The sequence below is a fragment of the Lycium ferocissimum genome, unplaced genomic scaffold, assembly GCF_029784015.1.
Source record: "Lycium ferocissimum isolate CSIRO_LF1 unplaced genomic scaffold, AGI_CSIRO_Lferr_CH_V1 ctg763, whole genome shotgun sequence".
In the NCBI taxonomy this organism is placed as follows: domain Eukaryota; kingdom Viridiplantae; phylum Streptophyta; class Magnoliopsida; order Solanales; family Solanaceae; genus Lycium; species Lycium ferocissimum.
In genome coordinates, this window is record NW_026726873.1 from 85,272 (window position 1) to 151,906 (window position 66,635).

The window sequence follows — 66,635 nt, forward strand, 5'->3', positions numbered from 1 at the left end:
GAGCCTTGGTAGGGCCAGGTATGTATGACACTGAGCCTTGGTAGGGCCAGGTATGTGAAACACCGAACCTTCGTGGTCGGGTATGCTATATAAATGCTATGTATATGACATCAATCTGAGTACGAACATGTTAAGTATATGTAAATGCTAAGTAAAGGCTATGTATATGATATAAACATGAGTATGAATGGAAATATGAATACGAATACGAAAATGGATACGAAAGGTAAATGAGTACGGATATGGATGTATGAACACGGATACGCAATAGAAATGGAATGTCCCTATGGAAAGCAAGTAAGTGCTATGATGATGATACTGTTATCTCCCATCCTATGTTATTTCATATATTGTCTGTTATGCGTTCATATTGATATTGATCATGCTTTACATACTCAGTACATTCTTCGTACTGACGTCCTTTTGTTTGTGGATGCTGCGTCATGCCCGCAGGTGGCTAGGGAGACAAACTTGATCCATAGCTTCATTATTCAGGGACTACATAAGCGGGGCTCCATTTCATTCGGAGCTGCCGCTTTCGGTATTGATTCTTTTGTGTACATATTTATGGCCACGGCGGGGTCCTGTCCCGCCTATATGATATGACGTATTCTTCTTAGAGGCTCGTAGACATGTGTATATGGTTAGATATGTTTGGCCTTGTCGGCCTATATTTTGGGATATTGTTTTGTTAAGCCTCGTCGGCTTATGTACATTGATATGGGCATAGTTGCTAATGATGATATAGATGTGTTGTTGCCCAACGGGGATTAATATGAATGATGAATGAAAGTATGATTTAGCTATGTGGCTCACCTAGATATGATGTGAAAGTATGTTAAGAGGTGCCCGGGTGGGTTAGCACCGGGTGCCCGTCGCGGCCTTCCGGTTGGGTCGTGACAAATATGGAACGTGGAACATACTTTGGTACAAGTCATAGATGAAGTATGGGTCAGCTCAATTATCATGGAACGCGATCGATCCAAGTTAACAGAACAATTTTTCAATGAAAGGTCACTTGAAATCTAGTCATGCCACAAAGAGAATAGAAAGCCCTACATACCTTGTTGTTGAAGTGAATCCCGTCACACGAGCTCTCGTATCCTTTAAAACAGATTATCTACATTACATGAAAAATTCGGGATCAATTCCGGGTTCATAGCTTATAGGAACTTTCATTGAGACATTTTGTAGAACAACATGCGGGGATAAGTTTATAGAGTCGTTTGTAGTTCAATTTCTCCATATAAAACCATTTTCTTCTCAATTACTCGTACTCCTCATTATCAATCCATCCATACCCCATATATCCAATAAATTCAATTAAACTATATGAAACGGCCTAAACAATCAAGTATATCCATAGGAGTTCATAAAAAAAATCATAAGGAGTTGTTCTAGGAATTCTCCTTCCAATTTCTATGTAAACCACTTGTAGCTTAGGAGGATTATTAAGATGAGGAAACATACCTTAATTTATGGGGAAAAAAACCCAGCACCAAGATTACTTCAACTTGAAGAATCCTTCTGAAAAGCGAAACGATGGAGTAATCACGTTGTAATTACTTGTTTAGCTCTTGGATCTGGTCTTGATTCATGGAGGAGAGTTTAAGAGAGTGTAGGAGATGTTTAGAGTTTGGTGGTTGGGGGAAATGAAGTTCCAATTCGTTTTGGGGCTTTAGTATATGAGATGATTTAAGTTGCCACCGACCATATCCTCTGTTCCGCGGCAGTTTGCACCTTTGGATGGAAATGCGAATATCTCTCTACTCCGACGTCGTATTGATGAACGGTTAAATGTGCTGGAAACTAGACTCATAGATCTTCAATTTGTTGGGTGGATCACCCTGTAACTCCTAGTCTATTGAGAGAAAAGTTGTGCGACATCTGACCCTAAATTCCAATGAAATTTACAACCACAACTTGCGACAACCTTTGTCGACTTCCGTATTATAATCTGTTTGACTTCAAAACTTAACATATGACTATCATATTATTTAAATACCTCATTAAATTAACTTCTTGGCATATTATCCATCTTAAGATATGATGACGCACGAAAACACGAGGTGTAACATCCTTCCCCCCTTAAGAACATTCATCCTCGAATGTTGCGGGATATTCCAAATCTCGAGTTTTCTAAAAAAAATAGGCAAAGTTTCTTCTGTAAACAGGGCTAATCAAAACATGTCAAACACTCTAAACAAATATCCAAGGCCATACAGGGCTACACAATGACATAACAATATCAATTTGGCCCCTCATGACCATCTATATATACAAAAATCACAATAGGTTAGCCATAACTTACCTCAACCGTCATTTGCTGAAGTCTTCAATATACTAGTCCTGATTGCTTCAACAGCAGCACTTAACAAGATGTATAGATCGTACTTAATAAATAAGATAGAGGAGGAAGTATTGTATCACACGAGTGCCAATGGAAATTTGAAGTCTGAAACAGATGGGATTATTTAGTCTTCTTCTTCTCCTCTGTCTCTTTATGTCGTTTCTTCGACCAAAGTATTTTTACCCTTTTAGCTTACAACTAACAAACGTAATGATCAAGGATAGTGATGGGGTTTTCTTATGCGATAGATCTTCCGTGACTCGAGCATTCTTAACGGGGTTAATATAAGAAGGATCGTCTAGGTACTTACAAAATGCCGGGTCAACTATCTTAAGTTCTTGTAGCAAGTCACGTTTTTAAATTACTTAGTCGGTCTTTTGTAAAATCTGTTATGGTTTGGCATTTTTGAATTAAGCTTGTTTTTCTTGCTGAATCTCTATACGTCCTTTATGGGCGATACTTGTAAAAACATCCAATCTCCCATTTGACCTTCAAGTCTTGATGTCAGTCATCTGAATAGAACTTCTGTCGATTCTGAGTTATAAATAGTCTTTCCCGAATTAGTTTCACTTCTTTTAGAAGGTCATCTATATGGAGACATTGAATTCGCCAAAACAGGACTTTCAAACTTTTCTTTGATGGGTTCAAATAACTTTATCTTGCCCACCTTGGACCACTGATATGAATACTCGAATGGTAACTAGTATTGTCGACGAATCCAATGAGCAGCATATGATACTTCCTTTGAAGTCTAAAACACAAGCTCATAACATACCCTCAAGCGTCCGAAGGGTGCACTTGACTTTCCCGTTTATCTGCGGATGGAAAACTGGGCTGAGCTTAATATGAGTACCCAGGTTCTCTTGGAATTATTTTCAGAACTGTGCACCTGAACCAGGCGAAATGGGGACTGGAATTCCATGAAGCTGAATCATTTCATTACTGTATAATCTAGCATAATATTTCGGCTGTATATGTAGTTTGAACAGGTAAGAGCTGGTCCTATCCACAATTACTCAAAGGAGTTGAACTTCCGACGGACGTTAAATAACCCTGAAATGGAAACCCCTACTATAGATTACACTTTGAGATCCACACCAAGTACAGTGGTCTCTTTTTCTTTTTTTAACAAGTTGTCGGGCTTACTTCTTGAATTCCTTGTACAACCCAGTGACATTTTTTTCATCTCTATTTCTCAGCATATAACGGGTTAACGGTTTAATCCTTGCCGTGGCCTTACCGATTTCTTAACATCTTATAGTTATTCTTCATATTGCATCGTTTAGGTCCTTTTTCTGTGATAAGCCATGGATTATTTTTTCTCCTCTTTTTCTCTAGTCCTCTTACTACTGAGTTGTTTTATTATCCTCAAATAACTTAAACTCTTCTTCCATTACTATCTCCCTTCATATCCTTCGTTCGTATGCTCCCTGGTTAAAATCAATTAGTCCCTAGTTTTGACCCCCATCCAGCGGATGTATTGTATCCCGAAGTCGAACTCCTTATATAGCTTTGTTTCCCTGCCGATAATTTTCATATCTTGCTGCCGTATCCATTCTTACTTCACGTTTCTTTTATTTACCAACCCCTTTAGTTTATTCCTTTCCGTCTCATTACGGCAACATTACGTATCTTCTCCTTCGGAATTCAATTGCGTCAATATCCTTAGCTTGTATGATGAATCCATCTTCCAATGGTTATGTCATGTTTATACCTCAATTGTTGTATACCTCCTTATGTGCGTCTTTATTGTTCTATTTCGTAAGTATAACTATATCCTTCCTCGGTTCGCTTCGTAAGTATAACTATATCCTTCCTCGGTTCGCTTCCATCTATCTTGTTTATTGGTCGATGTCTGAAAATTCAAATTGCTTTCTCGAATATGTATCTTCCTTGCTAATATGGTTACTTTCCCTTGTGTTAGTTCTTTTTCTCAATAATGGTTTCATTTTCCTTTACGTATACTTCTTCTAACATCGCATGTTTGTCGAGTAGATTAGGCTCCTGTTGACTTCTTCTTTCTGATAACTTCCCCCCTTTAGGGGTATCTTCACTGTAATATTCTCCGAAAATTCACTTTATTACAGTTTCGGTTCCTATCGTCCCATTCTCTCATGATTTTTCTCTTCCTAACAATTTAGTCTTCTTTCACCAGTATCTCTCTTATCGAAGTAATTTCCTCTCACGTAGGGCTAATATTTATATTCTTTGCTGCTTTTCTTCCCCATGTCTATATATACAGGTATACTTTCTCTCGCAGTCATCAGATGCCTTAATTATATTACGGAATTTCTCGAGTTTCTAATTCTCATCATGATACTTCATTAATATTGATTACCTTTCATTCTTTTATAATGTTCATCCCCTATATTTTGTCCAAGCATCATTGTCGTAGTTTATTATCGCACCAAGGGCATCCTTTCCTAAATTCATTTTATCAGATCGACCTTTCGCTAGTTTACCAACTGGAATCGTATAGCTTGCCATTTTTGTTATTTCTAATTCTTACCATTGTCCCACACTTATCGAGTCATCGACTCCCTCTATCTCACTCTCTTTTCACTTACTTCTTGTCATAATGTCCTCCTGCTATTGACAACCATTCTATGGCCTCGCTAGGAGTCTTGAAATCACATTTTCCTATCTTTTACATTTCAGTATCACTTATATTATAGGATCTAAGAGTGTCAAATATGCTCGGGGTTAAGAGAGGGTTGGTTCAGAAGTCTATTTGCTTAGAGATTGAATATAACTATATTTTCATTTGCCACCTCCCACTCTTATTTTCCAGTTGCGTCTACACTCATCTACATATCATCCTTTCTTATAATAATTAATAGCCAAGTCAATTGTAAACGCAACACAATTAGTCCCCCAATAAAATTTAATATAACTGTTTGTTTCGTAACTCTGGATAACGTAAGGATCTATTATTCCCCTTAACTCAATCTTGGGCATCTATATACTCTGTGGCCTTTGCTTCCACACCAATAACATTCCTCAACATCACCCGGACATTGCCATAGTGCACGTCCCACACTGGTGGCACAGCGACTGAAGTTCCTTAGGGCATGCTTTGGCTCTATGGCCCAAGGCTCCGCATCCAGAGCATAACTCGGTATCACGTAAACATGACCCGTCATACCTCATCCTGCATTGTTGACAGTGCCGTCTAATACTTCCAACATTACATTGTGTTTGGTTGAATTCTACCCGGGAGCTTCGATTTTTCACGTCTGTCCAGTTTCCTGTTAGCGGTACTCTTCTTTGATATCGGCATTACTTAAAAAGAGGACCAAGGTGAGAAAATAGAAATTCAAATACTTACGACTTCTCTCCAACGCACGATCTAGATTTCAAGGAAGGTAACATCCTAAATGCCCTGTAGCCTCCTGATTATAAATGTGGCGTGCTACACATCCATAATCAAGACTCTACTACACACGGCTTATAGACATCCCCAGGACAAACCTGCTCTGATACCAAGTTTGTCACACCCCAACCCTGGGTGAGGTGTGTGGCCGGCACCCGAAGGCCCGAGCGAACCAACTATGATATCTGAACTCTATGACATGAACCGCAGGCAGACAAGGCCACTGCATGACAATAGTAAAAATAAAACATGACAATCTGCAAGCAGAAAGGCCCAACAATACATATATGCATATCTAAGGCCGACAAGCTATAACCAAGAAAGACAACTATCCAGAAGGCCGACAAGGCCAAACATAACATATATGCACTGACTGATAGTTTGAAAGCCTCAAAGAGTACTAAGATGTGTGAACTGGTCGAGACAAGGCCCCGCCATACCCAGAACCACACACACACACACATATATATGTACACATACATGCATGCATCCTACCCAATGACTCTGACCAACAACTCCGGAAAAGTGGAGTGCGACAACCAACTACTGAGGAGGCGCACTGCGCCTGGCTATCTGCATCTGTGGGCATGATTACAACACACAAAAGGGTATCAGTACGAAAGATGTACCGAGTATGTAAGGCGGTAAGCATAAACACAAAGTATGTAAACAACATGAGAAGAGGTGTAAAGACAACCTGAAACTTGGAACAAGGCCACTGAGGGAAACCATAACCACGACATGAATATAAATGTATGCTTGTAAAATCATTCCTCACTGTGGAGGCATATATCATATCATATTATAATAATAAATCCTTCTATGGGGTGAGCTCATCATTATAACATCATCTCGGCCAACTTGATCAATAGCATGCACAGCTACGTGTCTACCCGCCCGTCTATGACACGGTGCGATAAAGAAAGAAATACATCTAGGGGGACACTTACTGGCCAACTATAGCGCGGCTTGGTAATTAAAACAAATACATATATATAAGTGCAATGCAAGACCGACCTCAGAAGAGATATCATGGAAAGAGTCGGAGTGACCTATCGTCGTTATCCTCCGACCATCGTTATTTTCGCTATGTTCATCATTCTTAATCAATAGGCCAAAGAAATACAAGTACAGGGAATTATCTTGTTATGAATTATACACGAAGCCGAAGTTAGCAAAACTCTTATGAAATATGATCGACACAACTTTTATCAGAAAGAGTGTACCAACGGGAGGTTTGTCACCTTTGAGCAATCGACAAGAAGATAAGGATTAACTCAATTAAAGGAAGTACAATCAACTCAACTTTGACGTGAAGAGTACCGTAACGAATATCATTCTTCATTCGATAAACAAGAGGGACCTGAAATGCGAAAAGTACTTCAATACAAGTTATTCATGAGAAAAGGGTAAGCTTAACCATTTTGGAACATAATCGACACAAGTTGAACGGAAAGTCTTTTAATCGATTACCAAAAGGAAATATGGAACGTGGAACATACTTTGGTAAAAGTCATAGATAAAGTATGGGTTAGCTCAATTATCATGGAACGCGATCGATCCAAGTTTACGGAACAACTTTTCAATGAAAGGTCATTTGAAATCTAGGCAAGCCACAAAGAGAATAGAAATCCCTACATACCTTGTTGTTGAAGCAAATCCCATCACACGAGCTCTCGTATCCTTTAAAACTGATCATCTACATTACATGCACAATTCGGGATCAATTCCGGGTTCATAACTTATAGGAACTTTCATTGAGACATTTTGTAGACTAACTTGCGGGCATAAGTTTATAGAGTCATTTGTAGTTCAATTCCTCCATATAAAATTCATAAGGACTTGTTCTAGGGAATTCTTCTTTCGATTTCTATGTAAAACACTTGTAGCTTAGGAGGATCATTAAGATCAGGAAACTTACCTTAATTTATGAAAAAAAAAACCAGCACCAAGATTACTTCAAGTTGAAGAAACCTTCCGAAAAGCGAAACGACGATTCTACGAGTACCACGTGATTACTTACGTTGTATTTACTTGTTTAGCTCTTGGATCTGGTCTTGATTCATGGAGGAGGGTCTAAGAGAGTGTAGGAGATGTTTAGGGTTTGGAGTTTGGGAGAAATTAAGTTCCAATTCGTTTTGGGGCTTTATTATATGAGATGATTTAAGTTGCCACCGACCATGCCCTCTGTTCCGCGGCAGTTTGCACCTTTGGACGGAAATGCAAATATCCTTCTACTCCGACGTCGTATCGATGAACGGTTAAATGCGCTGGAAACTAGACTCGTAGATCTTCAATTTGTTGGGTGGTTCACCCTGTAACTCCTAGTAGATTGAGCGAAAAGTTGTGCCACATCTGACCCTAAATTCCAGCAAATTTACAACCATAACTTGCGACGACCATTGTCGACTTCCGTATTATAAACCGTTTAACTTCAAAACTTAACATATGACTATCATATTATTTAAATACCTCATGAAATTACCTTCTTGGCATATTAGCCATCTTATGATACGATGACGAAACACGAGGTGTAACACTTAAAGAATAGCTTGGCGATTTTCTTGGTTGTGCAACTTGGTGAGGTAGGCATGAAGGTTGCATTCTTAGAAAATATGTCCATGACCACCATTTAATACTATCATAACCGTCGGAGACAAGTGACAAAGTCCATAGTCACGCTTTCTCATGGATGCTCCACAACTGGTAGTGGCTCTAAAAGTCCTTCAGGCTGCAGCCCTCTACCTTGTCCTATTGGCACACAAGACAAGTACAAAGGGTTGTAAGGCATCAATAATAGGCAGATATGGTGACGACATGGTAGAAAAAATTGTAAAATAATAGGAGGAATAGATTCAAGCCAATGCTAAGTCCGATAATCGGAATGATTGATAAGAAGGTTTTAGAGGATTTCGAACTAGTTTTGAAGGTGATGAGTTAAAAATGAAGAAGAGAGACGTTTATATGAGTTTTGGGTATCAAAATCATCATTACCTTGCTAATTGGCAACCCCTTAGCTCAATTGCAAGAGGAAAGGTGTTCAAAGCATTTGATTCGAGGAGGCGTGCATCTTATTAAATGGTGTAGAACCTTTTGAATGCTTTCCTGCCAAGAAATGGAAAACCTTTCCACTTCCTGATCACATCTGACCGACAAGTTGGGGGTCTATCTGCATGGGGTGAAGCTGGAATTGACGAGTGGACAAATCAGGTAGTAGTACATGAAAATAGCGATAGGTCAGACGTGAGTCAGCAGGAACAACGCTTGGTCCAGCTCATGCGCTCGTCCAGTTAGCATTCCAAGCTAACGGTTACCTGAGTCATAGCTTGGGGAACCGAGCATAGGATTTTGACCGGGCAAGGTAAGATATAGAGTTCAACCATTACGGAGGAATGCCAGAACTTTGCCAGCCGTTACTCAATCCTGATAATAGGCATATATTGGGTTTAATGAGAGCGTGATTCGTAGATCTTATTCCTTGAAGTGTAGGTATAAATTTGACCTTGCATTCCTGTTGAAGGGCATTCAAATTCTAACTAGTATACAAAGCGTCATACTCATACTTAGAAATTCTTGGAGTTCTTGGTCACTCTTAAGTTTCATTATATTATTGCATTGCTCAATTCAACAGCTTTCTTGGCGGCTTTGCCAGCTTACAATGCTGGAATTCAGGTTGCTCTTGTTTACTTATTCAATTATTCAATTGTTGCTATTTTGTCGTTTAATCATATTGCTACATTACGTTTCTTATCTATTAAATTTGGTCAACTCAATTCGCGTGTCCATAAATCATGTGTACAAATTTAACTATACCATTTTAGGGGTAAATATTTTCATAATTGAGGGACAAATTTAAGCAATTTCACTAACAATAAGGTCAAACTTAGTTGAGCCTAACAAAAATAAGCCATTTCACTAACAATAAGGTAATATTTAGAGCCTGTTTGGATTAACTCATTTTAGGTGCTTTTGAGTCAAAATGACTTTAAGCACTTTTGTAGTATTTGAGTAAGATAAAAACGTGTTTTTAAGCCAAAATAAAAAAATTAAGCCAAAAACCATTAGTTAGAATTGACTTATGCTTATAAGCCCATTCAAAAAGGTTCTTGTTACCAAATTCGAAGGGATGTCAAAAAGTTATCAATAATTAACCCAATTAATAGCCCATTATAGTAAAAAAACTTAAAATAACCCCACTTTTTTTAAAACAACCAAATTTAAACTTACTAGCCTACTTAATTTCTTTTTTTTGCCAACCCTAAGACCCTTTCTCCGCTCGATGTTTCTCTCTTTTGATGCCTCTTTCTTTAGCTCTTCAAAATCATTGTTCATCCACAAAGTTGAAAAAGAATATCTACCCCGGCACTTGGATCCACATTACCAAAATGTAAAATCTATCTCAGCCATCAGTTTTTTACCAAAAGGAATTGTTCTTTTTTTATATGAAACTACGAAGAGTCCATGACTAAGATTGTTACGGTGCTTAGTTATTCTGTGAAAGTGTTTAACTTTTCGAATAGTTTATCACTTCAATTACACATCTTCGACCATTAGGCATTATCCTATCTTCTTCTTCTTCTTCTTTTTAGATTTGCCTTTTTTTTTCTTCAAATTCGCAATCAATGTGGTTCTAGATTAATATTCGTGTATAATCATATGATAATGTATAATTAGTTTATACACTGATTATATATTAATTATACATTGATTATACAAATTACACATTAAATTTTAAGATATATAATCACTGGTTACTCTTGTATAATCATTTTATACTCTATGTATAGTGTTTATATGCCAATTATATGTCATTTATACATGTATTACACCTATTTTGATTTTCAAAATAATGAATTTAGTAAAAACAAAAAATACATTTTCCAGCAAGTTATTTTCTTTTTTCATTTGAGTGAATCACAATTATGTTTTAATTTCATTTTGATTGATCAAATCTGGGTTACCAAGAAATTGAAAGAAGCATGCTATTTATCCGGCTAAAAAAGTTTAAGTTTATTACAGTAATATAGAGTTTAGGGCTAGGCTCAGAAAGAAACATTAATTGGGGGTTATTTGTGTTTTTCCCCCAAAGTTATCGGATAGTTGAGGGGCATTTTTGCCCTTTTCCCTTATTCGTATTAAGTTTACCCGCTGTTTTGTTTTTGCCCAAACCCAAGTCTTAGCCCCCGTTTGGCCATCAATATTATTCACTTTATTCCGGAATTTTTTTTCATTTTTTTCCGAAATCAACGTTTGGCTATGAAAATTCCGAATACAACTTGAAGTTATCAAGTTGTATTTCGGAATATCAAAAACTCAAAAAACTTATTTTTTAAAAAATTTTCACATTTTTCATTTTTTTACAATTACATTTCACCAAAAACTATAATTTCAAAAATTATGGCCAAACACAATTCAAACTCGTAACTCCAAAATTAATTTTAGTATCTATGCACAAACGGGGATCTTATAAACTCAAGTGGGAAACTTTGGTTTCTTTATACAGTAGCGCACGCAGTCGGAAAAAGAGTAATTTTTCCCGCCATGGTATCAATGGAAGTGGATTCAGAGAAGAAGCCTCTCCAGCGAAAACAATGCCTTTACCAATCTTTCGTATGAATGATTCCTCCTCCTTCATCCTTCTTTGGTTTTCGGTTCGAGCAAATATCTCTTCTTGTTTTCAATTTTATGATTTGATTAATTTGACAAAAACAGGACGAGGGTTTTGGGATTGAGAAGGAGGTGTACAGAGGTCAACAGTACAGCCAAATATATTTTGCGAGGCTCCATTTGATGCGTACTCTCCTTTACTCTCTCATTCCCAACTGGAAACCCCATTTACCTGGTAATTACCCTTTACCCCCCTTCCTTCTTTTACCTCATTTACATTTTTTCTTTAATTTGGTCTGCTGGCTTTTTCATAATTTTAGTTTCCACTTGTGTTTCATTAATCTGGTGATTTTGGTGGGTGCTACAATTTAAAACACAACTGCAAGGCTGATTTTTGTAAGGCAACAAATTATACAGTTTTACGAATAAAATGCACAGGTGATCCTTACATGTTGCAAATACCAAAATGTGCATTCTCTGAGTTTCAAAATTTTCAGCTCCCCCATTTTGGTAACCAATTCATCCTATTTTCTGTTGCCTTATCTCCCTTGTTTATGTTTAATTATCTAACTGTAGCTTTTGGTGATCCTATGGTGATTTTATCTTCAAAAAGTGGCTAAATTTATTCCTCAGAACACAAGGTGGAAACTCAAGAAAGAGAAATCTGGGATTTCCACTTGTTACTGTAGCATCATTTAGAGCTGGCTTATTGTTGCTTAGAACATTTACAGTATCAAATATTAGATTTTTCCTTGTGTTTTGTTTCCTTCATTACTGTATCTGTTTGCAGTCTGTACTGTTCTGAGATTAGAGGAAGGCAAAGAATGCATTATAGTTGGGACTCTCTACAAGCACATGAAGCTTAAACCTTCTATTCTTGATGAGTACTCTAAGGAGGTATAAAACATTGATCACACAACCTGTTGATTTTCCTATCTAATGTTTTAGAACCTTTCTTGTGCAAACATCTCCCTTCTTTAAGCAATTAATAATCAAACTTGGTTGTACAGCGATCTGCTTCACCGCTTGTACAGCGTCATAACTTTACGCATCCAGATGATAGTTTAGTTCTGGAAGATGAAAGCGGAAGAGTCAAACTAAGCGGTTCTTTGCTTTTGCCGTCTACATATGTAACAGGTGAGTAGCTTTAGCTCAATCCTGTCATTTGGTTGGACTGTCGTGTAACTGATTTTGGTTGTACGATTTGCCTTTTAGCTTTTTTCTAATGACATTTTTGGCTGAAGATGTAGTCGTTGACTGACGTTGCTTTTTCTCCCTTTTGCATGGGTAAGTTAGTTGGCCCAAGAAATGAATTGCTTTTATATATGTGAATGTTTCGTAGGTAATATTATTGCATTGCATGGAAAAGAAACTAGTGCTGGTGACTTTTTGGTTGAAGATATTCTAGAGGCTGGCCTACCACAGCAAATAGAGCGACCAATTCAATTAGGTACCTAACTTCTCCGTTTTTAGTTGTCAATGACATTATCTCGTGATCTGTGCTTGTGTTCATCGAATACTGCATCTATACAGGCAGCATTTTTTCATTTTAGATCTCTGATTGGCACACCTGGGGCCATCATATAAGTTTCTGCACAAAAAGTTGAGCTAAAAATTACTTTATTTTAGCCTACTCTTTCTCCTAAGATTGTTTTGTTGAAACCTATGCTTTATTGTATGAGAACAATGTAAATTTCAATAGTGGAAATAGATCAGATCCTGTTCAACACATCATTTAAGCTTGGCATATTTGATTTTAAAATTCTGGCCATTTTTGTCTAGTTAAGTTTATTTCCTTTCACGTCTCTAATATCTTGCTGGACCTTCACTTTCTACAAGGTCCCCTTACTACTCAGTCACCTCTCTGTATTACGGTAGCTACTTCACGTGTTGCTGACTCAATTATAAAGAATATATCTGTTTCTTAGACAGCATCAGTAAACAAGGTGTCTTGATTTTCTTGTTGTTAATGTCTCATCTATGTATGGGATCATTTCTGAATTTTCATCACCCTGTCCATGTGAACTATGAAGCTCAGTGGAATTGCATAATCAATTAAATATGATTCTTTTTCATAACTAAAAGGTTGTTAGACAAGGAAAGAGTATTTTTTTTCCAGTTCCTTTTTTTTTCCTGGAACATAACCAAACATCTTCTGTTGGATTTAACAGGTGAAGATAAATATGTGGTTTTCATATCTGGTTTGACTGTTGGGAGAAGCTCTTCTAATCCTCTCCAGTTTCAACTTTTTGTTGACCACATTACTGGACATTTAGGAGATGAGAAGGTTCAATAGTATTCTATGCTTTACTTTCTACTAATAAGTATTCGATACATGACAATCTAGCTAATATTATGCTTTCCTGTAAATGTGCCACTTGAAAAGGAACAAAATATTGCAGCTCAAATAGTTCAAGTTGTTATTGCTGGAAACTCTGTTGAAGTTCCTCATGGACTTCTCAATGGACAGGTACTAATCTTTACTTTTGTCCTTTTAGCAAACTTCTGACTACCCATCCCTTATCCATCCATTATCTTTTCCCATGTATACCTCAGAGAATTGTTACCTCTCATTATAGAGGAGGATTTTTTGCAGTCACATTCCAGAATTGCTAACACTTCTCTCTGGCTTCAAACTTGTTGATAAAAACAGGAGGAGCATTTTGCTGTTCCAGATGTAGATTAAATACCAAAAAGCATATTTGAGCAATTTCTTGTTTTAATGCGTCAATTCAAATGCTCTGTGATTATAAGTGCTACATTAATTAGTCTGGTTTTGCTCATTAGAAAATGGAAAAAATGAACTCAACAAGAAACAACACTAGTAACTGGTTGGTGTCAAGACTTGTTGTTGCACTTGCATTAGATCCAGTTTTCTCCAGTCGTTCAGTTTAGTTAGAAACCTCTATGTCAGTGTAGGGTTGAATGAGATTTAGAGAAACTATATAGTTTTAGAGAGCCCTAATTTACCTAAAGACAAATAATTTAGTTTTAATGAATTGTTCCGAAATGGTTCCAAAGGATCCTTACTGATGAATAGGGGAACTCCCATTCCTTCACTGACATCAGTCCACGGTAAAATGGTCTAACTAGACATTATTTCCACTGTTCCTCCTATTCCCAAGTTCTTCATTCGTTATTCACATTTTCTATTTATACAATAGCCTGAGAAGATTGTTAACCTTTTCGACCTCTCAGTCTGGAAGGTTTCTCCTAACATATACCTAAACTGTATATTCAATAGAATTTTCCATCTGCCTTTGCCGACAAGATATTTTAACACTCAAAACCAGTACATAAAAGTATGTGTTGGCGCAATCTTTGATTCTACATCGGATATTGCTATAAAACTTCTCCTACACTTTCATATTGCTTTTCAAAAGAGCTACCTTATATGGTATACTAAACTTGCTGATATCCAATCTTCTTGTTGAGTGCCATCTTTTTCTGTGATAACACTTCTCCATAATACTGGCTCTTCCACTTCAAACCTCCAAATCCATTTACCTAGCCCTGTTGAACACCCTCAAGTCCTTGAAGTTACATAATTTTTCTTTCTTCTCTAGTGATTGAAATTAGATGTTAGACTTTGGTTCAGCTTTTCAGCTAAATCATTATTTACATTAAGGTATTATATGGTGAAGGAGAATGTTGGAAACACAGGAGGGGGGGGGGGGGGTTGGGGGTTATATGCAAATAAAATTTAGTCGACTTAGTCTGATTAAGCCGACTTTATACTGAGGTTCAAGAACTGCAGAAGATACTGGTTATTTATTCAAATTAAGTAAGTAAAAATATGTGGAAATATACCTGGACAACAAAAAATATGTAGAAATAGAAAGAGACAAGGAACTTTATGCTTTTTCAGATCACAACTGTGTGCCTAGTCTAGTTCCCTTGGGTCACAAGTGAGTTATATTTAGAGCACTTCGAGGATTTTTTTAATTTGACGACAACTTGGATGGTTTTCTAGTGCTCACCACCAACATGACTAAGTTGGTTTTCACTCAATCACCATTAACGTTCACCATCATTTAGTTTTCACTCGATCACCAACAACGAACACACCCTTCAGTTTTCACTCGATTACCAAAAAAAAAAAAAATAAAATAAAAAAAAAAATAGAAATCCACACAAACCGCTTTCTTTTTTTCTCACTTTGTACGTCACTACAGTGTTAAAATGTATTTAGAAGCACAAGAGAGTTTTCTGGAGTAAGCTGTGTACTTTATGTCGTTGCCGATTCTCTTTTATACCCCTTTTCTAAGATCTTCCTCTTGAATTTTCTGACTGTTAGTCCTCATTAATTTTACCGGTTTCTTGCTTTGGAAATCAGTATTTGACTTGCTTGATTACATTTGAGATTCCTTGTATGATCCTTGTCTTTGATTATGGTCCAGCGCCCTTTTTGACTTTGTACTCAATCCTGAATGTAGTCTTGGTTCAACCTTGATTTGGCCTTTGGGAAAAAGGGCCTCCTTTAAAGTGCTCATAGACATAGCTTCCACTGGAAAGAAGGAAGCCTTGTATTGAAGATCTGCCCTTTTTTCAACTCCTAGAATCAAGGCCTTCTATCCGGTGTTGCCATATTCAGAAGATGTTTCTTCCTTGAGTGAGGGCTTCTGAAATATTCCCTTTGTAGGAGTGATCTTTTCTTCATTGAATTTTGGCAGTTTCATCTTCCCCCTTCTTGGAAGTGGTTTGCCTTTCACAAGTCCATCTCCTTTGGACAAGTAAGGCTCATATTCTTGTACATCTTGAATTCCTTGCACCATATCTTCATTGTGTATTTTTGTTCTTGCATCAACGATCGACTTCATTAGTGACTGCACGTTGTTATTCAAATATATCTGTCATCATGGTAGTTAACAAATATGACAGTGAACTTCATTAAAAAAACAAATATTACAGTGAAGTATCCAGAACTAAAGTCCAATAATCACAAAAAAAGCCCCCAGGCACATTTCTCGAGACAATGTTCCAGAATCAGAAATGGAAGTCTGTTCCTAGTCCGGTGATCATTCTAATCATGGGAAAACATCTACCTTTCTTTTCTCTTCCTTTTCCCTCTTTTTTCTCTCTTCTTTCAGACTTGACGGGAAAATGGCATTTATTTTGCACTGGGTTTCAAGTCGTATGATATAACAAGATCCTCAGGGACAACAGAAACATGCTATGAGTGGACAGAGAGAAGCAACAACTTCATCATAAGAACAACCTTCAGCAGGACAATGGTTTGGATTGCCCATATCTTGAGAGAGGCATCCAAGGTGAATGTAATATGGTAAGAAGATGGAAGAGACAAAGGACAAGCTCTCTGAGATGTTTTGCTTAAGAAACTACAACAGGTTTGGCCGGTATATTAGTCTCATTAATATACAGGGAAAAGAGGTCAGTTTTAATAATTCCTGAGCTGACATTTAACTCAGGGTGGAATTCCATAGCTGACAAGCTGGGGAGGTTCATTAATATCCATGGACATGATGAGATGGTAGTTGAGCCTAGATTGATTGAGAACATTGAAAGTTTTGGTACCAAAGTTGCATACTTTATTCATCTGTAGGGGTACAAATTTATAGTAGAAACAAACAAACAAACTAGCTATCTGATCCCTTGATTCTAGCAGATTTGATAATCAAGGGATGATTTTATTTGATCTAATTTCCTAAAACATCCAATAGCATATCAGATCTGATTTTATCGATCAATTAAGATCTTACAAAATCGAATCATAATGATCATAATCGATATTCACAAATCAAGACTCCCCTCAAGTTGGCATGTAAATATCTGTCATGCCTAACTTGCTTACAAGAATTTCAAATTTTGGTTTAAAGAGTCCTTTTGTGAAAACATCCGCAATCTGCTTATTTGTTGGGACAAAAGGCATGCACACACTTCCTTCTTCAATCTTCTCTTTTATGAAGTGCCTATCCACTTCAACATGCTTTGTTCTATCATGTTGAACTGGATTGTGAGCAATACTTATGGCGGCTTTGTTGTCACAAGACAACTTCATTGGTAGAGCAAATGGTTTTTTTAGATCTTCCATCATCTTCTTGAGCCAAATCATCTCACGCATCCCATGAGCCATAGATCGGTATTCGCTTCGGCACTACTACGGGCTACGACATTCTGCTTTTTACTCCAAGTCACGAGATTTCCCCCAGATAAATGTACAATATCCGGACGTAGACCTCCCATCGCAGTAGAACCTGCCCAATCCGCATCCGTAAAGCTTTCAATGCTCCTTCGTTGGTTTTTTTTTGAAAAACAACCCTTTCCCAGTGAACTTTTCAGATATCTTAGAATCCTATAGACCGCTTCCTGGTGCTCTTCCTTTGGAGAGTGCATGAATTGACCGACTAAGCTTACAAAGAAAAGCTATATCCGCCGAGCGTGTGTGACAAGTAGATCAACTTTCCCACTAATCTCTCGATATTGACTTTGGTCAATTGAATTTCCTTCTTTGTATTCGAATTTTATATTCGGATCAATAGGTGTTTCAATTTGGACGACAACCACTCATCCCCGTCTCGTTCAAAAGATCTAGCACATGCTTCCTTTGTGACACCATAATGCCTTCTTTTGATCTCGCTACTTCCATGCCAAGAAAATATTTCAATTGGCCCAAATCTTTGATCTCAAACTCCGTGGCCAACTGATTTTTAATTTTTTTTATTTCTGACAAGTCATCTCCTGTAAGTATGATATCATCAACATACACTATTAGGATAGTTGTCTTTCCCTCAAGTGAATGTCGAATGAACATGGTATGATCTGCTTGCCCTTGAGTGTATCCTTGGTTTTTCACAACCGAGTAAACCTCTCAAACCAAGCTCTTGGAGATTGTTTGAGCCGCGAGAGATTTTTTTAGCTTGCACACTCTAGGTCCATACCTTTCTTCAAAACTGGAGGAGGATCCATGTAGACTTCTTCTTCGAGTTTTCCATTCAAGAATGCATTCTTCACATCTAGTTGTTGAGTGGCCAATCAAGGTTGGCATCAATGGTTAAACGGAACCCCGATTGAGTTCAACTTGGCAACCGGAGCAAACGTTTCGAGATAGTCAATCCCGTAGGTTTGAGTGAACCCTTTTGCTACCGTACGCGCCTTATACCTCTCTAGGGACCCATCTGATTTAAACTTGATAGTGAACACCCACTGCAGCCCCACCGTTTTCTTTCCGCGTGGTAGTTCCGCCATTTCCCGTGTTTCATTTCTATCAAGAGCGTTCATCTCCTCTAGAATTGCCTCCTTCCATTCGGGAACTTTCAAAGCATCCCGCACATTTCTCGGTATCTCCATTCCGGATAATTGAGAAAGAAAAGCTACATAGGAAGGGACAAGTTTCTATATGACACAAAATTTGACATGGGATGGTTGGTGGCTTTTCTTACCCCTTTACGTTTGGCAATCGGAAGATCAAGGTCTAAAGTAACAAGGGGTAAATCGGAGTTAGGTTTTGGAGAATTACCTTGTATCTCGCCGAGATCTTGCGGGCGGACGTTTGGTTACGATGAGAGTCTTTAGTCTCTTTTCTTGGTTCCGGTTTCTCTCGAGTAAACCCGTAATTCCCTTGTTTGTTCCCCGTTCTTGTCATTAATTGTATCATGAAAAGGCTCTATTGACTCGCTTTTTTCATTTTCATTATTTAAGTCGTGATCTCTTACCTTCTCATGGTTGTTATTACCAAAAGTACTATTTCCGGTGTCTATGATAAAACCTGGATCATTTTGTTTGTCACACACGAGGTCAAGAGGTTCCTTATTATCCCTCGAATCTTCACTATGTTTCTCCCCCTGAAGATGAGTTCCAAAAAACAATTGAGATTCAAAAAAAGTGACATCCATTGTGACAATGATCTTCCTAGAATTTGGGTCATAACACTTGTATCCCTTTTGACTAGGAGTATAGCCAACAAAAACACATTTTTTAGGACGTGGATCAAGTTTACTCCTATTATGATCATGAGCATGAACAAATACACTACACCCAAAAACTCTCAAAGCTAGATCGTAGTCAATCTAGAAGTAGGAAAGTATGTCTTGAACATACTGAAAGGGGTTTTAAAATCTAGAACACGGGAAGGCATCCTATTAATAAGATAGGTGGCTGTCAAAATAGCTTCTCCCCAAAGAAATTTAGGGACTCCACTTGTGAATAATAACGGGCTCTGGTTACTTCCATAAGATGCCTATTTTTTCTCTCGGCTATTCCATTTTGCTGGGGTGTATCAGGACAAGAACTTTGGTGCACTATTCCCTTGGAAGTGAAAAAATTGCCTAGCTGGTCATTAAAAAACTCTCTCCCATTATCACTCCGAAATATTTGAATCTTCTCATTAAATTGTGTCTCAACCATAACATAAAAAGCCTCAAACATATGTTTTACTTCCCTTTTGTCTTTCAATAGGTACACCCAACTTAGTCTAGTGTGATCATCTATGAAACTCACAAACCACCTTTTTCCATTTACAGTTGCTACCCTAGAAGGTCCCCAAACATCGCTATGGATTAACTTGAAGGGTTTTGTGGCATGGTATTTTTGGGAAGAAAAAGATGAGCGTCGGTGTTTAGCCATTTCACAAAATTCACACTGGAAAGAAGATGGACTTTTATTCATAAATAACTGAGGTAACAAGAGTTTCAAATAATGAAAACTAGGATGACCAAGTCTATAGTGCCATAACATGACTTTATTATCAACTAGAACAGAATTCAAACAAGTTGAACTAAAATTTGCTGATTTGTCACCATCTTCAAGAAAATAGAGACCTTCAGACTCTCTAGCATTGCCAATCGTCCTCCCCGAGACCTTGTCCTGAAATACACATGAAGTAGAGTCAAAGATAGCACGACAATTAAGGTTTCGAGTCAATTTGCTGATGGACACAAGATTGCAAGACAATTTTGGAACATGAAGGACATCAAAAAGAGTCAAATGAGGGGTTAATTTGATTGTCCCTTTTCCAGCAATTGCTGAGAAGGAACCATCAGCAACTCTGACTTTTTTATTTCCTGCAGAAGGAGTGTAAGTCAAGAAAATATGAGAATTCCATGTCATGTGATCACTAGCCCCTGAATCTATAATCCAAAAACTCACACCTGTTGAATTTGTACTCATAAAAACAGATGGTACAGTACCTGTTTGGGAAAAAGAACAAGTGGGAGTGGAAGGATCGGGTTTACTGGTTTGGAGTTGAGATTGGAGAAGTTTGTGCAGTAGCTCTAATTGCTCCTTGGTGAATGGTGGCACTTCTAGAGAAGGTTGCAGCCCTGATTCTTCGCTGGAACTCTGAAAGGCCTGGCTGCCACGGTTGTCTGCCCCCTTTTTCTTCCAGTTAGGCGGTTTCCCATGGATTTTCCAGCAGGTCTCACGAGTGTGCCAGTATTTTTTTGCAAAGATCACACCACGGCTTCTTTTTCTTGTCATTTTCATTTTTCGCAGCAACTAGAGCAGAGGAATCTATATTTTTTCCTTCCAGATTAGACTCTAATTTTAGCATAACATTCCTCCTTGTTTCTTCTCGCCTAATCTCAGAAAAAGTTTCCCTCAAAGTGGGCAGTGGGTTTTTTCCAAGAATTCGTGAACGAAGTTCATCAAATTCTTGGTTCAATCCTGCTAGAAATAGATATACCCTCTCATTTTCTTCTTTTTTCATTGCTTTTACACTATCCTTAGGACACTCCCATTCATCATTATAGCATTGATCTAATTCTTGCCATAAGGAAACCATCTCATTATAGTAAATAGTAACACCCCTCTCCCCCTGCCTAGCTTTCCGCAGTTTAATTTTTAATTCAAAAATCTGAGAAGCATTTTCTACGTCAGAATAAGTCTCTCTAACAGCCTCCCAAACATCCCTAGCAGTGGGAAGAAACAAATATGGTTTACCTATGGCAGCTTCCATGGAGTTTAGTAGCCAAGCAATTACCATTGAGTTTTCTGATCTCCAGGCATTCATTTTTGGGTCTCCTGGTTCAGGCTTTTTTGTCTCTCCAGTTAGGTGCCCAAGTTTTCCTCGACCATCAATAGCCAAACGAACAGACTGCGCCCATTCCAAATAATTCTTGCCATTCAGCTTGTGAGAAGTAAGCTGAAAAGACAAATGAGAGGAATCTCCGCCTTGGTTCATAGTTGTCTCGGTCGGAACTTTGTTAACAGAATTCTCGGCTTCTGTTGATGCCGCTGGCTGACGTTGCGCAGTAAATGCTGTTTTAGTCATGAGCAACACAAGAATAAAGCTGCTCTGATACCATGAAAGTTTTGGTACCAAAGTTTCATACTTTATTCATCTGTAGGGGTACAAATTTATAGTAGAAACAAACAAACAAACTAGCTATCTAATCCCTTGATTCTAGCAGATTTGATAATCAATGGATGATTTTATTTGATCTAATTTCCTAAAACATCCAATAGCATATCAGATCTGATTTTATCAGATCAATTAAGATCTTACAAAATCAGATCTGATCATAATCAGATATTCACAAATCAACAAACATTCCTTATGCAGAACATTCCTTGATATTGGAATGGCCTATGACCACGTCAATTGGGCTTTTCTTATAATAATTCTGAGGGACGTGGGTTTTAGCAACAAGTGGAATCAATTGTATAAGATTCTACATATTCAATGTGAAATTTTCTCTTAATTAATGGAAGTTCTGAAGGTTTCGTCCAATCTCACGGGGGATTAAGGCAGGGTGACCCTATGTCACCCTTTCGTTTTATACCATCCATGGAGGACTCAACCACATGATCAGAAAAACCAATACTAATGGGTGGATTAGGTTCGGTGCCCAATGTAACAGAGGTGATTACATGGAGATAACACACTTACTATATGCAGATGATTCTTTGGTCTTTTTGAGGCTAACGTGGTCCTAATCAGGCATTTAAGGGCAATATTGACCATCTTTGAAGCTATCTTTGGCCTCCTTGTTAACTGGAATAAGAGTTTCTTATGTCCAGTTAACCAGGTGGATGATTTACAGAACTTAGTTGGGAATCTGGATAGTTGGGAATCTGGACTATCAACTTGGGTCCCTCAAAGTATTTGGGAATACCCTTGGGTGCTAAGAATAAAGCAGATGAGATGTGGAAGGAAGTTCTGGAAAGGTGTGACAAAAAGTTGGCAAGATGGAAAAGTCGATATCTATCTCTAGGGATAGACTGACACTTATAAATTCAGTAATGGATGTCTTTCCCACCTATATGATGTCTCTGTTTTCCTATTCCTAGGATAATAGAGAAGAAGATCAACAGACTGAGAAGGGATTTCCTCTGGCAAGGTAACAAAGATAAGAGATGTTATAATATGGTGAGATGGGATATTCTGACACTTAGCAAAAAGCAAGGTGGTTTGGGAACCAAGAACCTCAGAATCCACAATCATAGTCTACTTCAAAAGTGGATTTGGAGGTTTTCTACTGAGGATAGGGCCTTCTGGAAGAGATTCATCACTCAGAAGTATAACTTGATGAACCAATTGATTAACTAAAAGGTGAAGACTACTTATGGCTACAGTGTTTGGAAGAGCATTTGAAGGCTATGACCTGATTGCAGTGGTAACATGAGCATAACGGTTAGTGATGGTGTTTAAACTTCTTTCCCGGAAGACTGCTGGATTGAGCAAAATAATCTTAAAACTCTTATTTCATGACTTATATCCTATTAGTCTCCAAAAGGATGCTAAAGTTTCCAAGGTTTGGACTGAGCAAGGTTGGGACCTAATGTTCAGGAGGATCTGAATGACTGGGAAATTGGAAGTCACAAGTATGGCTTAGGTTCTGACTACTTTCACACGAACCTCAAATGTTCCAGACAAGCCAGTTTGGAAGTTGTTTAGTAAAGGGTTTTTCATTGTTAAATCAGAGTAATGGAAATCTGGAACAAGAACAAAGTTGATTCTTTGACAATGGTTTGGCCTTGGAAGCTTATTTGGGAAGTCAAAAAATTCCACTTACGGTTCATGTTTTACTTGGTTGGTCACAAGGAAGGCTTGCCTAACACGAGATTTTACAAAGAAGAGGTCTTCAGATTTTCTCAAGATGCCTACTCTGTGGGAAAAATGCAGAAAGTAATGAGCATTTGTTCTACGTTGCGAGACAACTGCAAATTTGTGGCACTTGTTCTTTGTATCTTAGGAGTGAGTGGGTGCTGCCTAACACTACTCTAGAACTTTTGTGCAAGTGGAAGGAAATTGGAAGAAGAGAGGCAGAGGAAGATTGGTGGCAGACCATCCCATCGTGTATATGGTGGACAATTTAGAAGGAGAGAAACACAAGATATTTTGAAGATAAAAGCAGCTCCATCCAGAAAGTGAAAATGAACTGCCTGAGCCTCTTCTTTTTTTTTTTTTTTTTTGGTGTAAACAAGATTTGGGGAAAATAGGAGATTTGGTAGATTTTATAGGCAAAGTGTAAAGAATGTAATTAGTCAGGTACAGTCCCCTTCCTTTTTTGGCTCTGTGGTAAAGGCTTTCATCAGCACCATGCTAATTTTTTTGATATGAATACAAGTTACCTCTTTCTAGAAAAACAAACAATACAGTGACGTAGAAAGTTGAAAATGTTCCAGTAATAGTTACTTATTAAGAATACAAAATTAGGTCTTGGTTCTATTATTGTTATTAAGTTAGCTGCATTTGGATCTTGAATCTGTTGAACCTTTGATAGTTGCGCAAATTGATACTTACTCAAAAGATTCAAGATATTAGTATGTAATTAGTACATGATCATTTTAGTGGACTCATGTCTTCGGTTCATTAGATTTTTGCTCTGGTCTTCCCCTAAAAAAATGATAATAAAAGGAAGTTCTTTTTCCATGTGCTGCAAATTCTTTAATTTGAATTAGCTTGGAACTGCAGATGACTAGTTTCCATCTCCATCAAGACACTAACAAAACTTGATTGTGTTGCAGAATTTGGGTTCAAAGGACCAGTCCAGATTGTTTGAGCCGATTAAAGAGCTTGATATTTTGTTAACTCAGGTTTCTTATCCTAAATTGGAACCAATATGCTAGTGCAAACTGTACAATATAGGTTCAGAACGTGATTCTTCTCCTTTTACAGATTGCAGCAAGTATACCTTTGGATATAATGCCAGGGTCCAGAGATCCAGCAAATTTTGCCCTGCCACAGCAGGTGTTTCTTGCTTCGCCCATGTTTGAATACTACCAGTCAGATCATTTCCTTAAGTCATTTTCTTTAGATTTTCAGAGGTTTAATTGGTTATCAGTGATCATCTGTAAAATTTCAGCCTCTCCATAGAATCCTTTTCCCTGGATCATCAGCTTATAACACTTTCAGATCTTGCACGAATCCACATTGCTTTGAACTTGACAACATCAGGTAAGATTCAATAATTGATCAGTTCTGTTTTAAAGAAATTTGTTCATTGTTCATATGGTTATTGCATGATCTTCAGGTTCCTAGGTACATCTGGTCAAAATATTGATGATCTTGGCAAGTATTCGGAGGCAAACAACAATATTGAATTTATGGAGAGGACATTGAAGTGGAGACATCTAGCACCAACAGCACCAAACACCCTTGGTCAAAACTTTTTGCCTTTGCTACGCTTGGAAATTCTTATGATTGTGGTTTCCATGCCTAAAGATTTCTACTCTGCCCAGTATATTTTTTGGATTTTACAAATTCATGCTTTTAGATTGCAAATCGAGTTGATGACACATACTATATGATCTTGGAAAAGAAAGAGCTATAAAAATGACCATTTTTGTTCTTTGAAGGGTTTACACTTCAATTTGATTGCATATATTTCTTCTAGCTAGTTGGCATATTCATCCCATTACATTTGCAGGGTGCTATCCTTTCACTGATAGGGATCCTTTCTATGTCGAAACATGTCCTCATGTTTATTTTGTTGGCAATCAGGATAAATATGAATCTCGCTTGATAAAAGGTATGTTCTGAATTTTTTAATTGTTAAAGTTTCTAGAGAATGTATGTGATCATTAGTACTGTCTGCAGGATCAGAAGGGCAGATGGTAAGGCTTATTTGCATTCCTAGATTTGCAGATACTGGAGTCGCAGTGGTGGTAAGCCTCCACTCTTTTTATCAGCTATCTCCTCAGCATGTTTACATTAGCATTAGTTTATCAATTATATAGCCTCTTCTAAGTTCTAACTGTTCTTGCAATGAAGGAAACTACAGAAAAAAGTTCTGTTTTGAAAGAGAAATTAACTTTTTCTGCATAATGGATATGTCTCTCTTTGAAACATGAATTGGATGCTTAATAAATTCTATTTTTCCAATATATTTCATCTGGAGGTGGAGATTTATGGTGCTAATTGATATGCACTTGCTAATTTGTACTCCCTCTGTCCCAATTTATGTGGTATACTTTCCTTTTTAGTCTGTCCCATAAAGAATGTCACTTTTCTATATTTAGAAACAATTTAACTTTATGGGATGATTTACAGCCACACAAATATCTAAGGCTTGTTTTGAACCGCAAATTTCAAGTCTTCCTTTCTTTCTTAAACTCCGTGCCTAGTCAAATGGTGGCACATAAATTGGGAAGGAGGGACTATCAGTTCTTCAAGAATTATTGTTTGACGGATATTTATCATTTTATGTTAATTTAACCATTATCTAGTTGTCTAAAAGCTTTTTAAATAGTTAAATTCAAGGACGAGTGTTATACACTAACATTAAAATGGATGAGTGTATGTCGTGAACACATAGAAATGGATGTGTCGAATTCTTCTTTTGTTATCATAGTCTTACCCTTCTTTATAGTCCATTCCTTTAAAGACTTGTCTTCTTGACGAAAACCAATTGTACTTATCCAAATATAGAGGAACAAGCTCCTAGGTACCACTAGAGTGTAAGACAAACACCTCTCAATCATAGCCTGTTGCCAACCTGATGAGGAAGAGCTTCACCTGTTGTCTTGTGGATGGAAACAAATTTTAGTGATGATACAAAGGCATAATGAGGTGGTGACAATCGATGATAACTTAGATAAGTATAGATTGGATTAGGGTTACGAGTAGAACAAATACCTTTCGGAGTGCAACTGGAGTACTCTCTGGAGACAAGTCCGCACCAGAGAAAGAATTTGGTGTTGCGCGTGAATTGTCTGGACCGGTTGAAGAGTGCAGACGACGATGAGAAGTCAAGAGTGGGGGAGGTGGAGCTGTAGGAGATAGAGCAGTAGAAAGTGGAGCGGAAGGATAGACAATGGTGGAATCAGTAAAACCTTATAATGTCGAGTTGCTTAGAAGAGGAGGGTTCAAAGTAGGGTTGACTTTCAAAGAGGTAACATAGGTGGACATGAGGCGCCGTTAGAGATCAGGTGAGTAGCCCCGATGTTCCTTCTGTTACCGGTGGATTCAGTTTTAGCAACGATGAGCATTTCTGAAAGGTCGACCATCTAAATAGCTGAGGAATATATCGTTACCAGTTTCAAAATAATAATAATAATAATAATAGCACAACTCACAAATATGGCCCAATTTGTTACCAATAAAAAAAAAAGTACAGCTCAATTTGTTACAATAGCTACATCTTGACTGAGTTTTCCCAGAACGACATCCATTCCAATTTCCAGTCTGACTGAAAAGAAGAGTTTGTTGATGTCACTGTATGCCTAGATGAAATAAGCGATCCATAATAATTGAGAGAACAAATTATCCATTGGACAATAGGGCTAGCCAGGATTTGTTCATGCACCGAGTCAAGTTCAGATGGAAGCCTAACAAGTGTCAAAACTAAAAACATCTTCTGACGCTGCTCCAAATGTTTTCTCAAAATTTGTAGTAGCAGGGATCAACTCATCACTGCCTGACCTGTCCAAGACAGGTAAACATTTCCAAACCTTATTTTTTAAGAGAAGTTCCATTATAAAAACGACAGATATGATTTATGTATAACCCACAAGGCTATTTCCAAATTAAAAAGCAAGTCGAAACTGAGGCGTCAACTTCGAATCAATAGATTTTCATAATAGGCTACACAATTGAACATCAATCTTTTTCCATTCTCCCTTATCCTTTCATTAATATCCTTAGCCTGTTTAATTACGTGATCTTGAACACCGTTGATTTGTGAATATCTGATTATGATCAGATCTGATTTTGTAAGATCTTAATTGATCTGATAAAATCAGATCTGATATGCTATTGGATGTTTTAGGAAATTAGATCAAATAAAATCATCCATTGATTATCAAATCTGCTAGAATCAAGGGATTAGATAGCTAGTTTGTTTGTTTGTTTCTACTATAAATTTGTACCCCTACAGATGAATAAAGTATGCAACTTTGGTACCAAAACTTTCATGGTATCAGAGCAGCTTTATTCTTGTGTTGCTCATGACTAAAACAGCATTTACTGCGCAACGTCAGCCAGCGGCATCAACAGAAGCCGAGAATTCTGTTAACAAAGTTCCGACCGAGACAACTATGAACCAAGGCGGAGATTCCTCTCATTTGTCTTTTCAGCTTACTTCTCACAAGCTGAATGGCAAGAATTATTTGGAATGGGCGCGTCTGTCGTTTGGCTATTGATGGTCGAGGAAAACTTGGGCACCTAACTGGAGAGACAAAAAAGCCTGAACCAGGAGACCCAAAAATGAATGCCTGGAGATCAGAAAACTCAATGGTAATTGCTTGGCTACTAAACTCCATGGAAGCTGCCATAGGTAAACCATATTTGTTTCTTCCCACTGCTAGGGATGTTTGGGAGGCTGTTAGAGAGACTTATTCTGACGTAGAAAATGCTTCTCAGATTTTTGAATTAAAAATTAAACTGTGGAAAGCTAGGCAGGGGGAGGGTGTTACTATTTACTATAATGAGATGGTTTCCTTATGGCAAGAATTAGATCAATGCTATAATGATGAATGGGAGTGTCCTAAGGATAGTGTAAAAGCAATGAAAAAAGAAGAAAATGAGAGGGTATATCTATTTCTAGCGGGATTGAACCAAGAATTTGATGAACTTCGTTCACGAATTCTTGGAAAAAACCACTGCCCACTTTGAGGGAAACTTTTTCTGAGATTAGGCGAGAAGAAACAAGGAGGAATGTTATGCTAAAATTAGAGTCTAATCTGGAAGGAAAAAATATAGATTCCTCTGCTCTAGTTCTTTGCGAAAAATGAAAATGACAAGAAAAAGAAGCCGTGGTGTGATCTTTGCAAAAAAATACTGGCACACTCGTGAGACCTGCTGGAAAATCCATGGGAAACCGCCTAACTGGAAGAAAAGGGGGCAGACAACCGTGGCAGCCAGGCCTTTCAGAGTTCCGGCGAAGAATCGGGCTGCAACCTTCTCTAGAAGTGCCACCATTCACCAAGGAGCAATTAGAGCTACTGCACAAACTTCTCCAATCTCAACTCCAAACCAGTAAACCCGATCCTTCCACTCCCACTTGTTCTTTTTCCCAAACAGGTACTGTACCATCTGTTTTTATGAGTACAAATTCAACAGGTGTGAGTTTTTGGATTATAGATTCAGGGGCTAGTGATCACATGACATGGAATTCCCATTTTTTTCTCGACTTACACTCATTCTCAGGAAATAAAAAAGTCAGAGTTGCTGATGGTTCCTTCTCAGCAATTGCTGGAAAAGGGACAATCAAATTAACCCCTCATTTGACTCTTTTTGATGTCCTTCATGTTCCAAAATTGTCTTGCAATCTTGTGTCCATCAGCAAATTGACTCGAAACCTTAATTGTCGTGCTATCTTTGACTCTACTTCATGTGTATTTCAGGACAAGGTCTCGGGAGGACGATTGGCAATGCTAGAGAGTCGAAGGTCTCTATTTTCTTGAAGATGGTGACAAATCAGCAAATTTTAGTTCAACTTGTTTGAATTTCATTCTAGTTGATAATAAAGTCATGTTATGGCACTATAGACTTGGTCATCCTAGTTTTCATTATTTGAAACTCTTGTTACCTCGTTATTTATGAATAAAAGTCCATCTTCTTTCCGGTGTGAATTTTGTGAAATGGCTAAACACACGACGCTCATCTTTTTCTTCCCAAAAATACCATGCCACAAAACCCTTCAAGTTAATCCATAGCGATGTTTGGGGACCTTCTAGTGGTAGCAACTGTAAATGGAAAAAGGTGGTTTGTGAGTTTCATAGATGATCACACTAGACTAAGTTGGGTGTACCTATTGAAAGACAAAAGGAAGTAAAACATATGTTTGAGGCTTTTTATGTTATGGTTGAGACACAATTTAATGAGAAGATTCAAATATTTCGGAGTGATAATGGGAGAGAGTTTTTTAATGACCAGCTAGGCAATTTTTTCACTTCCAAGGGAATAGTGCACCAAAGTTCTTGTCCTGATACACCCCAAAGCAAATGGAATAGCCGAGAGAAAAAATAGGCATCTTATGGAAGTAACCAGAGCCCCTTATTATTCACAAGTGGAGTCCCTAAATTTCTTTGGGGAGAAGCTATTTTGATGTGACCACCTATCTTATTAATAGGATGCCTTCCCGTGTTCTAGATTTTAAAACCCCTTTCGGTATGTTCAAGACATACTTTCCTACTTCTAGATTAGATGGATCTAGCTTTGAGAGTTTTTGGGTGTAGTGTATTTGTTCATGCTCATGATCATAATAGGAGTAAACTTGATCCACGTCCTAAAAATGTGTTTTTGTTGGCTATACTCCTAGTCAAAAGGGATACAAGTGTTATGACCCAAATTCTAGGAAGATCATTGTCACAATGGATGTCACTTTTTTGAATCTCAATTGTTTTTTGGAACTCATCTTCGGGGGAGAAACATAGTGAAGATTCGAGGGATAATAAGGAACCTCTTGACCTCGTGTGTGACAAACAAAATGATCCGGGTTTTATCATAGACACTGGAAATAGTACTTTTGGTAATAACAACCATGAGAAGGTAAGAGATCACGGCTTAAATAATGAAAATGAAAAAAGCTGAGTCAATAGAGCCTTTTCATGATACAATTAATGACAAGAACGGGGAACAAACAAGGGAATTACGGGTTTACTCGAGGAGAAACCGGAACCAAGAAAAAAGAGATTAAAGACTCTCATCGAACCAAACGTCCGGCCCGCAAGATCTCGGCCGAGATACAAGGTAATTCTCCAAAACCTAACTCGATTTACCCCTTGTTACTTTAGACCTTGATCTTCCGTTGCCAAACGTAAAGGGGTAAGAAAAGCCACCAACCATCCCATGTCAAATTTTGTGTCATATAGAAACTTGTCCCCTTCCTATGTAGCTTTTCTTTCTCAATTATCCGGAATGGAGATGCCGAGAAATGTGCGGGATGCTTTGAAAGTTCCCGAATGGAAGGAGGCAATTCTAGAGGAGATGAACGCTCTTGATAGAAATGAAACACGGGAAATGGCGGAACTACCGCGGAAAGAAAACAGGTGGGCTGCGTGTGGGTGTTCACTATCAAGTTTAAATCGATGGGTCCCTAGAGAGGTATAAGGCGCGTCGGTAGCAAAAGGGTTCACTCAAACCTACGGGATTGACTATCTCGAAACGTTTGCTCCAGTTGCCAAGTTGAACTCAATCAGGGTTCTGCTAACCATTGCTGCCAACCTTGATTGGCCACTTTAACAACTAGATGTGAAGAATGCATTCTTGAATGGAAAACTCGAAGAAGAAGTCTACATGGATCCTCCTCCAGGTTTTGAAGAAAGGTAAGGACCTAGAGTGTGCAAGCTAAAAAAATCTCTCCGCGGGCTCAAACAATCTCCAAGAGCTTGGTTTGAGAGGTTTACTCAGTTTGTGAAAAAACAAGGATACATTCAAGGGCAAGCAGATCATACCATGTTCATTCGACATTCACTTGAGGGAAAGACAACTATCCTAATAGTGTATGTTGATGATATCATACTTACAGGAGAGACTTGTCAGAAATGAAAAATTTTAAAAATCAGTAGGCCACGGAGTTTGAGATCAAAGATTTGGGCCAATTGAAATATTTTCTTGGCATGGAAGTAGCGAGATCAAAAGAAGGCATTATGGTGTCACAAAGGAAGTATGTGCTAGATCGTTTGAACGAGACAGGGATGAGTGGTTGTCGTCCGAAATGAAACACCTATTGATCCGAATATAAAATTCGGATACAAAGAAGGAAATTCAATTGACCAAAGTCAATATCGAGAGACTAGTGGGAAAGTTGATCTACTTGTCACACACTCGGATATAGCTTTTGCTGCCTTAAGCTTAGTCGATCAATTCATGCACTCTCCAAAGGAAGAGCACCAGGAAGCGGTCTATAGGATTCTAAGATAGCTGAAAAGTTCTCCGAGGAAAGGGTTGTTTTTCAAAAAAAACCAACGAAGGAGCATTGAAAGCTTTACAGATGCGGATTGGGCAGGTTCTACTGCGACGAGAGGTTTACGTACGGATATTGTACATTTATCTGGGGAAATCTCGTGACTTGGAGGAGTAAAAAGCGAGAATGTCGTAGCCCGTAGCGGTCTTTGAAAGCTGAATACCGATCTATGGCTCATGGGATCTGTGAGATGATTTGGCTCAAGAAGATGATGGAAGATCTAAAAAACCATTTGCTCTACCAATGAAGTTGTACTGTGACAACAAAGCCGCCATAAGTATTGCTCACAATCCAGTTCAACATGATAGAACAAAGCATGTTGAAGTGGATAGGCACTTCATAAAAGAGAAGATTGAAGAAGGAAGTGTGTGCATGCCTTTTGTCCCAACAAATAAGCAGATTGCGGATGTTTTCACAAAAGGACTCTTTAAACCAAAATTTGAAATTCTTGTAAGCAAGTTAGGCATGACAGATATTTACATGCCAACTTGAGGGGGAGTCTTGATTTGTGAATATCTGATTATGATCAGATCTGATTTTGTAAGATCTGATAAAATCAGATCTGATATACTATTGGATGTTTTAGGAAATTAGATCAAATAAAATCATCCCTTGATTATCAAATCTGCTAGAATCAAGGGATCAGATAGCTAGTTTGTTTGTTTGTTTGTTTCTACTATAAATTTGTACCCCTACAGATGAATAAAGTATGCTACTTTGGTACCAAAACTTTCAAACACCTTACCCCTTACACCATAATTGAATAGCCATGATAAGTTTTGCACTACCTACCAAAGGTTCTATGGTGATAGAATTGTTTGGATTAGAAATCATAATTTTAGCACAAAAAATATCTGAGCCAAGAAACATGATGATGAGTCAAAGCAAAATCTAACCGATATCCAATATATGACGAAGTAGATGTTACCAGAGTGTTGACAGTGTCAAAAACAACAACGACTACGCCTTAGTCCCAAACAAGTTGGGGTTGGCTATATGAATTCTTATTTCTTCATTTAGTTTATATCATATCATCATCATGAAGGGGAGCCTTGGAGCAATGATCAAGTTGTTTCTGTGTGACCTAAGAAATAAGGTCACGGGTCGAGCCGTGGAAGCAGCCACTAATGCTTGCATTAGGGTAGACTGTCTACATCACACCCCTTTGGTGCGGCCTTTTCAGAAAATCAAGGTTTGTGTTTGGACATGAATATAACTTGGAAAAATGTTGAATTTTTATGAGTGATTTGGAGTGAAAAACGTGAAAACAGGTATTTGGAGCTTTTCATATTCCGGAATATTCCAGAAAATCAAGGTTGAATTCCGGAAAATTGTAACTATTCTATGCCCAAACATGATTCCGGAAAAAAAAGGAAAATTATCCATGGCCAAACGGGCCTAAGTCTGTTTAAGCTCCAATGCCTATGAAACCATAAAACAACATTTAGCACACCAAATGACATAAAAATAACTCATGAATCAAGAATTTAAACTAAAATTGGGCATCAAAACAAAATAAAGTAGACATTAAATTTCTGTTATTGTTTGTGTACTAGTGGTGTAAAGTACAACAACAACAACCCAGTGAAATCCCACAACGTGGGGTCTGGGGAGGGTAGAGTGTACGCAGACCTTACTCCTACCAAGGTAGGACAGCTGTTTTCGAAAGACCAAGTAAAATTATGCTGTGGATTATATCTTATCAGATTCTCTTCATTTTGTCTCTTTCTGGATAATGCTTGGCCTTGTCCCAAAGAAGAAACTTTGATTAAAACATGAGCATGAGATCCTTCTAAAATAATACTTTCACTGTTTCATTTTAATGTCTTAGATTGACTGCCTGAAATTTAAGAATGTAAAGAATACTTTTGAATGTTGTGGTCTGAAACTTACTTTTGAATGTTGTGGTCTGAAACTAAAGGTATGTATAAAATATCCTTTAAATGTTGCGGTCCAAAACATGCCATGTCATTCCTATATGGAAGTGTCATTAAGGGTAAAAAAGGAATGTTGAAATTAAAAACTTACTAAATATAGAAAAATACATTTTTTTTTGAAGACAGACTGAAAAAGAAAGTAGGACACATAAATTGAAAAGGAGGAAGTAAGAGTTGTTTTTCCTTTTTTTTTTTTTTTTTTTTTGATGATCATGCTAGATGTGGTCATAAGATCTTTTCTTATGACATTCCTTTGTAAAGCTTAATTTCCTTTTTATTTTCATTTTACTCCTTTGAATAAGAATTATATGAGCTTATCTTTTCTGTTGCTGCAGTTGAATATCAGAAACCTTGAGTGCCATTTGCTCAGCTTTGCCACTCAAATCCACTTATAATAGCAAGGTACGATGTAATGGACAAGTGCATAAATATTCCAGCTAAAAGTTACCAGGGAAGTGTATTTCTGTTTTTTGATATTTTTAAACAGCATTTCTTTGGATACTGCTTCTTGATTTTGGTTTCCTTGAACCCCCTGTTCAAGTTTAGTATTCTTCTCCATTTTTCATCCAGCAGGGACTTCATATCATCCATGTTATTGAAATTGCAAATACACGGTGCTTTTTTTCATCCAGCAGGGACTTCATATCATCCATGTTATTGAAATTGCGAATACACGGTGCTGTTTCTCAAGGAACTTGAAAACTCATGTAGGAAATTTATGCAAGTTATAATCCTGGGAAGTGGTTGCTGCTAGACCCGTGATAGGTGCATGAAAAGTGGAACAGAATAGGAAAATAAACAAGAAAAATGAAAAGAGAAAATATGTGAACTTAATCATAAGTGAGAAGAAGAGGAAGAGGAAGCAAAAAAGAAGAGAAGAAATGAAAAGGAGAAGTAAATGTGGATGAGGGTGAGAGATGGTGCACCATATTGTTGCCTGCTTCTAGAAGGTAATAGGATTTGTTTTATTGAATGTTCTACTAATGGAACATACTACTCCCATAGTCTCAATTTATGCGATTCACTTTCCTTTTTAGTTTGTCTGAAAAAAAGAAAGATACCTTTCTATATTTAGAAAGAATTTAACTTTAAACTTCCCATTTTACCCTTAATGAGAGATTTATAACCACACAAATATCTAAGACTTGTTTTAGACCACAAATTTCAAAAGTTAGTCTTTCTTTCTTAAACGCCGCGCCCAATCAAAATGTATCACAAAATGGGACAACCGGAGTATATGATTATGTCTGCCTTGGTTAAATATATAACTATATTTGGTATAAATACTACTCCCTCCGTCGCATTTTATATGAAGGTGTTTGACTTGGCACGAAGTTTAAGAAATAAAGGAAGACTTTTGAAACTTGTGGTCTAAAACAAATCATCGAAATTTTTGTGGCTACAAATCATTTCATTAAAGGTAACAAGGTAAATTTAAAGTTGAATTTTTTACTAAATATAGAAAGGTGTCATTCTTTTTGGGACTGACTAAAAAGGAAAGAGTGTCATATAAATTGGGACGGAGGGTGTAATCTAGTTCAGTATATGCCAAGAGTCGTAAGTGCTGAAATGGATCCATGTTTAATGGAAACGTAACGAAGAAATGCTACTGAAAGTGCTAGTATAGAATGACATGACATTACCAATTACCAGAAGAGAGAACCTCAAAGTTCAAACTCTTCATCTCCCAAAGCACCTAAATTTCACCATGCCAAGTGTTTGTCTATATCAGTATGTGAGGCTGGAGAGTCTTGTCTTTTGGATGAAGTAAGTAGTTTCATTGATGGCATCGAGTAGATGCATCCAAAAGAGTGTCCTAGCTCCAGTACATGGAAGGCTCTGCTAAGAGCAGGGAGCATACAAAGTCCAAAAAATTATTATCCTGGTTTGGGATTTATATTCCATTAAAACATCAACGGCTCCTTTCTGGCCAAACACACCAGAAAAAGCTTGCAGGGATCAGTTTCCAGATTTTCAGCCGGGGAGTCTGTCTTTCGATAAATTAAGTTTCCTTTCCTTTCTTCTTCCGTTGTTAAATGATGATATGGAGCTTTAACCGACGATCTTGGTCAGATGGACTGGTTGATTCACAATGTTAGTTAGGACAATAACTGTCACTACCCAAATCACCCTTGGTGTGATTGGCACCCAACATCCTCGTTAGGCGAACCAAAACTAGTTAGAAATGGCAAATCACAATTCCCATTAATAGATAAATAGTCTAAATAAGGAATTTAGATATATAATGAAATCCATATTCTGGACAAGTGTGGAGGAAAAAACATAAAACACCCCAAGACCTGGTACGTGCTAGTCATGAACTACTAATAGTAGAAATAAGTACAACTGTCTCACGACCAATACATAGCCTGTCTGAATGGAAATAAACAGAATAGAAGTCTCTAAGCTACCGCAAACAAGATGGTAGCTCACCCCTGGAATAGCAAATCCACGACAAGCTCTCACTCACGGACTCCACTGGTGGTCGGATCCAAATCTACACATAAAGTCAGGAAAGAAAAGGGGTGAGTACGGGGAGTAATTAGTAGGTATCATGAACCGCCCTAACAAAGTAGTGATATCAGAACTGAAGGTGAAATAGTTGATTACTATCAGAAGCTATATACAGAGACAGTGCAGTGGAGATCTGGTTGCCATTTTACAAACTGTTCAGTGTTAACAGAGGAGGAAAAGGAGTTCTTACAAGGAAACTTTGAGGAAAATGAAATGTTGAGATGTCTAAAATTGTGTGCAGTTGACAAAACACCTGGTCCAGATGGTTTCACCATGGGGTTTTTCATCAAGTGCTGGGAGATGTTGAAGCAGGATATCATGAGTGCCTTCTAGAACTTCTATGATCGAGAAAAATTTGAAAGAAGCCTCAATGCCACATTCATAGCTCTTATACCTAGAAAAAAGGTGCTAGAGAGCTGAGGGACTTCAGGCCTATTAGTTTGATAGGCAGCATTTACAAGATATATTCACTAGTGCTAACAAAAAAGGTTGAAAGGTGTGATGGCTAAAGTTGTAGATTCTCAACAAATGGCATTCATTAAAGGAAAGGCAAATCATGGATGCTGTCTTAGTAGTCAATGAAGCAGTAGATTCCAGACTGAAGTAGATGCCAGATTGAAGTAGAAGAAACAAGAGTTTTGTGCAAGCTTGACATTGAAAAAGCATATGACCATGTTAACTAGGGATATCTTCTAAATTTACTAGAGAGGATGGGTTTCGGACAGAAATGGATCCATTGGATCAAATATTGCATCTCAACAGTGAGTTTCATTAGAGTTAACATCTTCTAGCCTAAAAATGCTCTCAGACACGGATGTCGAGGTAAGTCCCAAAACACCTTCTTTCTTCTTTTTCTCTCTTGAAACCCTCACGCCGACCATCAGAAGCTGTATTCCGACATGACCCACCACTCTTCTCTCTCCTAAAACACTTCCCGATCTCTTCCAACCCCCCTTCTAAACTTTCTCTCTCCTTGAATCTTTTACGAATCTCTTCCCACCCAGATGACCTTCGCATCATCATAGCACTTTCTTCTGATCCTCTCTCACACAAAGAAACTCGGCCATACCTAGGTTTCGAGTTCCTCACCCTTACGTGGTCTTCTGCCATTGGAGTTCCATCTAAGCCTCTTCTTCTTTTTCTTTTATTCCCTTGTGGTTTCTTTTCTCCATGGAAAACAGGTTATATTTCAGACAGGGGGGAAAATCATATGATCTAACAGAGATAATTTCTTCATCTGAGACTTTGGTTCGACTGGGTGGAAAGTGATAGACTGTCTATCAGACGTATGGTTTTGAGCAGGGAAGCTTTACTTTGGCTATGCAAAAGGCTAAAGGAAGCAACAGAGAGAAGGGGGAAAAGCTTCAAATCATGGAGATGCCGTGACTTCTCGACAAATATTTATTGCTCACAAAAGTTCAATAAATATGGTCGGTTCATATTAGTTATTTCGATCAAGGGACAGAGCAGATTAGTGATTATTATACCAGAAAATACATTAAATGAGGGATGGGGGTGTTTGATAACAAAAGTGGAAAACTTCATTAAAGGAATGCAGAGAAAAAGGGAGCACTTATTACAACAGGGGAACTAAATCCTAATACAATCATTGGGAAGGGGAATTACAAAGAAGCTCTACATAAAAGCAAATGGAGTCAGAAAGAAATAGTAGTAATTAAGGAAGATGCGATGCTGAAGACTTTCTCAAACATTGATAACAGGAGCCTTCTCAGTAGATGTCTTGTTGGGAGGTTCTGTGGAGGAGAAGATGTGCCAGTTCGCAATGATGTTCGAAATTGGGCCCAATAGACATGGAAGGGGGCTCAGAATGTTCAGGTGTATGACATGAATGGATTTCTTTTTCTATTCGAATTTCAAACAAGGAAGGCTGCAGAACATGTTATCATGGGTGAATAGAGAACACAAGGCTCGATTCTGAAACTCGATTGGTGGTCACCGACCAAAGGAGCTTACCCAGAAGAAACAAAGTTTGACTGGTTCTGGATAAGAGTGTTAGGGCTTCCATTGCAGCTCTGGAACAAAGAGGTGATGAAGAAGATAGGTGATAATTGTGGGGGTTGGCTAGAAAACGAAGAGGAGATAGAACTCAAAAATCACTTGAGATGGGCAAGAATCTTGTTAAAGGACCTAAGGAGAAGATCCCAACGGAAGTAGAGATAGTCGATAATGGGTTGATTTACTCTCTTCCAGTGTGGTGTGAGTCGCCGGCAACTTACAGACCGGCGATGGGGGATGAAACCTTTTCTCGAGATGACAGCGTGGATGAAAAAGTTGAGGCAGAGGTCAGAGGGGTCCCTCAGAAAAGCAGAGAATTCGTAGCAGCAAAAGGAAAGGGCAGAGCTACGGATAGTTCATCAGATATCGATGTTTACACAGAAAGGATAATGGGTAAGGACTCAAGGCACGTGGCTAGTGGGAGTGGGGCCACAGATCTAATTATTTCAAATTTGAAAGAAGAAGCACTTACACAAGCTCAAGAGCACGTGACTAGGGGGAGTGGGGCCACTGATTTAAGTAAAGCTATTATGAAGGTGTATGAAATTTTACAAGCCCAAAAGAAACAGCAAATGGGCCTTTTGAGCAAGAAGATCATGGAGTGGGTATGCTTCACTTTCAAGGAAGCTTCAAATGGCCAAAAAAAGTTGGTGAGAAGATGGAGGACAAAAGGTCAGGTGGCTGACTTCTTTGCTACTAGGAAGTACAATGAACATGGCAGATACATGAGCATTTTATCCCTCAAGGTGAAGCAAGATCAGTTATTATTGTACTTGAACTGGCCATCAATGCAGGCTGGAGAGATATAGCTTATAAGATTGAAAGATTCATTAATTTCTCTCAACCAACCGTCGAGCATCCCCCCAACCGACTAACAAAGATTTTCCGTACGCAAAGGTTGTTGAAGACGATAAATGGCAACCCCAATCAACAACAAAGGATAGCATAGTTAATGAAGAGGTATATTGGGAAGATGCAAATCGGTATCTTTGGGAAAAGAACCCCCACCCTTTCGGATATTAGAAAGTGGGCAACTTCCACGTGGAAGAAAGCTTTCGGGGTTAATATCTACCGAGATGGTGGACATTTGTTCCTTTTCGAGTTCCCAAATAGGAACATGGCCGAGCGATTTTACAAGGGCAATGGGTTTGGAAAAATTTCAAGATCAAGCTAGAGTGGTGGAACCCTTTTGTTGGTCGTATACCGGTCCAACGAGAAGAAAATTTCGACTTGGATCGAGCGGTAGGGGGCCACTCCATTTATGGTCACACGATACATTCAAAGAAATCGGCGACAAATTGTGGAGGGTGGAAGAAGACGAAAAAAGAAAGCTGAATCAAAAACCACCTAAAATGGGCTCGAATTGAAGTCGTAGGCGAGGCTCGATGCATACCCAGGAGGTCACCGTCTCAAGGGGGATACAATTTCATAATCCCGTCTGGGTTGAGAGAAATACAATATTTGAGAAGATTAGGCCAAAGAACCGGCTAGGGGTCCCGGGGAAGGCGCCGTAGTGATCTTTGATCAAAGAAGAGTACAAGAACAGGTTAATATCCGAGGTCCAAAGCCTCGTACGAGGTTATTAACCAAGTCGCTCTATGACAGTGTTGACTGGAGAACACTGCAACGCGTGGGTGTTGCGAAATTTTTAAACAATGCAAGAAACACGTGAGAGAGCGGACCTATTCGTAAAACATTAATAAGCGATTAGGTCGGTCCGAAAGAACTTCAAATGGGCAGATTCGGCCCAAGTCATCTTTAATGACTTAAATTCCCGGCAAATCGAAAATAACGAGAGACATTATTTTTGAAATTAGCTGCACACGAACATCCTCTTCGTAAAACCCACAAGGCTTATTACTTACGAGCGAAACAGAGAGAGTACATACACGCAAAGACTCCTAATTTTTTAGTTTCGGAAAGAGATAGGAAACGGTACATACAATTGACAAGGGCGAGGGGGAAAATATGGTGGAAGAGGAGGAGGGGGTTCTTGATTTCCCCAAAGAACGAACGGCGAGTTGGAAAATCTCGATTCAAGCATTAATGGGGAGTTATGGGATGTGGAAGAGGCCGTACCTATTCTAACAAAGCGAGAAAATTCTTGCTATGATGCAAGGAGAGTTACGTTGTTTTGGGTTCGGAAAATATTATCAAGTTAGGCAAGATTTTTGGCGGCGACTTCAGGACATGAAGAAGAAGCTCGAGAGCTTCTTATGCAAATTGATGCGTGCAAGCAAGCTAGAAGGATGGAACACTCGCCATGGAAATTAAAAAATCCAGAGCGGAGGATCACGAGTTAAAGAATTTAATTGATTTTGATGTTAAATTCAAAAGTAATGGGAGAGCGAGGAACAAGGGAAAGGAAAACATAGTCTAAGTAATGAAGCTCAATCTTGTGTCATGGAATGTAAGGGATTAAACGATGTGGGGAAAAGAAGGATGGTAAAGAGCCTTGTAGATCATTGGAGAGCAGACATTCTTTGTTTTCAGGAAACCAAGCTAGAGGGGAACATTCAAGATTTAGTGAAGCAAATTTGGGGGGGAAGATGGGTAAGATATGCTTGCCTAGAAGCAAGTGGTACTAGAGGGGGAATTATTATGCTATGGGATGGTAGAGTTTGGAAGGGGGAGGTTCTACAAACGGGTGTTTACACTCTAACTTGCAAGTTTGAGGCTATGCTTCAGAATTTTAATTGCCATATATCTGGGGTCTATGCTCCAAACTGTAAGGTGGAAAGAAGAGGTGTATGGGATGAATTGGAGGCTGTTAGAGGACTTACGGAGAGGCCTTGGGCATTTTGTGGTGATTTTAATGTTTATAGATTTCTTTCTGAAAAGAGGAATTGTCAGAGGAGATCTTCAGCCGTGGTAGAATTTTCAGATCTCATAGAAGACTTGGAGCTTATTGATTTACACCTGGAAGGGGGTACTTACACCTGGTTCAGAGGTGATACTCACACCACAGCCTCTAGAATAGACAGGATCTTATTCTCATCTGATTGGAATGATCATTTCAGTAAGATGAAGCAAGCAACTCTTCAAAGGCTGACCTCTGACCATGTTCCTATTGCTCTCTTTTGTGGAGCTTGGGAACGCAAAAAATCATATTTCAAGTTCGAAAATTGGTGGCTAAATACTGAAGGTTTTGTTAATAGAATCAGTGCTTGGTGGAATTCTTTTGTGTTCTATGGGAGGCCGGATTACATTTTAGCGTGCAAACTGAAAGCTCTCAAAGGCAAGCTAAAAGAATGGAGCAGAAATTAACAAGGGAACCTGAACATTCAAAGGTCTAAATTGCTAAGTCAAATGGCAAGTTTGGACTCATTACTGGATAGCAGAGCATTGACAGAAGAGGAATCAATCAGGAAGGCAGCAATAGTTATGGAGTATGAGGAACTTCTCAAAAATGAGGAAATTGCATGGAGACAAAGATCCAGGACCTTATTGTTGAAAGAAGGGGACAACAATACAAAGTTCTTTCACAATTCAGCCAATGCTCATAAGAGAAACAATTATATTGACCATCTGGAAGTGCAAGGGGAAACCATTGTGGAGCCTGAAAGAGTTAAGGAGGAGATCATACTATATTACAAGAAGCTCTACACTGAGACTGAGAACTGGAGGCCTGCTGGGAATCTGATTAACTGTCCCTCAATAACAGAATCAGAAAAGAACAATTTACAAGCCAAATTTGAGGAACAAGAAGTGTATAATTGCTTGAAAAAGTGTGCTGCTGATAAAGCTCCTGGCCCTGATGGATACACCATGGGATTCTTTATCAAATATTGGGAAATCCTGAAACAAGACATCATGGAGGCTTTTCACAATTTTCATGACCAAGACATGTTTGAGAAGAGCTTCAATGCTACTTATATTGCATTAATTCCCAAGAAGACAGGGGCAAAGGAACTGAAAGATTTCAGACCTATAAGCTTGATAGGTAGTTTCTATAAGCTTTTGTCTAAGGTACTCACCGAGAGGTTGAAAGGGGTGGTGGATAAGCTTATAGATTCTCAACAGATGGCTTTCATCAGAGGAAGACAAATCATGGATGCTGTATTGATTGCTAATGAAGCAGTAGATTCAAGAATATCACAAAATAAGCCTGGCATTTTGTGTAAGTTGATATTGAGAAAGCATATGATCATGTTAACTGGGAGTTTCTACTTAGAATCCTCAGGCAAATGGGTTTTGGGGAGAAATGGATCAAATGGATCAGGTTCTGTATATCTACTGTGAAATTCTCTGTCATAGTTAATGGAGCCCCTGAAGGCTTCTTTGATGCTCAAAGAGGAATTAGACAAGGGGATCCCCTATCCCCGTTTCTATTCATTCTAGCTATGGAGGGTTTAAATAACATGATCAAGACGGCAAAAGTAAATGGATGGATCACAGGTTTTGAGGTTTCCACAAACAATGAGAGGAGTTTGGAGGTGACTCATCTCCAATATGCGGATGACACTCTCATCTTTTGTGATGCAAATGAGGAACAGCTAAAATATCTGAGAGTAATTTTGGTACTCTTTGAAGGCATCTCAGGGCTTCACATCAACTGGGGGAAAAGCCATATATATCCCATCAATTTAGTCCCTAATATAGAGCTTCTGGCCACAATCTTGGGAGGTGAAGTAGGTTCTTTACCCACTGTCTATCTTGGGATGCCACTGGGTGCTAAATCAAGGTCAAAGAACATTTGGGATGCAGTTCTGGAAAAGTGTGAGAAGAAGTTGTCTAGATGGAAAGCACAATATTTGTCTTTGGGAGGCAGGCTCACTCTGATCAATGCAATTCTTGATGCTCTTCCAACATATATGTTATCCTTATTTCCTATCCCCTCAAGTGTAGTCCAAAGACTGGACAAGCTCAGAAGGTCCTTCTTCTGGCAAGGAAACAAGGAAAAGAAAAGTTATCATTTGGTTAAGTGGAAAGTTCTGATCAGTAGTAAAAAACAAGGTGGTCTTGGTATCAAAAATTTGAAGAATCAAAGTAAGGCTTTAAAATTGAAGTGGCTGTGGACGTATGCTCAAGACTCACAATCTTTATGGGGAAAAGTGATCAAATTGAAGTATGGGGAGCTCGATTTTTGGGCTACTAAGGAGGTAAATAAACCATATGGTGTAACTGTCTGGAGATCGACCAGAGCATGGTGGCCTTTCTTAAAGAGCCACTCTGTTATCAGAGTATATAATGGCAACAAAACAATTTTCTGGAAGGATAGGTGGTTGGGAAACAGAAGTTTGGAGGAGCTATTTCCTGATATGTTTGCCCTGGCACAACATCAGAACAAAACAGTGGCTGAAATGTGGTCACCTCAAGGCTGGGAGTTGATCTTAAGAAGAATGTTGAATTACTGGGAAATACCTAGACTAGTTGAGCTTTATAAACATTTGGAGTCTTTCCAAGGGCTGAAGGATGGGGTGGACTGTTTGTGGTGGACTGGGCATAACAAGGGGCACTACAAAGTGAGTTCAGGCTATAAGATCATGAACATGACTGAGCCACAAAACTCTAACTGGCCATGGAGACAAATCTGGAAAGTTAAGATACCTCTTAAGGTTGCTAGCCAAAGAAGCTGTTTTGACACATGAAAACCTGAGAAAGAGAAGGATTATATTAGTTTCAAATTGTTGCTTATGTGGGGAAGCAGCCGAGACAGTAGGGCATCTGTTTTTGCATTGCAGAATTACTGATCAGTTATGGAAGATTTTTATCAATCTCAGAGACATATCTTGGACAATGCCTGGCAAGATTGTTGACACTCTTTCTAGCTGGGAGGAGGCTGGGATTGGGGCCAGGAATAGAAGCTACTGGAGGATCATTCCAGCTTGCATATGGTGGACAATCTGGAAAGAAAGGAACTCCAGGTGTTTTGAGGATAGAAGTAGCACTCTACAGAAGATCAAGCAAGACTGTATGTTGCTATTTTGTTTTTGGTGTACAAAGAATCCCTCTGTAGATGCAGAATCAATCCTAGAAGTTCTTGACTCATGTTAGGATTTTACTTTCTTAGCTTCTTAGTTTTCTTTTTTCTTTTGTAAAGGGGTTTTCAGTACTACCTAAGTACTGGTCTATAATACAAAGTTGTTAACTGTTCAAAAAAAAAAAAAAAAAGTTCACAGAACCTTTTGCAGAATTCATTAATTTGGGCTGGGGAGATTCAAGACAGCCCTTTGAACACTCAGTAATAGACGTAGAGCTGGAGAAGCACATGCAGATGGTAGCAGACACACACAACCAGAGACATCAAGTACCAGAGGATCATCTCCATGCTGAGAACTCAACTCAAGGAGATGGTACTCTTATGATTGAGGGGGAGATATCCATAAGTTCCATGGATGAAAAAGAGTCACCTTTTCTGGAAGTCTATGATAATCAATTGGTTTCCTATGAACCAATACATTTATGCATAGAAGAAAATCTTACAGAGGAGATGATAGAGGCTAGGGCCACTATTTGGGTCCATCTCAATGTCATCAAATTAGGCCAATTGTTTGGAGCAGCTATAAGGGGATGCGAGAAGGAAGCATATGCTTTGTGTATGAAACTGGACCAAAAGAGATATATGGAAAGACAAGCAGGAAAGGTCAAAGCTTCAATTAACATCAACAACACTGTTCCAAAGGAGCTTTGGAACCTTATTTTTGATAGGAAGTTCAAAGATGGTGAACTTAGAACTAGAGGGAGGAATCTAGCTATTAGTCATCAATGAGAATACAATGGTGTCATGGAATGTGAAGGGGCTCAATAAAGATAGAAAGAGGGGATTAGTCAGGAATCTGATTAATCAGTGGGTAGCAGATGTATACATTTTGGTAGAAACTAAATTGGTGGGCAGTGTAAATAATATTATTCAAAGTATATGGGACAATAGATGGGTGGGGGAGGTGCATTTGGAGGTTGTTGGGACTAGTGGAGGAATACTGATCTTATGGGATAGGAGAGTGTGGGAAGGGCAGATGGCGGAGTGTGGCAATCAATGTATAACTTGTAAAATGACGGGACAAAACTCAGATTTTACTTGGTTTCTAACAGCTGTCTATGCTGACTGTAAAAAAATTGAAAGAAGGGAACTATGGGGGGAGCTTTACTCAATGAAGGAAAGGTGTGCAGGGCCATGGGTCGTGGGGGGAGACTTTAATGTCATCCGATACCCTATTGAGAGAACAAATTGTCTGAGAATCAATGGAGCTATGGCTGAGTTCTCTGAATGCATAGAAGAACTGGAGTTAGTGGATCCTCCTTTATTTGGAGGTTCCTTCACATGGAGAAGAGGTGAAAATCATAGAAGTGCTTCCAGAATTGATAGATTCCTCTACTCTTCAACATGGGAGGAACAATTCACTCTTATTAAACAATCAGTTTTGGCTAAGATAGGATCTGATCATAATCCTATTTTGCTATCTTGTGGAGAGTTGAAATTCAAAAAATCTTACTTTAGATTTGAGAACTGGTGGATAGGAGTAGAGGGGTTCAAGGAAAATGTGAAACTGTGGTGGGGATCATTTGTGGTAGACGGGAGGCCTTGCTTTGTTCTGGCTGAAAAGCCGAAAATGTTAAAAAGAAAAACTGAAGGACTGTGAGTAAAAATAACAGGGGCAACTGGAAACAGAGGAAGGAGGATATTCTAAATCAATTGGCTAATTGGGAGGCTGTACAAGAACAAAGAATTCTTACAGATGATGAGGCAGTACAAAAATCAAATTTAGCTATGGAGTATGAGGAAGTAGCAAGAAACGAAGAAATAGCTTGGAAGCAAAGATCCAGGATACAATGGCTGAAACAGGGAGACAAAAATACAAAATACTTTCACAGGATAGCAACAGCTCACAAAAGGGTTAATTCCATTGATAACCTGACTGTGGGGGAAATGAGGTGACAAACCCGGAGGACATCAAAGAAGCAATCCAAAACTTCTACAAGACTCTTTACAAAGAAACAGAGGAATGGAGGCCAGATCTGGTGGTACATGAAGTCCAAGGGATTACTATGGAAGAGCAAGAGTGGCTTCAAAGACAATTTGATGAAGCAGAAGTTCTGGAATGCATAAAAATGTATGCTATGGAGAAGGCACCTGGGCCTGATGGATTTCCTATGTCATTCTATTTTACTTTCTGGGAGATAATGAAAGATGACATACTGAAAACCATTCAATATTTTCATGAGAATCAGAAGTTTGAGAAAAGCTTTAATGCTACGTTTATAGCATTGATCCCCAAAAAAGCAGGAGCATCAGAGTTGAAGGACTTCAGACCTATAAGTCTCATAGGTCAGGTTTATACGATAGTAGCAAAGCTACTAGCTGAAAAAAGGCTCAAGAAGGTAGTTGATAATCTGGTGAACAAGCATCAAATGGCTTTTATAAAGAGGAGACAAATCATGGATGCTGCACTTATTGCTAGTGAATGTGTGGACTCCAGAATCAAAGGGGCAGAAGCAGGTGTCGTGTGTAAATTGGACATAGAAAAAGCTTATGACCATGTTAATTGGAAATTTTTGTTGAGCAAACTGTCAGGTTCTCTGTTCTTGTGAATGGAGAACCTGTAGGTTTTTTCCCTTCCGAAAGAGGATTTAGGCAAGGTGACCCATTGTCCCCTTTCCTGTTCATAATTGCAATGGAGGGTTTTGATAGCTTGATGAGGATAGCTTTGCAGAATAGGTGGATTAAAGGTTTTGAGATAGGGGATATCGGGGGGCAGAGAAAAGAGATATGTCATCTACAGTATGCAGATGACACAGTGATATTTTGCGAGGCCAAGGTCGAACAGATTGGTTACATAAGAATGATCTTGACACTATTTGAAGCATCTTCAGGCCTAAAGGTAAATTGGGGAAAAACCAGTTTGGTTTCAATAAAAGAGGTACCAAACATACAGACTCTTGCTCTCATTTTAGGATGTAGAGTGGATATTTTGCCTACAACTTATCTAGGCATGCCTCTGGGCAGCAAATACAAAGCAGGGGAAATTTGGGATGGAATAGTTGAGAAAACATAAAAAAAATTGGCAAAGTGGAAGGCACAATACTTATCTTTAGGAGGAAGACTTATTCTTATCAATTCTGTTCTAGATTCTCTTCCCACATATGTAATGTTATTATTTCCTTTACCCTCCAATGTTCAGAAGAAATTGGATAGACTTAGAAGGGAGTTCTTATGGCATGGCTGCAGACAGGGAAAAGGTTATAATCTGGTTAAATGACAGACAACAATGAGAGATAAAGAAAGGGGTGGATTGGGCATTAGAAACTTGAAAGCACAGAATAATTGTCTGTTGATGAAGTGGCTATGGAGGTACAACAGTGAGGAGAATGCATTATGGAAAGAGGTGATCAAGTGCAAGTTTGGTGAACTCAATCCTTGGTGTACTAGAGTGAGCACTGGCACTTATGGTGTTGGAGCATGGAAAACAATCAGAGCTTTATGGCTCAAGATGGAAAATAATATGCACATGACTGTAGGAGATGGAAAAAGTGTGAAATTCTGGAAAGATTCTTGGAAGGAGCAAGTTCCATTGAGGGAAATATTTCCAGACTTGTTTATTCTATGCAATAATTCAGAGAGCACAATAGATGAGATGTGGAGTGCACAGGGCTGGAACTTAAATTTGAGAAGACTGTTGAATGATTGGGAGGTGGAAAGGGTGGCCGACCTGTTAAGCAAAATTGGTGATTTCAGTGGCACCAACAATGAACCAGACACTCTGAGATGGAAGCATAATAGTGATGGGAAATTCTCAGTAAAAAGGGCTTACAAAAGGGAGTGTAATCTACAGAATAGAGAGCAACCAAAGCTTTGGAGAAACTTATGGAAGTGCCCAGTTCCAAACAAGGTGAAATGCTTCACATGGTTGGTGGCAAGGAGGGCTTGTTTAACACATGAAGTTCTAAAGAGAAAAGGTGCCATCATAGTTTCCAGATGTTTCTTGTGCAAGGAAACAGATGAAACCAACAAGCATCTATTTCTACACTGCAAATTCACTGCACAACTGTGGTCCTTATTTCTCAACATAACAAACACACAATGGACTATGCCTGAACACACTGCAGATTTACTTAGCTGTTGGATGAAGAGGGGAGGCAGTAAGAGTCAAAAGAAATGGCGGAGGACAATCCCACACTGCATATGGTGGACAGTTTGGAGGGAGAGGAATGATAGGTGTTTTGAAAATAGATCCAGTTACCTTCAGAAAGTCAAATGGAATTGTATAGTGTCTTTCTACTTTTGGTGTAAAGAAATAGGATTAGAAGATAGAAATCAGTTTGTAGATTTATTAGAATCTCTGTAAGTATTTCTATTTCCTTTTTATGCTCCTGCTGTAACACTTTTGAAGGTCTCCAGCATGTCCTAAATGCTGATGAATACAAAATTACCAGTTTCAAAAAAAAAAGAAAGTTCTTATAAATGGTTCTCCACTAGGATTATTCAGAGCACAAAGGGGCCTTACACAAGGAGACCCTTTGTCACCTTTTTTGTTTTTGTTAGCAGTGGAGGGCCTAAACAACATGGTAAAAACAACAAGAGTTTATGGTTGGCTAAAAGGGTTTGATGTTGCTAGAGCTGGCAGATAATTTGGAAGTAACTCATCTTTAGTATGCAGATGGTACTCTCATTTTTTGTGATGTTGAGGAAGAGCAGCCGAAATATCTTGGGCTGATCTTGGTCCTTTTTGCAGGGATATCTGGCTTACACATAATTGGAGGAAAAGTTTTTTGTATCCCATCAAGGATGTACCAAATCTGGAGCTTCTAAATGCAGTCCTAGGTCGTGAAGTTGGTACATTGCCAACCATATACCTTGGAATGCCACTGGGAGCTAAATCTAAATCCACAGAAATCTAGAATAGTGTGATTGAGAAGTGTGAAAAGAAATTGGCAAGATGGAAGACTTAGTATCTGTCTCTGGGTGGTAGATATACTCTCATTAACTCAGTTCTTGATGCTTTTCCAACATATATGATGTCCTTGTTTCCTATACCAACAGGGATTATCAAGAGGTTGGATAGTATCAGGAGGAAGTTTTTGTGGCAAGGGAACAAAGAAAGGAAAGGATACCACTTGGTCAAGTGGAAGTCTCTACTGGCAGGAAAGAGACATGGGGGATTGGTTATTTAAGAATTTGAATATACAGAACAAGACACTCAGAATGAAATGGTTATGGAAGTATACTAATCAAAATCAGCTTTTGTGGGGAAAGGTTAAAAGAGCTAAATATGAGGAGGAAGATAATTGGGATGACCGAGGAGGTTACTACACCTTATGGAGTCGGCTTATAGAGATCCATCAGAGAATGAATTCAAGCACCATACCAAGATCAAAGTGGTTAATGGGGAAAAGACTAACTTTTGGAAGGATGATTGGCATGAGGTAGGCAATCTGGAATTGCTTTTTCCAGACTTACACAGTCTAGTCTTACATCAACAAAGGACTAGCAGAATTGCGGACACCTCAAGGATGGAGCTTTATTTTCAGAAGAAGCTTAATTATTGGGAAATCGAAAGAGTGGCTGATTTTCTCATCACAATTGAGCAGTTCAGTGGACTAGAGACAGGGCAAGATGTTTTATGGTGGCAGGATAATAATAGGGGCTCTTTCAAGGTGAATTTAGCGTACAACAAGATGAACCACCCCAATCAACAACTAAATAACTGGCAATAGAAAAACATTTGGAAAACCAAAATCCACACAAAGTTGCATGCCTAGTGTGACTTTTGGCTAAGGAAGCTGTCGTGACACAAGACAATTTGATGAGGAGAGGGGTACCTCCCCTTATGCTCCAGGTGTTTCTTTTGTGGTGAAAAAGCAGAGACAGTTAACCATCTATTCCTACACTGCAAGGTTACAAGACAACTTTGGAGATTATTCTTAAATCTTAAAGCCATATCATGGACTATCACCCGAAAGATTGCAGAAGCACTTCATAGTTGGGAGGAATCAGGGTTGCAGGCTAAGAATAGAGGTAAATGGAGAATTGTCCCTTGCTTGCATCTGATGGACAATTTGGAAGGAGAGGAATTCTAGATGTTTTGACTTTTGAGAATGTAGAGAATAGTATGGAGAAGGTCAAATTGAATTGTATTTTGATCCTGTTGGTGTAATCAGATATATACTCAAATGACTGTCTCTATCATTGATGTTTAAATTCAGTATAGAACAGGACAATAGACTTTTGGAGTACTCTTGTAAATATGGTTTCAGTACAACCTATGTACTGTTTTGCTCATTATGGAATATAGATACAGTTACCAACTTAAAGAAAAAATAGTGATGAGAGTAATATCGAAACTAATTTAATCCTGTGCAGTTGTTATAAGCACATAATAAATACGCAGCACATAAATTGCATAAATTAAATATGCACAACATTTAATGAGAAATGCATAATCAAGTAACAAGAATTAATATGGATGATAAAGATTCAACCTTTACACTGAAATCAACAGTTTCAACTATTTATACATGCGCGCACACTGTCAAGGACTCTCCTAAAAAGTGACTCATTAGGGATGGATTTGATCCACACGCTATAATCGGGCCGCGGACAACTCACACGCCCTAAACTCAATCACCGAGTCATGGCCAACTCACACGCCAAACTCCATATATAAATGTGAAACAAATATGCAGAGAATATACATATGCACAGTACATAACTACAGTCCAAACATATAATCCGACATACATGTAATCTATTATGATAAACTAACATGTAATTGATGCCTATAAGATTATACTAGCATATACCGAATGCATTTGTAGTCATGTCACGAATTTAGCAAGAGCAACAATATGTTCCGCATACCACCCGGTTCCCGCATATATACTTGTCAGCATACATATACGGTACCCCCATATACGTAATGTATGTATAACAAGTTCAATTTGGGAAAATTCCCTCATTGAGGTCAAAATCATAACTTAACTCGGTCCAACCGAAGGTTTAACCTTCCGAAACGACTTTTCCATTTCCGGAACATTCCAAATGGCTCAACTCTATACAAAAGATTACTTAAAGGCGTAAGTAATGCCATTGCATAATTTAATACGCGATCTAGGTCAAAGTGAACCTCGAGCCCACATGGTCAAACCTCCGAACAAAATTCATATTCGATTTACCCATAACCTCACAAGTCCAAGTCTATACTTAAATTTCCATTTTGAGTCCATATAAATGCTCACATCATCAATTTAGTGTTTCTAGGGTTTAGCTTACAAAATCCCAATTTTTTTTATAACCGTGGTGTCCAGGCCAGCTCTCGCGCACCTCAATGAACTCCACGGGATACCTGTCACCTCCCACCAACAACATGTACAAGGTAACTCTGTCCACGAAGGCTAGAACAGATGGGAAGAAATCACCTACTGTTTTGTTTCTGCTGGGAATTGGACCTGAGACCTCATGGTGCTCAACCCACTTCATTGACCCCTAGGCCACATCCTTGGGTGCACAAAATCCCAATTTTATCTATCAAATTCCATTTTCAAATTATAAATCTAAAGGCAAATTCATAATATAAACTCAAAATCATGATTAAGTCACTTTTTGCAAACTTGTAGATGGAATCTTTGCTCAAAATTGAGCTCCTCAAGTGTTAAAATATTGAAGAATGAAATAGAAACCACGAAGCTGAACTTTTATACTTTCCAGGTCTGACCTGTGCTGTGGGAGGTGCGGCACGCTCCCATCGTGCGAGCAAACCTGGTGCACAGGCAGCGCGAACGCTGCCATTGCGGCCTAGGAATAACTGGCGCGCCATGTGCACCAGAGCGCCAAACCTTCAGTTTTTAGCACCTGTTCAATTTCCTCCCGAGGCCGAAATCCTCCTGATTCCCTCGGGTCCCAACCAAACCGCAAGAACAGGTCTCAAAATACAATACCGCTATATGAAGTCTTCAAACATGAAAGAGTGTAAATACTCAAAATGTGGGGTTGGGGTGTTACAACGAGGCCTTTTCCCTTCTCCTTTCTAAAGCAAAAAGTTATGTCATCATTCTGGACTATTCTCCAGCCATCCTACAATTCATGCATTCATCTTATTTTATTGGGGTATATGTAGGAACAACAAAAGGTGTCCCCGGGGGGGGGGGGGGGGGGGGGGTGATGAGAGAAGAGGTATAGGAGTAAATTTTTTGAGGTAAGTGGAGTATGCAGTTCCTCCTTATAAGTTTCTTGAGCTCTTAGAAAATTAGATGAAAAGAAACTAATTCTCTTTTGCTTGTCCTTCATTCAATTGAGCAAACATACAAGGGACCAGAGGATACTTCACCAAAAAAAAATGGGGATTGGACCTGAGACCTCATGGTGCTCAACCCACTTCATTGACCCCTAGGCCACATCCTTGGGTGCACAAAATCCCAATTTTATCTATCAAATTCCATTTTCAAATTATAAATCTAAAGGCAAATCCATAATATAAACTCAAAATCATGATTAAGTCACTTTTTGCAAACTTGTAGATGGAATCTTTGCTCAAAATTGAGCTTCCTTGAAGAATGAAATAGAAACCACGAAGCTGAACTTTTATACTTTCCAGGTCTGACCTGTGCTGTGGGAGGTGCGGCACGCTCCCATCGTGCGAGCAAACCTGGTGCACAGGCAGCGCGAACGCTGCCATTGCGGCCTAGGAATAACTGGCGCGCCATGTGCACCAGAGCGCCAAACCTTCAGTTTTTAGCACCTGTTCAATTTCCTCCCGAGGCCGAAATCCTCCTGATTCCCTCGGGTCCCAACCAAACCGCACCAACAGGTCTCAAAATACAATACCGCTATATGAAGTCTTAAAACATGAAAGAGTGTAAATACTCAAAATGTGGGGTTAGGGTGTTACAGCGAGGCCTTTTCCCTTCTCCTTTCTAAAGCAAAAAGTTATGTCATCATTCTGGACTATTCTCCAGCCATCCTACAATTCATGCATTCATCTTATTTTATTGGGGTATATGTAGGAACAACAAAAGGTGTCCCCGGGGGGGGGGGGGGGTGATATTAGAAGAGGTATAGGAGTAAATTTTTTGAGGTAAGTGGAGTATGCAGTTCCTCCTTATAAGTTTCTTGAGCTCTTAGAAAATTAGATGAAAAGAAACTAGTTCTCTTTTGCTTGTCCTTCATTCAATTGAGCAAACATACAGGGGACCAGAGGATACTTCACCAAAAAAATGGGGATGGCAAGGGGAGCAGGGCAGCTTCCTGCCGCACACAGGAGAATGTATGATGGGGATGGGGGAATAGTATGCGGGGAATGGATGAGGCTGGTAGGCAGGAGCGAGGTGGGCTGGTGGGACATATTTTCTCTGAGATTGTGTTCCAGCTTTCGAAGGTTTTGGCCTGCTTTAGCTTTGCAGCTTTCCTTTGTCGTTTTTCATTTTCCTCCTTCACTTTTTCCCTTTTTCGGTTTGCTTTTGGTGCTGTAGATTCCGTTTGCTGTTTTCATCACTTATAATAAAGTACAGCATTACTGATAGTTGTGGCTAAGAAAGATACAGAAAATCTTCTAGAACTTCTGGCTTCTTGGAAGTTCTCTTTTTCGTTTAGTTCGAGTGACGTTGTTTCTTCAGCCCCTTGCATTAGAGGATATGCTTGCCAGTTGGCCTGACCTGTCTCCTGCCCTAAGAACTACAATGATGAATTTTTCTTTAAAAACAGCCCTATGCATGAAGCATTCCGCGTTCACGCGGGGTTTGGATCATTTGAAGAACACGCAAAAATGATACAAATGATTTGACAACTAAAGGTCAACATTTTTTGAAACGCTCCTTGAAACTAGTTTTCATTGCAGGTCGAAATTGAGATCGGTCCTTGGAACACAACAAAGAAAATTTTCCCTCTTGTATCATTTGTTTGATACATAAAGTCTGATATTTTATTGAGTAAAGATGTACACTAATATGTGGAAAAACAAAGTATGGTGTCTATTTTACTAGTTTCATTAGAATGAACGAATAAAAAAGGTAAATGAGAAACTGAAGAAGAAAATCTCAGTTAGTAATTTAAGTAATAGGCTGAAATTTATGATTAGTGAAACATGAAGGAAATAATATAAATTGGTCGCGCTATTACAAACGATAATATAATAAATGTAAAAAACTTAAAAAGACAATTATAATTAAAGAATAAATAAAAGAATAAGTAGGGTAAAAGAAGAGGACATCTAGTTCAGAGGGGTAGGCAGGACAGCTGTAGGGTGGAAAATTACCTGGAACAAAGCATGTTGAGGCAGGACAGCGTATGTCAGGACTTTGGCAGGCAAGCCCACGGACATCGCCACGTCGCCGTCTCTATATAAAAGTATATAGTTCAGTCTCCTCCGTCCTTTGCTTTTTATCCCCTCAAAGCAAGTATACTGCTAGGTTGTGATAAAACCAAGATTATGTGGTGGTCTGAAATCATGACACTAGATTATGGAAGCTAGCCGCTGCTAGTTTTGTGGCTTTAATCCAACCAAACCCCTTCTAATACACACTTATCATCTAAGCGGGTGAGAGGAAGATCCAATGAAGTGGATGGTGGTAATTTCAAGTGAGGCCATTGAAAAAGCAAAGATACGGACTACTTGTTATGCGGTGGCTCCTTTTTCAGAAATAACCGTATACACATATGCTGAGAATTATATCCAATGCTGTATCTTGCTTAGTTTCTTGCAGCATGACAGGGATTTTTGTCTCACTTAATGAGTGAATGTTCCATGATAAATAATGAATCTTTAAATAGCTACTAGGTTCTCAACGTTTAAATTTGGTTACAAAAATATAATTACGCAAAGTTCAATTTGGAACAACATTGTGGCTCGTGTAGTATTTACGTCAGTTTCTACTCCTGTTAGAAAGTGGTATGTCTGCAGGTACTGGAAAAGAGGGAGAGAAGGGTTTTTGTCGTAAAAAGAGTGGGTATAACCCGATTTCTTTGGTTTTGGTCCTTCCAATCATGATATCTTGGAGACATTCAGACGATAGGATAGAAAAGTAGATGGATAGTTTCTCTTAGTATTCTATAAATCTAAGCAATTATCCACATGCAGGGCATTCACAACTTTGTGTTGCAATAGAGATTGATGCTATTAACTCACTCTAGTTTAGATATGGTTTAATAATCCTTGATATACATTGGTAAAACTTTCAGTTGTAATTTCAAATATCTGTTTAATTTACTTCTAAAGTTCTCAAACACCTGCTATAGATGGATCCATGTCTTCCCTAAATCATGAAGTAGCAGTAATGCTGCTTTTACTTGTTGAAAGTAAGATTGGTATTATTTGCTTCTTTTTCCAGTTAGCTTACGCTTGAATGACATCTCAAATTAAGCTTAAAAGGAGGAAATTTTTGTTTCTAACTAATTAATCAACCCCTAAGAACCCCTCTCCCCCATGGATGCAAAACCTTCCTCTTCCCTTATTGTATCTTAGAGAAGGCAGAAGTATTCAACTGGTTTAAAATTCTGCCTTCATTGCCATAGCAAAGTTTGGAAGCCCCAGTTTATATGATGGTCGGAAGTGAAATCTATTTCCTGATCTTTAGAATTTGTGACAGGATATTGGTCAGCCATGTACACGGAAGATGTACAATGGCAGGTGAAGAAATTTGCAGCCGTCAAGACTCAAGATACAAAATCCCTTTTGCAGCTGCTGTTGCAAAAACATGAGATGCAGATTATAAGGATTCGTACGTGCTCTTAGCTAGTTTCTGAATAGGCAAAAGACATACATTTGACCTAGATTTATAGAACTCTTATCCTGTATCTTTACACAGATTAACTTTTGGAATTCTCTGTTATTGTTCAGACACTGTGTTTCAATTTGAGAAACAACTCTTTGCACCTTTTGATTTGCAAGATGTGGGAGAAATACATATAAAAACAGTCTCAGCGGGCTCTAATTATTGAGAAAATGAACATGTCTTATGAATGGGATAGGAAACAAGTGGGAACTCGAGCATGTAAAATCTGTCCTACATGAACAACCTATCTGTCCTACATGAACAATCTATCCAGTAGGACTCAAAGTCATATTCTTAGTCTCATATAAAAGCCTTTGATCATTTCCTTACTTGAAAATATCAGAGCCGGCGAACTTTCTTCGTTCATTTCCCGCAATTATCTTTCTTTTGCAAATAATAGATATTCATTTTCGGACTTCTCTGGACATGGATCGTACTTTTATTGTTTGGAAATTTGATATTTTAGGCTTAAAAACTTGAAACAGGGTGAAGCCGGCTCTTTGCTACAAACACTAGTTCTCATCAATCATAATTCATCCATCGTAACAGTTTTCTTTTTTTGATCTTCATCCACTGCAGATCTATTAGACTTTAGTAATTATAAGTTTATAAGTAGTTCAGTAAGCACCAGAGTCATATTTGAAAGTCCAAACAGAGCCCAATTTAAGTAATTGAGATTTGTCTCTATGTGGGATACGATAGTCTCTTCAAAACAGCTAATACCCCTATCACTGCCACTTCCTGTAAGAACATTTCTAACCATATGGCACTTTCTATAAACTTAATGGAACCAATCTAATAGGGATGAATCAATAGCGTGAGAAGTACTTGAATAAAACTCACATAATGAAAAGATAAAAAATGTGTTCATGCATGTTAGGGATAAAGTGCATCATTTGTTTGATGGGTATTTGATTGATTATACGGGAGTGTACCAAGGTTAGCAGCCTTTTTTTTTTTTTTTTTTTTTAAAAAAGATGAAAAATGTGTTCATCCATGTTAGGGATAAAGTGGATCATTGGTTTGATGGGTATTTGGTTGATCATACGGGAGTGGTACCACGGTTAGTTTTTTTTTTTTTTTTTTTTTTTTTTTCTTCTTCTTCCTTTTGTGGTACATATGTTTGTGGAACATTTCATAAATGCGAGGCTACTGGCCACTGGGGAATGGGGATCATAAATGACTAATATTTAATCGTTGGTATATCATACAACTTTGGTAGAATACTTAAAGCCCCTCTAAATTTAGCACGTCTTATTCAGATCCTCCTAAACTATCAATAGTCTTAATTATCCCCCAGGACTTGACTATTTGATAGTTTTTACCCCCTGCACGATCTCATCCTAAGAGAGTGCGATACACTTGCCTGCCACATGAAATATGGTGGGAGCCAAGAAGTGAAACTTCTAATGTCTGGTTTGGTAATTGAACTAAACTATGTCCATTAACACATATTGTTCCAGAGGAGTTTAATATGAATGAGAGGATAGAAGATCTGGATTATTTCATTGAGGAAGGAAGATGGAATGTTTAAAAATTACAACTGAAACAACCTGCAGATTTGGTGAAACATGTTACTACTTAACTTAGTCTCAATGGATAAACTAAGCACTGGAATAAACCTTGGTGGATGCTCACTCACAGTAGCAGTGCTGGCGTGTTACTAAGACACAGAGAGCATAAAGCATGGAACTTTCAGATGATATGGCCAAAAGGATTATCTTATAATATCTCATTCTTTTTGTGTATTAAAAAAAAAAATATTCTTTTGTGGAGACTATGGAATGCTAAGTTACCAGTGGATGAAATTCTTACCAGTGGATGAAATTCTTACAAGTATTGGAATCTCCATGGTCTCAAGATGTAGATGCTGCTCCCAACCTCAACAAGAAACAATTCAACACATGTTTCTTACAAATTCATTCGCATCTGGTATTTGGAATTTACTTTAATTCTGTTGATGGTATTCTTGACCCTTTTGTTCAAGTGCATCGAGATGTGATTCAATGGGGGAATACATCTTTTGCAACAAAACTCAAACCATTATATCAACAAGCTCCTGCTATAATTTTATGACAGTTATGGAAGTGGAGAAATATTGTTGTGCATGGGGGCTCAATGACTAGGAATAGAGTCATATATGAGATAAATAACATGTATTTGCTGGCCAAAGTGAGATATCCATGGATGAGAGACATACCAAAGACCTGACCCCTTGATGGTACAGCTTATAGAGGGCTATAGACCTTATGCGACGCGCAAACCAGCGTAATGGAAGAACCCACCTTTGGGTTGGTACAAATGTAACACACATGGGCATCAAAAAGAAATTCAGGACTGAGTTCAACAGTTTTTTATGTGAGAAACAATTAGGGAGATTTCATTTATGCTGGTGCTAGCAGAATCCCTGATACAACCAACATCATTGCTGAGGCTAAAGCTATATATCCATGACGGAATAGAATACTGTGTTAGAAAGCAACTGGTGCATTTGATTGTTGAAACAGACTCCCTCACCAATGAAGAATGTTTTAGAAGGAAAATGAGAGGTGCCATGGAATATTAGTATGGAAGTAAAGAGTTTGTTGGAGTTTCTAAGCTAAACTACAACTCTAGAAACAAAAATAAAGGCAAGAAGAAGAGAAGTAATATTTGCTGTTGGAAAGATTCTTTTCCATTGAACTGAAATAGTGTTTAAATACAGAGAAATTCAACAACTAGAGCCTAGATTTAAGCAACTACTTTGCACATGATTCCATGATCAACAAACTCCTATAAATCTCAACAAACTCCTAAAAATCAGCAACTAAGTTAACACTACGGAAAATGGCTAAAAAACGAAGCAGAAAACAATCCAAAGAACTTCTTTTGAACTTTTTACCGCAAGAATCGCGGCGAATCAACACTCCTTGCTTCTTTGCCGCAAATTCCAAGCCTCTCTCTGAGAAATTCAAATCTGCTCCTTGGCAAGGCTTTGGTAAACATATATGCCAATTGAAGATCCGTCTTGCAATACTTTAACCTGACAAATCCTTCTTTCTGCGCTTCTCTGAGAAAGAATAATTTGATATTGAAATGCTTGGTTTTTCCATGAAAAACAGGATTACTTGAGATAGCAATAACTGCTTGATTATCCACAAACACCTCTGTGCACTTTTCTTGCTTTAAATTAAGATCAAGCAACATCTTTCTAAGCCATAAGGCTTGATTTGCGTTGTACCGTGCTGTCACAGAACTCAAATTCAGCCGTTGATTGTGCAACAATTTCCTACTTTTTAGAACACTAAGAAAATACCCCTGAACCAAGAGTAAAACAATAACCAGAAGTTCTCTTCATGTCATCAGAAAAACCATCCCAGTCTGTCACGACCCAACCGGAGGGCTGCGACGGGCACCCGGTGCTAACCCACCTGGTCACCTCTTATCATACTTTCACATTTACATCTAGGTGAGCCACATAGCTAATTCATACTTTCCATCCATTATTCATACTAATCCCATTGGGCAACGATACACACACACACACACACACACACACATATATATATATATATATATATATATATATCACCATCAATAACAATGCCCATATTAATGTACATAAGCCGACGAGGCTGACAAAATGATATACACAAGACTAGCCGACAAGGCCAAATACATCTACCCATATACACATGTCTACGAGCCTCTAAGGAGAGTATGACATATCATATAGGTGGGACAGGACCCCGCTATGACCATAAATATGTACACAAAAGAATAAATACCAAAAGCTGTAGCTCAATGAAACGGAGCTCCGCTATGTAGTCCCCGAGTAATAAAGCTATGGATCAAGCACATGCCTCCCGGCCACCGGCGGCATGACGCGCCGTCCACAAACAAAAGGACGTCGGACGAAGAATGTCGAGTATGTAAAGCATGATCAACATCATTATGAAAGCATAATAGACAACATAAGAAATAGCATAAGATGGGAGGTAGCAGAACCATCATCATAAACACTTACTTGCTTTTCATAGGGACTTTCCATTTCTAATGCGTGATTGTGTACATACATCCGTATCCGTATTCATATCCGTACTCATTTACACTTCGTATCCATATTCGTATTCATAGCATATTCGTATTTATATTCATACTTATATTGTATACATATCCATATCATGTACATGGCATACCCGACCATGAAGGTTCGGTGTTTCACATACCCGGCCATGGCAAGGCTCGGTAAGTATACATACTTGGCCCTACCAAGGCTCAGGGTTATCCGTACCCATCCGTCTGTGCGCGCGCGCGCGCATATATATATATATATATATATTCTACCCGCCATATATAAGCTCGGGGTTTCATAATAGCCATACATAAACACATATATATAAAAGCTCATAAGCATCTTTAGCATCATTACTATCGTCATTCTTTACATCTATCCCTAGAGGATTACTCATCATATGAGGAATTCAGTACAATCGTAACATATCGAGAATCATGAGCTTAGTAGCTTTTAAAGATAGAACCATTGGGAGGACATCGTAGGCTCATAGAAGAATAGATATTTGGCCAAGGAACCATGCCTTATGAAAGAAGGGTTAGCCTTACATACCTTTTCGTTCAACTACTCTATCACTTGCACGTTCTCCTTCAATGCTCACGTTTCTACCTTCATTAGAGTTATACTATCATTAGAAAATCGACAGCTTAGCATACATGACTAAAGCTAGAGAAAATTGGACGGCATCTCCTTTATTTATACGATTCCCTCCATATCATATATCAACTCCCAAACATCAATAATAACATTCACAACATCATAACAATAGTCTTTATTCACCTACATTATCCTTACTTCTCAATTCACTTCCAATCATCCATATCCATGATCATAGCACACGATTACATTCATTCATATACAATGTCTATCCCATGTTCTTAACATCATTTATAACATAACCATAATCGCAACATATCAAGAATCATGACTCAATCCAAACTATTACTCAAAAATGACACTATTCCCACATTCATGACTCATTTTCTATATCCTTCTACAATCCAAGTGTTTTAACTTCTCAATACCTTAAACATCATGGAAATCCCATAAAACTTACATTAGATGGTGTAGGAATGAACCTTGAGTGGAAATGCTTCACTTGAACCAAAACCCTAGCTCAGCTCCCATGGAATCTTTTGTAGTCCTCTAACCCTTGGAAGCTTTCTAACACATAAACACTTGATTCTAGTCTTTAATCTTTGTGTTCTCTTGGACTTGAATGGAATATGCTTAGAGAAGGGTTTTGAGCTCTCAATACTTGTAGAAGATGAAAAATGAAGTAAAAGAACCCAAGGCATCTATTTATACAAAAACTAAAAAATCGGCCCGTCGGGTATTATACGTACACTTATACGATCCGTACAATATTGTACGGCCCGTATAAGTGGCCGTGGTTCACCTCCCGTAAAAATCTTCCCCGTCGGGAGTTATACTTTCCCCTTATACGGACCGTATAAAGTTATACGGATAACTCCACTTCCTTGAAATGGTTTTCCGTCGCTTCGTTCGATCTCCAATCCTTATGGATCCTTCTTAACACTTGTTTAACACCTCATTAACAATCTAAGGGATGTTATAACTCTTCTCCAAAACATCATTAAGTCATCATTAATTTGGTACTCGTAAATCCTTTTCGATACATAACGTATACCTTGCCTTTTCTCGGCAACTTTCTTCTCTTACCTCGAATGTCTTTGAAACCTCAATTAGGGTCATCAAATGCTATTTCTTACTTATAGAAATATCGTATACCTCGTGCCCTTCGTTAGTCTATTCACTGTGCATTAACGGAAAATTTTCCGCGGTGTAACATAGTCACTATCAGAATACCCATGCAACACGCACTTCTGATTTGCATAGAACTTGATTCCAAAATTCCGTGTTCCCTTAACATATCTTATCACCCTTTTAGCTGCTCTAAAATGAGTGTTAGTTGCACAACTTGTGAATCTAGATAGAAGACTTACATCATATAAAAGGTCGGGTCTAGTTACTGTAAGATACATGAGACATCCAACTATACTTCTATAAAGACTCTCATCCACTTTTTCAGCTTCATCATTCTTGCTCAGTTTCTCCTTCCGACACATTGGAGTAGTTGGCTCTTTGCAATTTTCCATTCTGAACTTTTTCATAATGTCTTTTGCATACTTCTTTTGACAGATGAACACTTCATTTTGCTCTTGCTTGATTTCCATTCCCAAAAATAAACCATTTCTCCCAAGTCTGTCATCTCGAAAGTATGCTGCATATCTTCTTTAAATTTCTGAACAAGTTCATCATTGCTTCCTGTAATCAGAAGGCCATCTACATATAGTGATATAACAATAAAATTGATTTCATCACCTTTAATGTAGAGAGTAGCTTCGTTAAGTTTTTTTTTTTTTAAATCGAGCTGCAACAAATGCTCATCAATTGTGCTGTACCAAGCTCTGGGTGCCTGCTTTAGTCCATACAAAGCTTTCTTTAGTTGATACACTTCATCTTCATACCCTTTGACTGCAAATCCTTCAGGTTGCTCAACATAAATTTCCTCTTCAACAAAGCTATTCAAGAATGCAGATTTAACGTCCAACTGAAACACTTTCCAACCCTTTTTGTACAGCTATAGGCAACACTAATCTGATAGTTTCTAATCTAGCAACAAGAGCAAATGTATCAGAAAAATCAATACCAAAAATTTGAGCATACCCTTTTACAACAAGTCTGGCTTTGTGCTTGTTGATAGAGCTATCTCCACTCAGCTTGGTTATAAAAATCCACTTCACTCCTATGACTTTCCTGTCTTCGGGCCTTTTCACGAGTTTCCAGGTCTGATTCTTCTCAATTATGATGACTTCTTCCTTCATTGAAGCTCTCCAATTTGGATCTTTTTCTGCTTGCTCGGAAGTTGTCGGCTCAAGAACAGCCATATTGCATCTCTGATAGATATAAGAGAGAGATCTCGTGCCTCTTACTGGGACATCATCCACCAATTCATCTTCTTTCAACTGGAGCATTGTACTTTGATCTGGAATTAATTGGTTGTGCTTCTGTTATATCCCGCACTTTTGTACGTCGGGACATTTCGGATTAGTTGCGGAAAGTTAAGGACAAGAGGATTCCGGGATATGAAGTAAAGATTTTAACCACGATTTATTTCAAAGTACGAATTGTTATGATTTCATTGGCATGAGATATTATGGAACTTGGGATTAAAATTGGATTATGGAAGGTTAGACAACTTATGAAAAATTTGGGGGCCAAAGTGAATTTTAAAAAGTTGTAATTTCATGAAAAATTTGGCCATGTGGCCGGCCACCTAAGTTGTGGGCCATGGCCACATGGATGCCTATTATATGGAGCATTAAGATGAATTAATTCATCACATGTTCATCATTTTCAAACACTTAGAAGATTGGAGAAAAATTGAGAAGCTTGGAGAGGAAACTTGGAGCTCCATTCGGCCAAGAGAGAGGGGGAGCAAGACAAGGAGAAGTTGATCAAAAAATATTTGTTTCAAGCAATTTTACTCTTTAGAAGGTGCTTAATAACATGGAAGGGTTGTTGGATTAGTAAGAACAAGGATTGGTTCAAAAGCAAGCCTAGCCAACTTGAAGAATCAATTGAAAAAGGTATGGTTTAATCTTATATTTCATATGTTATAGATGATTTGTATGTGTTGTGAAGTATGGAAATGAATGAAAATTATGGAAATATGGAAGTTGAAGTGGTGGCCGTGTGGTATGTGTGGCGTGCGTAGTATGTGTAGTGTTGTGTAGAGGTGGTGAGCTAATGAATTTAACATGTTTGTGTGTTGTTGTAATGTGTAGGAAATGAATGAAATCCATTTGATTATATATGTTGGTGTTTAGGGTGATTAATTAGGTTTTGGCATGCTAGAAATGAGTTAATGTTATCTAGTAATTTGGTTGTTGTTGTTATGAATTTTTATGGTGTAAAATGAAGCTTAATGGTTCCAAGTTGAAGCTAAAACCGTGTGGGCTGATTTAAGAATTAATATGGTTTTAATGTAGTTCTTGAATTTGTAAGAATAATAATGTTAAGGTATGGTTTGTTGATGTGGTTTATGAATTTGGAAAGAGGAAATGTGTTGTTGAGATCCCTAATGTAGTTGATGGATTTCGGGTGAGGTGACTTAGTATTTGAGTTGTTTTGAATATTGTATGGATCCCTTGGGATGTTCTTAAAACGGATTTGAATGGCTTCGGATTATTATTTGAACATGTAAGCATTGATGCTAGTTTGAATGTACGAGATTGAATTGAACATAAATGGAGTGTTGTTGGATATTTGGAGAAGAATTATTAGCATTATAATGTATTTTGAATAAATTGTTAATGTTGTTGGAATGGTTGTTGATGTCGTTGATGAAGAATTGGCGAGTTTAATTCTCGGGGTGTATTTATAGATGAGGTGTTTACGAAATTTCGGTAGACAATTATTAACCCAAGATTGGGATTTCAAGTCTCATAAATAGTAACGGGTAAAAGTGACCATTTGCAGATTTTTGACGAAACGGGATTGGAGTTTTGGCAAGCGTAAAGGACAAGAAAGGTATGTAAAGCCTTCTATTTTCTTTTCATGGCACGACATAGATGTGTTAGCTTCGAATTCAAATTTTGGAGTCGCTCCTATCTCTCGGAATCTACATCTAAAATTGAGCCTTTTTCATTCAATGGAATTGAACTCAATTAGGCTACAATTGACTAGATTGTTTTTAGACATCTAGAATTTGTACAAATCTAATCCGGTCACTCTAAAACACTTTCTAATGACATTATGAGGTTCAACGAACGTGATTTAAGTACGCCACCTCATTTGACCCGAGGTGGGCCCACTATTTCCGATTTTACCCTTCTGTGTTTATGACTCGTCTTCGAGCGGATTTAGAGGAAACGTTTTAACTACTCCTCTATTTGTTACTTAAAAATCGTTTAAAATACCCCGTTAAGTCCTATAATGTGTTCGATACGTATCACGAATCCGAACGTTCGTTTCGACGGTAACCCTCCGCAGGTCCGAAAGGTACGTGCTATGACTCTGTCCGTTTTCATTGACTTGATTTGTTATTTGATCTGCCTCATCGAGTCTCTGGATATACATATGTTATTTTTATTGCATTAGTTTCTCACTACTCCACTCGTGGATGCCTCAATGTTTCCCACACTGAGCCCGGGCCAGGATATGTTCTCAAGCGTATTTCCGCATTGTTCGCCGCGCCCGGTGTGAGGGGGCAGTGTATATACGTGCATGGGTTGTGGTGTATGATGTGCCATGTACGCCATGCCGATTATGTTCGATATGGCCATTTGGTATGTTATGATTTGTTTCGGAGATATTCCCTATTCGGAGTATGATGTGATTTGGCGCCGGAGACGGGGGCGCCTATGATCTGTTCACCGAGTCCCGTAGCGGGGCCGGTTTTGGCATATGCTTTCTGCATACATTACTTATGATTTCTGATACGCATTTTCATTACCGATGCATCTTGTTTGTTTTCCGCACATTCCGTTCTGATTTTAGTTTGATTTATTATAGTCTCTCGCTTACATATTCAAGACATTTTTTAAATCGACCCCCCTTTTTTCGGGGCGTTTCGTGCCACGCGAGTATGTACGTTTGATTTGTCGATCCGCCCGCCTAGGCTATCCTTTCTTCGCTGGTTGAAGTGCCCCTTGTCCGAGCCCATATTTTAGGTATAGACTTTTTCGTTACATTTGTACATATTTATTTCGGGTACGACGGGGCCCCGTCCCGTCATATGATTACGTTTTGTTCGTAGAGGTCCGTAGACACGTGTGTGGGTTCGTATATGTTCGTGAGTTTCGCGTACGATTATATTATCTATGTGTTGTAACGGCCTTATCGGCCTTCGTGCGCTATATCTCGCTCGACGATTAAATTATTATTTCCGTTTACTTTTAATATTTTGCTAATTTAGGGTAAGGTACGTATAAGTGCCCAGCTAGGGTACGAGTCGCGGCCTACGGAGTTGGGTCGTGACAGCTTCTTTCCAATTCCATTGCTCATCCTCCATGAAATGCACATCTCTACTTATCAGAATTTTCCTTGTATGAGGTTGGAAAACTCTGTAAGCCTTAGAAACAGTGCTGCAACCCACAAATATTCCAGCTTCCGCCTTTTTATCCAGCTTATCTCTTTTAGTATGTGGCACATAAGTAAACACAAGCATTCAAACACTTTGAGATTTTTTAAAGAAGGTTTATAACCATACCAGACATCAAATGGTGTCTTTCCTTCTAATGCTTTTGTTGGAAGCCTGTTGAGTAGAAAGACTGAGGTATGTGCAACTTCTGCCCAATACTTTTTTGGCAAACACTTCTCGTATAACAAACATCTAGCCATATCCATTATTGTACGATTCTTCCTCTCACTAACTCCATTTTATTGTGGAGTATATGGAGCAGTGAGTTGGTGTTCAATCTCAGCTTCTTCACAGAATACATTGAATTGATTAGATGTGTACTCCTTGCCATTGTCAGATCTTAAAGATTGAATCTTACAGCCATTTTGAGTTTCGATCCATTGCTTGAATTTCCAGAAGATAGCGGCAACCTCTGACTTGAACCTGAGAAAGTAAATCTAGCACATTCTCGTATAGTCATCAATGAAAACTATGTAATACTTACTCCCTTTGAGTGATGGAGTTCTGTGAGGACCAGCCAGACATGTGTGGATTAATTTTAGTTTCTCGTAGCTTCCGTGCTGCTTTCGAAAGCGAAGCCTGTTTTCTTTCCAAATCGACAAG

General features: G+C 38.5%; 3 protein-coding genes and 1 long non-coding RNA gene across 5 annotated transcripts; all 4 read left to right on the forward strand.

Moving 5' to 3' along the window:
* Nucleotides 1-11,192: 11,192 nt before the first annotated feature.
* On the forward strand, nucleotides 11,193-55,911 carry LOC132045674 (DNA polymerase delta small subunit-like). Of its 2 annotated transcripts, XM_059436244.1 has the most exons (16): nucleotides 11,193-11,333; nucleotides 11,436-11,565; nucleotides 12,121-12,227; nucleotides 12,341-12,467; nucleotides 12,673-12,780; nucleotides 13,502-13,617; nucleotides 13,717-13,800; nucleotides 16,004-16,063; nucleotides 24,258-24,326; nucleotides 24,409-24,480; nucleotides 24,596-24,687; nucleotides 24,764-24,891; nucleotides 25,160-25,261; nucleotides 25,330-25,397; nucleotides 33,912-33,978; nucleotides 55,624-55,911. In XM_059436244.1, the coding sequence occupies exons 1-15, from the start codon at nucleotides 11,265-11,267 to the stop codon at nucleotides 33,969-33,971; spliced, it is 1,392 nt and encodes a 463-aa protein (XP_059292227.1). In that variant the 5' UTR covers nucleotides 11,193-11,264; the 3' UTR covers nucleotides 33,972-33,978; nucleotides 55,624-55,911. The 2 variants fall into 2 exon arrangements, with proteins under 2 accessions (XP_059292227.1, XP_059292228.1); XM_059436245.1 differs by lacking the exon at nucleotides 16,004-16,063.
* Nucleotides 19,850-21,390, forward strand: LOC132045676 (uncharacterized). The gene is made up of 2 exons (XR_009412504.1): nucleotides 19,850-19,966; nucleotides 19,997-21,390. It is a non-coding gene; the product is annotated as an uncharacterized LOC132045676 (long non-coding RNA).
* On the forward strand, nucleotides 33,985-47,973 carry LOC132045675 (uncharacterized). Its single transcript, XM_059436248.1, has 2 exons — nucleotides 33,985-38,711; nucleotides 44,222-47,973. Exons 1-2 carry the CDS (start codon nucleotides 38,214-38,216, stop codon nucleotides 44,816-44,818), a joined length of 1,095 nt encoding a protein of 364 aa, XP_059292231.1. The 5' UTR covers nucleotides 33,985-38,213; the 3' UTR covers nucleotides 44,819-47,973.
* LOC132045677 (uncharacterized) lies at nucleotides 44,826-45,985 on the forward strand. Its single transcript, XM_059436249.1, has 2 exons — nucleotides 44,826-45,661; nucleotides 45,703-45,985. The coding sequence occupies exons 1-2, from the start codon at nucleotides 44,826-44,828 to the stop codon at nucleotides 45,983-45,985; spliced, it is 1,119 nt and encodes a 372-aa protein (XP_059292232.1).
* Nucleotides 55,912-66,635: the final 10,724 nt, after the last annotated feature.

Bases quoted from the DNA above. Each gene is read 5' to 3' on its own strand.
- LOC132045675 (XM_059436248.1), top strand. From the start codon at position 38,214: ATGGGCAAGAATCTTGTTAAAGGACCTAAGGAGAAGATCCCAACGGAA. The intron at 38,712-44,221 runs GTATGCTTCACT...AAAAAAAAAAAG, and splicing joins GCAAGAAGATCATGGAGTGG to TTCACAGAACCTTTTGCAGA.
- LOC132045674 (XM_059436244.1), top strand. From the start codon at position 11,265: ATGGTATCAATGGAAGTGGATTCAGAGAAGAAGCCTCTCCAGCGAAAA. The intron at 12,228-12,340 runs GTATAAAACATT...TTGGTTGTACAG, and splicing joins TTGATGAGTACTCTAAGGAG to CGATCTGCTTCACCGCTTGT. The intron at 24,481-24,595 runs GTGTTTCTTGCT...GTAAAATTTCAG, and splicing joins ATTTTGCCCTGCCACAGCAG to CCTCTCCATAGAATCCTTTT.
- LOC132045677 (XM_059436249.1), top strand. From the start codon at position 44,826: ATGGTGTCATGGAATGTGAAGGGGCTCAATAAAGATAGAAAGAGGGGA. The intron at 45,662-45,702 runs GTTAAAAAGAAA...TAAAAATAACAG, and splicing joins CTGGCTGAAAAGCCGAAAAT to GGGCAACTGGAAACAGAGGA.